General features: G+C 40.2%; 1 protein-coding gene across 9 annotated transcripts; it reads right to left on the bottom strand.

The window, feature by feature from the left end:
- Positions 1–5,162: 5,162 nt before the first annotated feature.
- Positions 5,163–57,920, bottom strand: LOC121949755 (neuronal cell adhesion molecule-like). 9 transcript variants are annotated; one of them, XM_042495507.1, is made up of 32 exons: positions 57,888–57,920; positions 34,091–34,266; positions 32,576–32,587; positions 31,890–31,995; positions 29,714–29,907; positions 29,224–29,346; positions 28,512–28,682; positions 27,860–27,916; positions 25,796–25,907; positions 25,488–25,672; positions 25,156–25,290; positions 24,186–24,329; positions 23,974–24,085; positions 23,729–23,895; positions 22,513–22,660; positions 22,221–22,345; positions 21,875–21,904; positions 20,967–21,068; positions 19,099–19,296; positions 18,125–18,195; positions 17,643–17,868; positions 17,382–17,497; positions 17,072–17,276; positions 16,088–16,210; positions 15,510–15,686; positions 13,857–13,892; positions 13,322–13,381; positions 12,967–13,083; positions 10,830–10,991; positions 10,090–10,221; positions 8,991–9,069; positions 5,163–5,887 (listed from the first exon to the last, which is right to left on the bottom strand). In XM_042495507.1, the coding sequence occupies exons 2-32, from the start codon at positions 34,173–34,175 to the stop codon at positions 5,641–5,643; spliced, it is 3,957 nt and encodes a 1,318-aa protein (XP_042351441.1). In that variant the 5' UTR covers positions 34,176–34,266; positions 57,888–57,920; the 3' UTR covers positions 5,163–5,640. The 9 variants fall into 9 exon arrangements, with proteins under 9 accessions (XP_042351441.1, XP_042351442.1, XP_042351444.1 ...); XM_042495508.1 differs by lacking the exons at positions 13,322–13,381; positions 13,857–13,892; XM_042495510.1 differs by lacking the exons at positions 13,322–13,381; positions 13,857–13,892; positions 27,860–27,916.
- Between the last annotated feature and the right edge of the window lie 3,028 nt (positions 57,921–60,948).

The following is a 60,948-nucleotide window of genomic DNA, read 5'->3' as shown; positions in this document are numbered from 1 at the left end:
CATCTATCTGCTTGGCAGGAGGAGGAGGAGGAGGGAGGGGTGAGGGTAAATATGATTTAGCCTCAATGATCTCCACAGGGGGCTCATGCAAAGGTAACCCCCACTCACCACCACCCACCCAGTCCAAATGCACATGGGACATGGTGGGGAGGTGCATGGGGAATAGGAATCAGGGGTGTGGAGAGGTTTATAATCCTGAAACTATCGTGATAAAAAAAAGGGGGGGAGGGGGTTTGATAGAAAGTGTCAGATCGATAGAACAAAGCACTCTCACTTTATGTAGCATCCATCCAACAGGAGTGCACTGATATCTGCCATCATATCAGCTCACTGCCCCCCCTCAGGGAAAACAGCCTCCTTGGGCTGATAGAAACACTGGTAGAGAAATGATACCGTACACTGGAAGGAGGTGATTTCCCTCCTAAAATTGGGGTTTTCAATTTCAGGCAAACCAAACCTACCATTCAGGCTCCAAACAGCTTGGTTTTGACAGATGCACGTGTGTGTGTCTGTAACTGTGTGTGTGTGCGTGTGTGTGTGTGTGTGTGTGTGTGTGTTGGCGAACTGTTCATTAACCATATGGAAATGTCACCGAGTAATCATAAACAATTATCCTCCCCAGCTCTCAGAGCATCACAAAAAGGGCAAATCTACATAAAGACACAAAGGCTCTGCCACTTACATCTACGAAACACACGCCCTGAAGCTCAGCACACAATTAACAAATACCAGAAACCATATAAGGCTGTTTTTTAATACTGGCTTTTGATATCTTTTCTTTGTGATTTGTTAAGGGGAAGCTGGATAAGATCATTTCCTTCAGTTGAGCATCTGGGATGCAAATGATTCACTTTAAAGCTGTTTGGAAACAGAACATCACTACAAGACCGTGTAATCATCATTTCCCCCATTGACGGCAGACTGGACATGCACATAAAACCAGCTATAGATCAATCCCAACCAGGCTTTCCGCCCAGCAGTAAATCAAGGAGCTGGACGCAGAGGAGGTGGGAATGGGTAATGGATGCTGTGGCAGACGCACAGCCGACACAGAATGAATCCACTGAGGATTGGATGAGGAATGAGAGGATGGAGGGAGGAGTGGGAGGAAGAGGCGGTCGGGTGGAGTTCACAAGGGTAATGGGGCAGCTGCTTGTTTGGTCACAATGATCACCAATCGACAGACAAACAATATGATTCTGTTGCCATAAAATTAGCTAAGCCTCTTATAGGAAGCTTTTGTAATAGAGGGGTAGGGATGTCAACAAAGGGCCAAACATATTCATAGGATGTCAGTTCAAATTTAGGATAATTCATGGTATTATGATCTGAATACATTATTTCATGGTGTGACTCAGTAGTGGCTTCTACATAAGATATTTTCATTGTTGTCTTTTTGAAATTTGATGGCAGTAAGAACTAAATAAAATGTATTGGTAGTTTAAATCATCAGCCTTGCATTTCTTATTCAGTGTTTAAAAGCCTGTTGCTTTTTTTCAGTAATTGGTGTAATTGTCTCATATCACTAGATGGCAGTAAAGTCAAGAGGGAAAATCTGTCAAACTAATACAAATGAATCATCATCCAGTAACTGAAGGTCACCAGGTCTTTGAGATCAGTGCATCTGAGTGCAGGAATCATTTATTTTGGTTGAAATAATATGGACCTTTATCCAACCAGCTGCAGAAAACTGGTGCAGTCATCCGTCATTAAAAAAAAAAAGTCTATGGCTTCATTTGGGAAAATAAAGAAAAAACATCATCAACTCCAGTTTGCTAATATGAGGTGCAGCAATAGACTTTCAGTCACTGCTGTTATTAACTGCAAGCAATCCTGAGAAATATCTTCAAACAACTTTACCCCAGAAAATGAATTTGTATACCTGAGTGAACAGAAGGCAGAAGTCCTTGCCAGAGGGAGAGAAAGTATTTCCAAGACACTCGAAACCAGACTTCCCCACTTCCTGACACCATCGCTGTGTGATAATGCACCAGATGGCGAGCCGCTCTCTCGCTATTACCCTGACAATATGACTGTAATGGAAGTAGAAGTGCCACAAGTGAGCGCCAAAAAGATGAAGCCCAACTGTTGTGTTCCATACGGGCCTTTCTATAGCTGCGTTACACTAAATGAGACTGAGGCAGGTGTGCAGGCATCGATATGTACACAGCCTGCAGCTTCTTCTCATTGCACAGTGGGGTATTGCAGTGCAGTGTGTATTAGTGAGTGTATGTTTATGTGGATGTAAGCCACATACGTGGTTGTGTGTGGATTTGTCTTACTTCTAATCCTTCAAATGACGCTTTGGATGGTTGGAATTTGATGGTTGTTTGGCATCTTTCCCTTCAGATTTAGCTCCTAATATATCCCAGTCAGGTGCAGCAGTAGATGGAACTGGTCCAATGCCAACACACCCACACATACAGTAGTGAAAAGTACTTTAGAGAGCTATTTACTCAAGTACTGAATGTAAGTGCAATTTTGAGGCACACCACTTGAGAGTTTCCGTTTTATACCACTATGTAGTTATTTTTATTCCACTACAGTTCAGAGGGATATATTGTAGTTTTTAGCTCCACTATATTTATTTGATAGGTGAGGTTACTAGGTATTTTTCTGATTGAGATTTTACATAATAATATATAATAAACATAGAAAATACAATGCATGGTTAAAAATAGTCCTTGTTACGTTTTATGAGTTTTTTAGCAACCCGACTAAAGAGATGATTAAAGAATAAATTAAAATGTAAACAGACAACAAATATATGTATCGGAAATTTGTTTTTCTGCATTAATCATCTCACAAACTCTCAAATTGAACCTGTGACCTTTTAGAGGTTGGAAAATACTGGACAGTAGCGCCCCCAAGAGGGGTCCAGTGGGGACCATAGCCTCCCTGATACAATTGCTGGGTCCCCTTTGGTGAAATGAGGTGGAGGCAGACATTATTGTCTTTAAGCAATCTTTTTTTAAGCCAGTGCAAATATATTGGTATCTTGTAAAACTAGACGATTTAAGGCATCCACTGGTACCAACCATGTGGCTTGTTGGGAAAAAAGGGCTAAATAATCCTCCAAAATTAGGCTACATTTTGGTGATGCTACAATTCCTATGGCCATTTTCAAAAATGTCCACTTGAATTCTTCACATGTATATATGGATTTGCCTACATAACAAATTAAAACAGGATTGTTCTGAAACTCAAAATCTTAACTCCCTAACTCTTCATATTGAGATAGTTTTCAAAAAGCCCATATACTTTAACAGCATCACAGAAATTCAGTAACCGTTTTGGGTTTCAGTGGCCACCCATATAAAAAAATTCTGTGGGTACCACTGCTACTGGACTAAGCAATCCTTACTGTATATAAAGTAGTTCAAAATAACTCAAGCAGCTAAGACAGTAAAATGCTGCTTTGATGCATCATTAACTGTAATGTAATATAGAATCATACAAAAGTCAAAGGGACCAATATTTCAGAATGAGTACTTTATACATGGTGTATTTTGTTATGTAATGAATCATTTGTGGTTACCTTATGGTGCATTAAGCATGCACAGACTGAATAACAGGGCTTTTACGACTCATTGAATCAGTGCATCGCTCATCTCTTTGAGAAAGGGCCAATGACTTTTTAAGTAAGGAGTCTTAAGACTGAAATTAAAGCAGATAATTATTTATTCATTCATTATATTTCCAGTAGCTTGAATTTCATACTTTTCACTAAAAGGAGAAACTTAAATAGAGACAAAGAAAGAATCTGTTAGTACAAATCTGTTTCTTAAATACAAAAAACCATTTGCAATACTGTCAGAAAAAAGCATCATTTTGGCAGTATATTGGAACTGCGTAGAACCAATACAAATCAGAATAATATAATTCTGTGCATCAATTAATATTGTCGCTATATTCTACATGTTGTACAATACCAAAGTCATATAACTCGCTGACAAGCAAATCGGAAAATTCAAATTTATATGCAATTTTCTGTCCAGTTAGTTACAATACAATGTACACTGTGCACAGCAAGAAAAAAAAGACCAATATATTTTAACATATATATATATATATATATATATATATATATATATATATATATATATATATATATTCTCTACAGGTACTCTATATTTAATACAGTCCTATCAACAAGTTAAACCATATCATGCACAACATTGCCTCTTAGGCTGCCATATACGCTGCTTGTCCCTGTACAATCAATTAAGGTATTTACAAATTCAACAAATATTCTACACGTCTTTAAAAAAAAAAAAACTTGATGCAAGTTAAGAGAAAAGAAATCTTGATCCCATCCAAAGGCCCACAAGTGTGGTTAGTACAAGTGAACGAATTTTGCCTAATAAGAATTGAATAATGTACTGAATTCGCACACACACGCACCTACACACTCAGATATCCATACATTCATACACTGCAGAAATACAATCAGCTTCTGTACATAATAACTGCAGACTTTGAAAATGCACCAGACATGGTTTTTAAGATGTTTTAGTCTGATCCAATGTAGGTGCGCTTAGCTTCTTGGAGGAATCAAAGCCAGTCCTGCGTCTCAAGGCATTGGGACGTCTTTAAAAAAAAAAAAAAGATGACAGGAGTGTATGAATTATTCCTCCCTCCACAGAGTCTTCTTCTCAAGCTTATCTTATCCATCCTTGGATGTGACTTCTTCAGCCCTACTACTGTCTCTGTTCCAGTCACTGAACTCTGTCTCTTGAGACTTCAGAATTGAATCGTTGTTTTGAAGAAAAGGCACTACCTTCTGAAGGAGCATTGCAGGGACTGAGGCAAGCTGTCACACACCCTGCGTCGCCCCACTGGCCTTCAGATCAAGCTCAATAAGAAGAAGGTACATGCAGGGCAAAAGTCATGAGGTCATATGACAGGCCATGCAGCATTTCAGCTTCCTTCTTAATATGTGCAGTTGGATCATCGGAGTGGTGATGGACGAGCGCGCTACTCCCAATATTCACATGGTTCAGTTCACTTTATATATATATATCTATATCTATATCTATACATATATATATATATATATATATATATATATATATATATATATATATATATATATATATATATATATATATATATATATATATTGGAGATGCGAGAGGCCTTGTAGACTGATGGAATTAGATGAAGGATTGTTAAATACAGATTCCTGTACAAGTGTCTGTGTTTGGAAAAAAAATACATGGAGTAATACTCATTTGACTGTATACACTGATTACTATTTGAACATAGCAGATAATATAATAACAAAAACAAATATAGTTCAGACGAGCACTGCATAGTCCATAAGAGATTCCTGGTCAGAATGCAACACTTGTTAATATCAAAGTGTTAATTTAAATATGGATTTAGGTCATATCAGGAGTGTTCATGCATTGTTAAGATCAAATGTCTGGTACTTCATACCTAAACGCTGCGTTAGGTACAATAAGCCACAAGGCTCTCCTTAAAGATTTCAAAACAAAAATGTCTTTGATGAGTTGTGTGTGGTTCATATGTGGCACCGGGGATGGAGAGGTGATCATAAAGCCATGCGGTGTAGGGACATCCCTCTAATAGAGACGAGGGGATTGAACAGTCAGTGCAGCTCCTCAGACTGATTGGCTACACGAATGAGTTCAAGGAGTTCATGGCATTGACAGGGGACGGGGCCTCGGAGCTCTCGTGGCCCTCAGCAGTCTCCCTGCTGGCACTCTTTCCACTATACTGACCAATAAATGAGCCATCCTCGTTGAACTGTCCGTCTCCTCCTTCCCCGTAGTCAACTAAACTGTCGTCACTGTCTTCTCGCTTAACTGTCCCATTAGACGGTGTGCGGCTTCCTTTTAACGGTTTATGGTCCTCATTGTCACTGAAGGAGAAAATAACATGCAGGTGTTACAGGTGAGATGATGTGACAGATGCAACAAGGAGATTAGTGATTTTTTTAGATGGAGCACCGATGGCTACTTTTACCAAAACCAACATAATGTTTGGTGGGTCATGGCAAAAATTTTTTTTCCCAAATTTGAAAAGTTGACTTCATTTAAGTCTGTACTTTTTAAAAATGTAAACTCAGATCATCAATATGCAACAGTGAGCATTCCTGCCCACTTGCACGAGACACAAATTTGAATTGAGCTTGCTCCATGTCTAAAAAACAGCAGCAATGAATGATTAGTTGGTTTCCATCAGGCAACAGGGGAATACAGCTCAAGCAATCACACCCTGTTCAAATTCCCCCTGAAACCAAATATGAAGTGGTAAATGTATTGTTTGACAAAAGCATTCCCCCCTCGAGATAGGTTGTGATGAAAAACAGAAAAATCCAAGGCAATGATGTGAATAAAAACTTGGAAAGCGTGGTTTCAGCCAAACATCCCCCGAAGCAAGCATGATAATAATCACAAATTGGCAAAATGCATGAAAAATCTGCAAAGAAAGTTTTCTTTGGATATCAAGATAGTCGACAGCATTCCACATACACTAGTTGAACATTGATGAGATAAGATCACAAAGCCATCATAATGCTGAGATGTTTTTAAATTTAGAATAGATGATAATCGCTAAAGCATAATTAGGGATAAAACTAGCACACAGCAAAGCCATAGATTTAAAAGACAATGCACTGCACATGATGAAGGCTTTATGATTGAATATTAAACTTGATGACAGCCGTGAAAGAACCTGGGATGCTTATACAGCAAGCATTTTTCTCCACAGTGACTTGACTATCTGCTGAGCCCCCCAAACCATCACCCTTACCTTTCCTGAGACCTACACCTGCGATCAGACGAGGAGATCCAGCTGAGATCCCACACAACACAACAGTCACTCCTAGGGATGATTACACTCTAACAGGCACATTTGCCGCATACAGTCTGAACTTACAGTATGCTCCCCTGAAGTCAAACAACGACAGCTCAGGTGAGTGAAGTTCTGCCTTTATTGACATACTGTGAGGTTCCAGCTGAGCTTAATAAAACAGCATGGATAGAAAGTTACTCTCACAAAGGCACTAACATACTTGTACACTTTGCCTTGTGATTTATTGTCTACTGTGTTCTTTGAGTTGATGTCCATTGGTGAGATTCCCCTGCAGTGTAAATAGGTCTCTCTACATGACTTTCAAAGGATTAGTTTGGTGAGAAACTTCATTTTTCTTATTGTCAACAAATTCTATAACAAGACCAAAACAAACACTGAGTAAAGGGCAGGAACAATATGGCGGCTGGATGGTAACAAATGTTCTCGTATTACAGTTAAACGGTGAGCTGAAACATGATTCTGAAAACATTTCAAGCGAGAAATATGCAGCGCAGTAACAGAATCTTGATTCACATTTGATCAGTGCTGCTTAGTTTTATTGGATCTGTCTGGTCTCATTTTTTTCAGTCTCCTGTTTTTCAGTACAGGAAACAGTATGGCACCCACTTCCTGTTCACAAACTTCCTTATTATATGTTTTTGAAGACGTTTCAGCTCAGAAATAGGCAATAAAGTAACTGAATTTCGGTTCATATTTGATCAGCACTGCCTAGTTTTACAGTTTGAGAAAGAGAGGAAGAGAAAGAGAGAGGGGCAGGTCACTCTCTTGATCCACTCCTGTGCTCTTTGTGTCTGTGATGGTCGGGTGGAAGGTGAGCAGGGAAATCTGGGTGCTGGCAAGAGGGAGGGTAGTTTTAGTCCACTTTCACATACTGCCCACATTGTTATGATACAAAGCTGGTTTAAAATCAGCAAAGTATCCCTTCAAGTTTTCAGTAGGAATATAGGCTCACACTAGAGAGCCGAAAGAGAGGTCAAAAAGTATAGAGAGACAGACCTACACATTGTTGGTTTTGGTCTATATAAATAATGTGTTAACAACAATAAAATGTAGACTATCACCAGCCTCATCCTTAAATAATTATTACTATTGAAGAATGGCTACTGGCCTGATGTAAACAGCATTAACCAGCTCGCGTACACTCAGTGATGATTCCTTCCCTCAAACATGCTGATGATTTCATAGAAGATCCATATGCATCTATATACTGTATATCTATATATGAACAATAATTCCATTCAACACATTGCCTAGAGGAAATTTTCATATATGAGATCTTCACACCATGCATGTCACATATCATATACGTATATATATCTCGATATGTATTTATCACAGCATAAAATCCATAGAACAGATTTATGTATACTTAATACAAAAAGGAATATAAAATATAAAAGCAAGACCATCTTATAAATCGACTTATAAAAAACAATTCAAAAATGCTAGCTATACAGAAGTAAAGTGCTTCATTATTCTGTATTTTGCGTGCGATTGGAGAAGCAGCCTAGAATGAGGATGCTAACAAGCATAGCTGGATAACTGCTGTAAGTTTGCAGGACTGATCAATTCATTCATTTCAGTACTATCAGGGTTGTGTATGTAAGTAGCAATACACTAGGCAAAGTGTTAATACTATATATACTGTACACAGGATGTATATGAGTAGCTTATTAGTTGGAATGGGATTCGATGCTTTGGGTCAGTTAAGGATGTGTAGCAAATGACTCTAGCTTATATATGTTTTTTTTTTTTTTCCTGACAGTCTTATAGTTTTAAAACACCCAAACAACTAAATCCCTTGAACCTGAAGAATCCTGCTTCTCAAATGACACCACAATGTCATATTGAGCACACACGCAACAGAGTCTGACACAAGTAGCATCCAGGACGTCCCAGAACCAAGAAAAAAAAATCTTGTGCTTCGCGGTGGTAGAAGTTCAAATGAGGGGCACTTCTTCTTCTTGTTTTGAATTTCTGTTATTGGTGATCCTGGGTCAGTTATTGGTCAGCTGTAAGGTTTGAGAAGAGGGAGGGAGTGCAGAGCTCCAGCCCAGCCAGAGAGAGCAGATCTGGGCAGAAAGCAGGGACGGGGCAGGGTAAAATGGGGCTCTGGGGGCCCCAGAGGCCGGAGCACTTTCTCTCACCTGTATTCCCCAAAAGTACAGTCATCGTCTTTCATGGGCTGGAACTCAGGGTCTGTGTGTGCATCCTCCTTTTCTTTGACTAGTGAGAGAGGAGGAGGCAATTTAGAAAAGTACATATAATAAGAGACAATCATAAGGGTGTATTGTAATATTGTACATGTTTTTTTTTGTTGTTGTTCTCATGTTCTTAGTAGCAATCATCACTCAAACTGAATGTTACTAAAAGCTATAGTCCAGTATTGCTGCCACCATGAAAAAAAATATTCTCTTAGTTTTGTGTTTTAACAAGATCCTTCCCATGATATAACAAGTTATTATCTGCCAGGTGTAAGCCTGGCAGGGATCATAGGTTAGGTTAGGTTAGGTTAGGTTATGTGTGTGTGTGTGTATCACTCTGTTCACTGCTAATCTTGCAAACTACTGTAACAATTAGCCTAATATTTTGTATGCACATTTATGACTGTATGCTCAAGGATCTCTAATGTTTGTATTGATTTATAATCGTTGAGCCTGTTTTATTGACTGTTTTATACCATTATTCACTGCTGACTCCTTGCTCCTCATCATACAGTCTGTTGCAAACCGTATTATGGTCTTTGACATCAGTAGAAAAGTTTGATCTTGTTTTGAACCGCTGAATCTGAAAATTAATGTCATGAGCAATATACCACCCCTCAATTTTTGTGAATTTGGTAATTTTTCCTAGATTTCTGCTTTTACCAATTAAGTGTGTAGGCCACAAGCTTAAATTGCTTACATTTAATTTTCTTTTATTTTTGGCCTATTTTAAATGTTTGTTGATGTTATTTCCTATTTTGTTGTGTTGTGGCCAACAGACAAAGTTACTACCCTTAAAAGTTATGAATGAATCAAACAATCAAATGGATCACATGGACCAAAGATTTGTGGCTGTACAGCAAGATGTTTGGAGATCTGTTATCATGATATTACGAGCAAAAACTGTTTTGTCTTAATATGTTTTCATTGCAAAAACAAACCAATATTCTAATAAAATATTTTTAATCTCCTATTAAACATAACTGATTGGTGGCAAACAGAGCACCAAAGTGTAGGTCTATGTGCCAGTGGTTCCACTCACCAGGGTACTTCCCTCCCTTATTCCTCTGGATGAAGCAGATAATGAGGAGGATCAGGATGAGCAAAGCGATGGCACACATGAGGCCAATGAACCATCCCTGAGTGGCGATGTCCACCTGTCTGCTCGTCACAGCTGGAGGAGAGGAAGACTCAACATTTATGACCGAACAATCTTTTCCCAGTGGGAAGGGACACATTTATTCATGATCATATGCTGTGTAACAAGTCATTCTCTTCATATCAACTTGTTAAAGATTTCAGTTCATGAGTGGGTCATGATTGTTTATTGTTACCGAAAAAGACGGCTTTCGTGTTAGATGAGTTAGAAACCTCCTAGATTAGGCTCTAATGGTGATTTGGACACATTATTGAAACCGCATTAGTACAAAATGTCGTCAATCAATATGTCTCTCACAAGTGCACACACAGACAGTCACATACACACAGATTACACATGAACTGAACACGCAGGTTTATTGTTGGTGATATTAGATTGGAGATTAAACCGCTAACTAATCAAACTTCTATTTGAGAATTACCAAATCTACAGAGCTTTAATTACACTGAAATTCAACCACACAATCATGCATCACTAGAGTACATGCCTGACCACGACACATCCGTTAAACCCATGCTTGACTGGATTTTAATTACACAACGACACAAGCTACTACACATCCTACACACGACACAGTGCAAGGCCAGACCACGGTGGAGGCGATCACCCAAGAGCTGCCTCACCTGGGACCGACACCAATAGCTCCTCAGAGCGATGGAGCGGCTGGTCGTGGTGGCCTTTGGCCACCAAACGCACCCTATAGGAGAGGCCCCCCTTTAAGCCCTTCAGCATAACGTTCTGAGAGCCGTTCACAAGCTCTTTCTGCCACTCCTCTTCACCTTCACCTGCAGGAGGGACGTTCATCAAGAGAGGTACGTTTGAGGGAGCAAAACACAACTTCAAATGGGCCATGGAGAAAATGACATTATGGGATGTAATTACTTGAAAAAAAAATCTGTCTAGATTAGATTTAAATTGTCTGTATTCATCAGATGATGCAGTTCTAAAAATAGTTAAGTCTACAAATGATTTATTGCCCCAAAAGTTGAACACACTGAAACTTAAAGGGTAACTTTGGTATTTTTCAACCTGGACCATAATTTTGCTATGAAAATGTGTCAAAATGACTAATGGGAAGAACAATTTTTGATACTGGTCATTCTGGTCGAGAGAGAGCTGCAGCTGACAGCTGCAAAACAGGCTGCAATGTAACCGCTCAGGGCATGTTCACACTGTGAACTTGTGTCCACAAAAAGTGCTTGTTTTTGGTACTGATTGGCTCAGATTATTATCTAAGTGTCTGAAAAAGTTATGAAAGGGATCCCTGCAGAGATAAACCTTTATCTTTAACCAAAAACAGCCAGGAAACCGCTTTTGCCAAACCCACCAGACTCAATTTAATAAACGTTATTTTTGACAGCACAAAACACCCTTAATTTGTGGTTGACAGGAACAAAATACTAACAACTCACAAAAAACATCTTGGCATCCTTTTAATGTTCCAAAAACCACCAACTCTCATTTGGTTGAAATAAACCTCAATTCATCTAGTTAGATGTGAAAATATGCTGGCTCTATGCAAACTAAAATTACTGTTCATTTAAAAGAAGTCTGGTGTGTTTGGCAATAGCAAATTCTGGACTGTTACTTGTTAAATAAAAATGATCTTACTCTTTAATAAAAAGGTTTGTGCTTTATGGATCCTTTCCATAATGTCATGGAAACTTTGAATAAAATCTGTAGCCTGTTGGTGGCAAAAACAAGCACTTTTAATGGATGTGCATTGATGCTACGTAATTGCAAAGAGTGGTTACATTGCAGCCTGTTTTGCCATGGCTGGCTGCAGCCCTCTCACTCAATACTGGACCAGTTTCAAAAAATGCTGCAAGGCACTTACACACAAAATCATGGAAAAACAGTCTCCTGATTGAAAAATACTTAAAAACTTTAAGAGGGCATATTTCACCAACAACACGTGCAGCATGCTGCAAAAACACAAAAAACAACCAAATACATATATTGTTTTGTAGGAAATTTCCCTTGTTCTGTGCAACTTGCAGTGTTTTAGAATATGATTGTGCTTCCTGTATTTAGTTGTCCTCTCTGTATTTATTTCTATTTTTTTTTTCACTTTACAGCATTTTTAGCCATGGTAGCTAGCTGCATGGCTCATGGATTGCAAAGTCAATCTGTTGCTGCGCGAGTGTTGTAACATTGGTGAAGATCTTTTCTTCATGTGCTTTTGTTGAGTCTATTTGCATGTGTTTTCTTAAGCTTCAGTGTATCAACCTCTGAGGGCCAAAATTAATTAGGTATGAGCTAAATATAAAATGTGTTTGACCGATGATTACAAGACCATCTCTTTTTTTTGATAATGACATTTTTCTAAATTACTGGGAATCTATGATTATGATATTTCCTAATTGAATCCATTAAACAGTAGGTGTGAGAGAGCCATACTACAACATCACAGTGTTTTTCATCCTCACTGCAGGTGGATAAAAACAATGGAGAATGCTTCAGTCGAAATCAATTGGCATAACAAGAGTGTTTGTGCTCCTTTTTATGATGTTTGTCTACGTAAGTTCCAACGAGATTGTCACGGGAGATGCACGCAACTCTAGTCAATAACGGGAGTGGGTAATTAGAGATCCAATCATAGACAGCCTTGTTTATCACATCTGGGTCCACGTTGGCAGAAGCCAGCATGAACGTGACTGCCAATATTTCTATTCACCTGCACAAGCCAATAATGAAGTAGGAGTCTCTTGCCACCTATGTGTGAAACTGACAGGAATAAAGGTGTGTTGCTTTGCTTACTGTTCACTATGTATTCTACATAAACGTTTTTCTCCGGGCCCCAGTACTCCCAACTGATCAGGGTCCCCTCCTCTCCAACCGAGGAGCTAACGTTTCCAAAAGGACTCACAGGCCGCGCTGAGCACACAAGAGAAAAGACAACCATCAAGATTGCTTTTTTGGTCAAAGGACAATCCAATATCTGGCAATCAATTGCTTTGATTTAATTATAGTCCCATTAAATGCTCTAAGCATCATCCAGTCTAGCCATACACAATGGCAAATTCAAATCTATACCAACAAACGATAGAAACAGAAAGCTCATCATGTAACTAATCAGACATGTAGTTTACTAAGATCACAGTATTATCAGTACCCTGGTCGGGCCGACGGCGTGGAGGAGACCGTGCAATGGGATGAGGGGTTTGCGTGTTTCCTGTGAACAACATGGAGAGGGGTAAAGACCGCACCACACACACCAGACACAGTGGCGCAAACACTTTCCACATGCAGACACATCACAGACACTGAAGTCAGTACACACAGTGCACACAGTTCATTGGCATGCTGAGCAACCGCTCGCCATGCAGCAGGAAGCGTCACTAGCAGCCACCGTGGAAGAAGTTAGGAGGGGTCAAAGTCGCCAAAGGCACAGAGAAGAGAAGAAAAAAAAAAAACAGCTGAGCGCTTTGAAAAGTCTTTATCACATGACATTAAAAAGGCACATGTCACAAAGCATCTTTATCTTTGTGGCTTTGAACTTTCCTCAGCTTTGAACTCAGCAAAGCATTTTGGCGGGCTGCAGGATTTGATAGCGACAAGGCGAAATTGCTCAGTGATGAGGAGTGCATGCTTGTGGTGGCTTTCGAAGCTATCTGTAAAACATGCACGAGTCTTGATATGACTGGTACCTGTGTCCACATCTACGTCAAGCTGTGATATTAGAGCTTGAGAGAAAGAGGACACGGAGAAATAACAGGACAGGGGTCATTATGAGATGACCCCCACCCCCCCACCCCTCCATCTGTGCCACTGTATGTAACAGTTACAGTAAGACACTCATGTGGGTCATGCTGAGTAATGTATGAGATGATCGTTCTGTGGGTTTTATAACAACATGGGTCTCCTTGTGTAACAACACAACTGGATCATACGCATGTTCCATTAGAAATGGATGAGGAGCTTTTATAGATCATGCTAAAAATAAAAGATAATGCTCTGGAAAAATGCTCATCATACTGTAAAAAAAACAACTTAACAACAGGGCTACAGCTAACAATTATTTTCATTATAAATTAGTGTCTTGAGAATTTTCCCAGATAATTGATTAATTTTTTAGTGCATAAAATGCCATACAATTATGGAACCCCTAATGTCCCTAAAGGGAACATTTTAATTTATTTTTGTAATTTTGTGCGAACAAGTGAATAGCCTTGGGGGAAAAACATATTTATCTTGTGTGCACAAGATTAAAAAAAAAATCCCCTTTTTGGAATTAAAGGGCTAGATAGAAAAAAGTAAGTAAATGTAATTCATAATTTCCAAAAGTTTAAGATGACTTGTCTTGTCCAACTTAAAGTCAAAATCAGCAAAGTATTTCATTTTAAAAAGACACAAAGAGATAAAACCAGTTAATTTTTACATTTGAGAAGCTGGAACCAAATAATGTTTGGGTTTTTTTGCATTTTTTGCAAATCACCTCGAGAATCAATCAACAGAAATTTTGAAAATTGATTGTCAGCTAACTGTTAAATCAACTAATTGTTTCTGCCCAATGTTACAGAAAACACACAAAAACAGAACACCATGCTTCACAATACACAGCATTTATGCATTTGGATGAATGTTTTTCAATGCAACAACCTCTAATTTTAGGAAGACACGCAGGTGCAGCAAGGTACAACCAGAGTGAGCTTCAATGGGAGTCCATCCAAACTTAAAACATGTCAACAAGGTCATAAGTTTTGTTTCAGTATTGGGGGGGCAAACATGAAACAGGGAGTTTTGGCCTCCTCTGCCAGAACATTTTGAGTGTCAAACTCAGACTTATTGCCTTTTCTGCGTAAACCCATGATGTTAACTGCTTTAACTTTGTAAAGGCAAAAGTCCTCTGATACTTTTATGTTTTTATCATAGGGGACAAAGATCTACGCTGATGCACATTGCACTACTCCTCTCCAGAGCACCATATTTTATTCCTCTAATGTTTTTGACTGTCTTGCCTTCATCAGAACGATGATTCTTTATACAGTCCATCAATGTACTATAGATCACTTATAGATCAGACAAAAACTAAGTATTACAAAATAACATTGCAATCATGTTTTAAAAATACATGCCTCCTGATGATGGCTAGATAGTCTAAAACCTGCAGTATGGTGTACTGGAGAGCTGTGTGAGGTGTTTTAATTTTGCATGGACTTCATACGTGTCATCTGTAGATGTAATGGCATGTGTGGATCCTCTTACCTGAGTTATTGAAATAATTCATATCAATTAGCTTTCCCATTAAAGAAACATGAGCACTATTAAGGTCATTTAGTTGTCTGTATTTGCTGACTTACCTTCATCCATGATGGTGACAGCTTCCTGAGAAATGGCCGGGCCTGCTCCCCTGACTGTTTTCGCATTCAAATAAAACTTGTAGCGAGTGCTGTACTTGAGGTTGAGCAAAGTGACTGAGGTCTCATTGGCAGGCAGGGCCAGCTCCTCCACTGGGCCCAGCTCATTGGAGTTATTGACTACAGGAGCGGAGGATGGGTGACAAGAATAACGGGATGGAGATGGAAGTTGGGAAGTAGTAAGGTAAGTTGAACAGAGGTATGATGAGGAGGACGGGGTCATAGATGGGGTTGGAGTGTCAATGGTGACAAAGGCGGAAATAAAAACGTTTGGTGGTACAGAGGTGTAGGGTTCAGGAACAGAGGGCGAAGTGACAAAAGTTGATTTGTTAATTTGTGTTGTATTTTAGGCAAAATAACTTGAAATTATTTTAGACTTTTTTTTAACTTCTTTCTGTTTTATAATCTCTGAACAGGATGACACTACGTGACATGAAAAAAGAGGACATACAAAACTACAAACTACGTGAAGAAGGGTGATATTCACTAGGGCAAAGATATAAAATATCAGTTTTCGTCACCTGGTTGATATTTGAGGGTGTAGCCGGTGATGCGTCCATTTCGGTCATGAGGAGGATTCCATTCAAGGGTTAAAGAGTCCAGGTTGAGGTTGGTGACTACCAGGGATGTTGGAGCACCTGGCACTGTAGACAACACATAAATTATAAAATATTATACAGATATGTCAAAGTAGAGCTAAAGAGGGTTAAAAATATCTTAAAGGAATGATTAAAGCAAAAAAAAAAAAAGGCTAAATCATGACTTTTCAGGGATTTCACAGTTTGATGATGTTTGACCTTCACTGTGCAGAATTATGCTTCTACACAGTTGAGGTGACAATTTCTATATTAATCTGTTATTTGCTCAACTTAACTGTGCATTTAATGGAACAGTTCACCCCCAAAACCAAAATACATATTTTTCCTCTAACCTGTAATGTTACTTATCAGTCTAGATTGTTTTGGAGTGAGCTGCCCAGAGTCTGAGATATTGGTCATAGAGATGTCTGTCCTCACTCCAATATAACAGAACTAAATTAAAAACTCAGCAGCAATGTCTCTTTCTAGAAATCATGACCAGCTTACTGAAAATAATCCATTGCTGTTAAGTGTAGAAATGTATTTTTGGGTGCTTTGAGCTCCACAAGCCGAGTGCCATTTACTTCCATTATATTGGAGAGAAGGCTGACATCTCTACGGCCGATATCTCCAACACTCTGCAACTCACACCAAAACAATCTACACTGATTTCATGATGTTGCAATTAGTTTGGAAGCCAACATAATCCTGATGTGTTCACTTGAAAGCTCCGTTGCACATACACAGATTATATTTTTTCCAGTGAAGTACAAGACATTTTGTGTCCAGTAGTTAAAGCAGAACTAACTAGAATATTCATAAACACTGGATTTTTTAATGAGAGAGAAGCAGAAGATGTGTATATAAAGATTTTTTTAGCTAGGTAAGAAAATTTGAGAAGAAAAAAGAAAGTATTCTTTTTCCTACCTCCTTCAGGTGTCTCAAACTGCTGGGTGGGGCTGGGGGGACCCTCTCCCTTGCCATTATAAACCCTGACATTGAATGAGTAGAGACTGAAGGAGTGCAGACCAGGCAGCATGCCGTGGGTGTGATTCCCACTGAAGGTCAGGATCTGCTTCTCCACATGGTGGGGGTTGTGTTTGTGGAGGCTGCGCTCTCGCCAGTAGTAAACCTAGGAGACATGTTTAGCAGACAGTAATTGTTAAGTGTGTGTGTGTGTGTATGTGTGTTGTAAGTGGTGTATATGTTAGACTCCATGGGGTCTTTTGCATTGCACCTTATATCCTTTGAGATGTCCTCGTATTAATCTAGAGGGCACAGGATCCCAGTGTACCTCAGCCAGGGTGCTGTTCAGCAGCACAGCCTGCACATTTTCTGGAGCTGCTACTGGCACTGCATGACAGGCAAGGAACATTACAACAAGTAAATACAACAGGAAACATACTGGGTGAATGTTCTAGGTTACACAGCCGAATGCATCGCCCAGACTCTTGTAAGCAGTACATTTTTTAAGGGACTAAAAAGTTATCTAACTCACAGTCCTCTCCTGAGAAGCCGTGGGCAATAGCAGGCTCAGGTCCAACTCCAATGTCATTTATAGCTTGAACTTTTAGCTCATATGGAACAAATGTGGGCGTTCCAGACACAACAAACTTGGAGTTGTTAGCCACAGTCACTGAGGTCCAAACACTGTCCACTGCCTTCTGCCTCCACATCACTTTATAGTGAAGCCCTGGACCGTTGGACTGGAGGCCTGTCAGTGGCTGCAGAGGAAAAAGTTTGAAATGCGTCTTATTTTTCAATACTTTTCTTTTTCAGACAAAATACTGAAATACCACTATGATAATATTTCCTTTGGTAAATGCCAACAAAGAGAGAAGAGCAAAAAAAAGCTCATAAAATCAGGCAATTACAAATCTGTGCTTCACAGTGCAATGACACTTTTATGTTTCATGGTGCTCCCAAAACACCAGTTAATGCTTTAGGTTTAAAACAGATAGTTTTCTTCAACTGTATTACCTTCCATGAGATTACAAGATTATCATGTTCGGTTCCAAATCCCTGTACACCTGTTGGGTTCTCGTCTGGAGCTAAAAACAACAACAACAACAACAACAAAGACAATAAGAAACATTGTCTCAACAAAAAAAACTTTCACTGAGGCTCAGTGCAACGTACTGTTTTTTTTTTTTTTCAACAAACGCTGATGCATATCTTATTTCGCAGGGACCCATAAGGCTTTTCCTAATTTTCTGTCATATATATGATGTTGCAGTGTCAGATGTTCATTTTAAATGTGTCCAATGTTTCAAATAGTGACATAAATGTATGTAAAAGTAATCCTGTAAGCAAAAACCTCAGGCTTTGGACCATTCTGAATCATTATGGAAGTTTTTTATATAGTCATCTGGCACACTACTGCATGTGTTTACATTAAGTGGCCTACACTGCTACATGTAGCTACGTGCTAATGGCTGGGAAACAAGTAATCTTGCTGATGTTAAATTCTCTCCAATAACATGTCCAGTTGTGTTTAGAAGCTTGTTATTGGGGATTTTTTCACAAACTGGAAACTGCATCTATTTTCCATCACAGTCATTATCCAGCTGCAATGATAATGCAGAGATGTAGAGATTTCCAAGACCCGGATATGCTGACCAAACAGAGCAGACTAGGTTTAGTCAGCAGTGCGGGTTAAAGAGAGCACAGACAGTTTTAGGACAATAAAGTGTTTTTTCAAACATTAAACCATGTAAAAACGTTCTAACAGAAACCTTAAATACAAGTGCAAACCTGAAAATGGTCATAATAGGTCACCTTTAATATGTTTACTCATCAGACAGTTATGATTTCCAAGATAAAATGATTTGTATTTAGAAGACATCAACAGATTAGTTGATAATTTATCTACTACTAAAATATGACAGCATTAAAAGTACATAATGAGATTTCACACGGCCAACAGAAACTCCATGAGGCGGTCGAGTCTTTACCTGCAGGTTCTGTCTTGAACATTCTGGAGGGGAAGCTGGGGCGGCTGAAACCCATGGCGTTGTGAGCCAAAACTCTGAAGGTGTAGTGCATGTAGGGTGACAGTTTGAGGTGAGCTGTCGTCTTGGTTCCAGGGACCTCGGTGAGATTATGCCAGTGCCCTCGATGGTGCAGTGAGTCTTCATACTGGATCTGAAATTCTGTGTTAAGAAAAAAAAAAAAAAAAAAAAAGACTTACACACAGCCTGACGGAATTATGGGAATGAATGCCCTCCAGTTATTTTTGGATACTGTAACTCAAAAAGCAAAAAAGGTTTACTAAAATATGTCTCAAAATAATACTTCTGGCAGGCTTCGAGGAAATTATGAACTAAGTCATAAGAGGAAGATTATACTGCAGTAGTGGCATTTTAATGGATGATTTGGTAGTTTTTAATGCAGTTAAAACCCGTTTCTTGCTGATCTTAGCTGTTGTCCTTTGTCACTGCAGAAACTACAAACCCACTACAGCCTCCTCTCCTATGCCGATGACAGACAGATTTGGGAATTCTTCCACTGACTTTTGCAGACTTTATTATCAGTTGATTGTAATAATAGAGCCTCAGGATTTGTAGATCATTCTGATTTTGTTCACATATCCAGCTGAATGCTAAAAATGTTATTAATCAAATGTGCACTCTAGGGATTTAGTTTTGCACGACCATAAAGTTGGGAGTCATCAGAGACAGATTCTTTAAAAAAATGTCAAAATCAAAGCAGCAGAGGCTGAGGTATTCCAACTTTTCATCCCAAAAATGGGTCAAGATCCAAAAACACTGACTCCTACAATCCTACTAATGCAATTCAGAAGCATCATTAATCAGATTGTCCATGCCTCCTACATGCAAACTTTTTTAGTCAACACACCACAACTTTTTAATGCAGGTTTTCCATTAGTAGATTAGGGCGGACTGCAGAATATCATTCGCTCTGCTGAAGATATGATTGGTTAGTTGTCTTCTAAAAGCCATAAATTATTCAACACACACTTCCAAGACATTTGTGGACAACCAAACAGCTAGCACTTGCTAACTCCACTTGCTAGTTAGACATTCCCACAGCCAACTGTATATGCCAATCATGTGATCCTAGTGATGTATCAGTGACCACACACCGCAGCACTAGACTTTAAAATGCTTTTAAACAAATCAGTTTTGTGTAATGTTATAAACTTATTGCATTTTTTTATGAATGCATTTCAAACAATAGCCAATTTTTTCCCAAAAGTCTATTGATTTCAAATCATTTCCTGGCCTCAAAAAAGATCTTTCTAATTTCAGAACCTTTAATAGAAATGTTATGACCGTGGCAACCCTGCAATTAACCTTTTGAAACCTAGAGTGACATCACTTTTTTGTGTTGCTTTCAAATGCCCTCCAAAAGAATTTTAACCTTTGAAACCTGAGCAATTTGGTAAGATTTGATTAAAAAGAAAAAAAACGGAAAAAAGGTGAGCAACTAGGTAACAAGCTAGAGAAAAATGTTGAGGGAAAGAAGCTGGGGAAACACTATATTTGTATTTATCCTAATTACATATTTTAAATGATGTTAGAAAATTCTTACATTTTTTAAAGCACTTTTTCCAGGTCAATTATTTGAGTTTGATTTTATTTTTTAAATTTATTGCTAATGTTTTGGCCAACTCCTTTTTTGTCGCTCTCTGCCTTCTTTCCACGTTTTTGGAAAAAATTGCTCGGGTTTCAAAGGGTGAAAAAACTTGCATCTACCTACCGTTATAGCACATACAGTTTGGGAAAGGTGCATAGACAAATACATCTCTAACAGATACAGATACATACACCCTCATATACACACACACATTTAAACGTACTCTCAATAGGGCTGTTATGTTCATCCCCGGGGGTCCAAGTGAGCTGAACGCTCCTCTTTTTGTGGTCCGTCAGCTCCAGGTCAGTCGGAGGGTCGGGTCGCTCTGGGGGGAGAAACAGAACAGGCAGCGACATCAACACACATTTACGACTACAGAATATGAAGGATTCGTGCCACGAGAAGACAAAAACAAAAGGGGATATCTTCTTACAAAATGTGTTTCTGTGATACTTTAATCATAATAAATCCCAAGCATGTTAGTTTAACTAAGCACACCTTTCAGTTACTCCTCCATTTCTTTACATGTTCCATTAGATAATGCAATGCTCCTCATGATACACATGCAGACACTGCATCATGCATATGAAAACGCCTGATGCCAAACTGAAAAATCTTCTATAATCACTCTGCATGAAATGGAGTCTCGAGCTCACTAGAGAGGTTAAATTGATGCTCATGTTTTGGAATTGTAATGATAACGTGGAACGCATGCTTGGAATAAATGAGTGATGAGGAAATGGCGCATTTGAAAAGATCCCAAGTGGTGCAACGGGGGGATGTCAGCTTTACAAATTATCTTGCATTCAGGTGTGAGTGGAAATTGCTTCCCCTTGGTCTAAATTTTTGGTGCTTGGGAATCAGTGCATTCAAACGTTATGCACTTTTGCAAAAAAAATTGGAAAAACATACAAAGACTTAAGAAAAACACCATGAAGACAAAAAAAAATAAATGCTGGTAAATCAAAATGAAAATTAAAAAAAAAGCTCTGTGATTGCCAAAAGCAAATCATGGGGCCACAACATGCTTCATTTCACAAAGATGTCTAAAAAAAAAAAAAAACACTTTGCAAGCTCATGTCAGCATGTCAGCTGAGCACAGCCGGGCGCTCATGTGTGCTGCAGGTTTACCGTTTTCAACAGCTGGTGTTGGAGTGGCCTCTGCCAGGTAGGAGGGCAGGAGTAAAATAGGGAGTTTAGTGGTCAGTTAGCCATTAGAAAACAAAGAAGATTATCTGGCTCACTTAGAAGACAACAATGAAATATTCATGCTGCTGACACGATAGCTGACTAAATCTGCTCGGGCCCTCTTAAGTAAACTCTCAGGCAGTTAACCTTGAAGGGCTGAAAGGCAATCTGCTGTGTACGTTATTGGACAGATTCACTTTTCTGGGAAGACCTGAGATGGAGGGAGGTTAAACTTTAATAATTTGTGCGTTTGTTTTATGAGTCAGTGAAACTGAGCTTCTCAACATACCGACAACAGTGAGATCAGCGCTGGCTGAATCATGGTCCAGACTGGTGTTCATGATGCAAGTGTACACCCCCGCATCGTTCTCTGTCACATCAGTGATGGTGAGGCTGTCAGAGTCTACGATTAATCTGTAAACAAAGCGTTCGTACAGTTTAGCCCTGTAGCTGCTTTCATAATATTAAGCATCCAAACCAGAAACAGAACTGTGCAATTGAATTAAAGGTAATATTGCTCAATCCACTTAAGCTAATTAGAGAGTGTGTAAACAAAGGCTTAATGGTGAGACAGCTCTGACCTCTCGTCATCCGGCAGCTCTCCGTTGTCTTTGAGCCAGGTCATGGTGGGGATGAGTGAGGGGTCGTGTTTCACTTTACACTCAAATACCACAGACCGGCCCCTCTGGACCACTTTGTACTCTGGCTGCTTCAGGATTCGGGTTGGCTCTGATGAGTTTAAAAATCAAAGAATGAAAACAATAAGGCTTACCAGCGTGATCAAACATATACCATGTGTTTGGAATCGACTTAAGGCTAAAACTCTTATTTTCACTCACAATATTTTTTGATCAATTAATTAATGATTCATTTATAAAATCAGGGCCAGGGCTCAGCCTAAGCCTGGGGGATATTTTTTTCCCATTTTTAGCAGCGCAACATGTCACCGGAGGGGAACACAAACAGCGCCACAATATGCAACCAAGGGGTTGTATCTAACTAAAAGCAAAGTGCCTATAGCTAACTAAAAGCATTAGATTTCAGCATGTCAAAGAAATATTTTAGCACCTTATGTCTACCAGAGAGAAAAAAGCTACATTGACAAACTAAGTATTGTCAGTCTTTCTCAATATCCCTTCTCCATACCTTGCTTATCTTAGAGAAATGGTCCCACTAAATGGCCAGAAGTTAAAACCTTTAATATCTACAATATGTTTTATATACTTCAATACTTTAACAATACTTTTTCTATTCATGCATTCAGGAAAATAAGACGGATGCAGGATCATAGTGACCTTAACCTTTGACCAGCAAACTCAAATCAGATCATAATTGAGTCCAAGAGAACATTTGTGCCAAATTTGAATAAAATCCTTTAAGGCATTATTGAGAGATCTCATTGACAAGAATGGAACATACTGTATGGATGTACGGACGGACAACCTGAAGACATAATGCCTCCAGCCATAGCTATCTCCAGCGTCGCAGCATTAACACAGTTCACTGCTGTCATATATGCTCTTAATGCCGCAGCATGTCAGCACACATGACAGCTCATTCTGTGTCAATAAAATGTATCCAAAAAAAATCATTATTTATTTTCCTGTGTTTGATCATGAGTCTACTTTTGACTGTTTTGGGCCCCCATAATCTGTAGTGTTTGATATTTTTACTTCAAATACCAAAACTGTACTAGGATTTATGACAAACATCCTACTGTAATAGGACTATGTGAGTTTTCAGCTAGTTGTAATAGTAGTAATAATATGAGGATCTTCTGAGCAGAAACACTCTTACCTTTGACCTCCAGGTAGACGTGATTCTCATAGATGCCGAACTTGTTTATGGCCGCGCAGGTGTATTTGCCACTATTGTGTGCTTGAGCTACATGAATCTCTAACGTCCCATTGTCATGCAGGATGTAACCATCTCCATCCAGGGTGCTGGACCGACTGTCTTTGAACCTGAGACAGAAAGGCGGCCAGTTTGAGCTTTTGAAGACATACAAAACACTTTCCTCTGTTTAAAGCTGAATAACTCACCATGTAATTTTAGGCATGGGTGATCCAAAGGAAGCGCAGTCCATCAGGGCCGGGTGATTTTTGATGACCTGGTAGACTTTGTTGGCTTGTGTCAGCACTCTAGGCGGCTCCGCTGCAGTGAGGCAGCAGCAATTATTGCCATGTTATTACAGAAATCAATGTAAATGGAAAACAGCATTCTAATACAAATGGATCTTGAGTAATGAACTCACCGAGCACATTGACAAAAGCGTTGGACAGGAGGTAACCGTAGTCATTGGAGACATTACACTGGTAGACAGCGCTGGATCCAATCTGCACGCCTCTGAACATGATGGTGTCGTCCAACACTGTTCTGCTGAGATCCTTAAAGGAATCTGTTCATGGATGACAATAGTTACAGATGGACGTTACAGCTTTTCATTCTGAATCTTGAGAGGAAATTTCCTTCTTACTTCTAAAAAATACAGAACAAAAAGCCAATAAGCAAGGTGATATAAAATGTGCCACAAATTGCAAGAAATTAATAGAGCTAAATAATTATTATAAAGCTAGGGAAAAATATGTAAGAAAAGAAAAAGCTAAAGAAAAAAATATATTATTATCATAATTACATATTTAAAATTATGTTGAAAATTATTAGAATTTTGAACAGGGGAAAATAAAATATCTTTCTCAACTCCACCCAAAATAACTAATAATTTCAGCATCAAAAAAGTTTTTCTTTCTCTCTCTCTCTCTCTCTCTCTCTCTCTCTTTCTTTGTTTGCTGAATATTTGCAGGTCAACAGGATCCATGATGATTTTCACCTCCTTATATGGTTATTGTTTCCTCTTGGATGTGTTCTGCTACTAGTCTACCCTATTGCTACCTTTTATGAAGTCCCGAGCTCAAATATGTGCTGTTTTTAGCAGTGGGCTACATGCTTATAAATGTCCCAAACACAGCAAAATACGAAGAAAATAAGAAAATACAGACGGAGGGCAGTCTGCAGACACACTTCTAGTTGGTCATAAATGATTAAGAGGGAATTAATTTTTGAGTCTATGCGTTGTTCTTTGAGGAAAAAGTAGCATTGTATATCTTTAACCTCACACAAGAAAGAAAAAGAGACGCAGTACCCAGGTACTCAAATAATCCAATTAAAAAATGCTCATCACGTATGAAGAATTAGTTAGAGTTAAAGGAACAGGTTGCACTCACTCTCTATGGGGTTGCCATTCATAGTCCAGGTGACGGAGGGCTTGGGCGTGCCACTGGCCCTGCAGGTCAGCACACCGTCCTCCCCTGGAGCGAGGACAAGGTTCCTTGGGGGGCCACTGATCCAATATGGAGCAGCTGAAAATAGAACAGAGCGCCGCAGAGGGCTGCAGAATTAATCACTGAACACACTGCCCTGTTGGCATCTGTGCATAAATCAATTATGAGATGGAGGAAGAATGAAGAGACAGAAAGACGAATCGACTGTGTCGCCACATGGTGAACGGATGGCCTGATGGGAAACCGGGAGCTTCATCACTTCATCACAGACGCACCTTTGACCGTGACGTGGATGGTGTGGTGCACCGAGCCCAGCTGATTCCTGGCGGTGCAGCGGTAGTCTCCTGCGTCTGATTCGGACACGTCCACAATGCGCAGGGTTTTCTGGTAGTGCAGGAAAGATGTGCGCTTGGCTGGGAGATCGCTGCTCACTTTGGTCCAAGAGATTTCAGGAGTGGGCCTGAATTCAAAACAAAGAGGGAGGGAGGGAAGAGACAAAGACAGAGAGTGATGATGATGACACTTGAGCAGGTGGGCACTTGAGTCTTTCAGGGCTGAAGTAATGGCGGATTCTTTCACTTACAGTCCTTCGGCTATACACTCCATCTCCAGCACCTGTCCTCTCAACACCATCTTGGAGCTGGAGGGGCCAGATGGGATGAGGAAGGTTGGCCTCCTTTCATCCGTTGGCTCCTCTGTAGTTACACACACACACAGATTCACAAAGAAAACTGTGAAAAACTCTTCCGCATAAGAGTGAAGATCCAGGCCTGAACCGAGCCATTCACACTCACAATATTTTCCTCTCTGCAGTGTGTGGTAAAATGAAACCTCTTTTCTACAATGGGTCTGCAATGCACGGGCACTGAGCCACTTCATTACAGACCACAATGCTCATATTTTATGGCTGTATATAAATTTCACTGTCATGTTGTGTTTTATTGCACCTCTTTCTGTGGGTGTTTATAGCCAATTAATTGCCCTCTTGGACTGAAATGAAGCTAATATAGAATTAGAGACTTAAAGATTTGCCTGCTGGGTTTGCAAAAAGGTAATCTGCTAAACTAATAATTAAAAAAGAATCAGATTAAATGTTTATGATGATTGTGACAATGATGAATTAACACCCTGGCATGTGAGCAGTTTGTTTAGATACTGCTCACATGTTCAGGGTTAGAGAATGAGTGGAAATGACGGCAAAGACAAACCAAAAGATCTTTTCAGCAATGAGAGATGAAGTGAAATGAAAATGATTGGTGACAGAGAGATTACAGGTAAACAACTAGGTGCGCTATAAAATTAGGTGGGAGGCAGCAGGGAAAGAGGGATTTTGAAAATGATTGAAAAAGATTGAAGCTGGCTGTTTGACATAGGAAAGGCAAACAAAAAGGAGAATTTTCCACATAGGCCTATTGATACTATTCTATTATTATTAATTATTAATTTTTAAAAAAGAATTCACCTAGTAGATTTTCAGTGGTATTCCTTAAATAGTCAAATGTGAAAAGTCTAATTTCAGTAAAAGTATGTATGTAGTCCTATGAACCGAGTGACGTAATGAGGTTTCTGCACGATGTCGCTACATATTTCAATGAAACCATGTCCTACTGTGGATGCCACTGTAGTTCGATTTCAATCGTCACATAATAATGAAAACAAACAACAAACGACTAAGTTGGCCATATACCAGCAACTCCTGTGTGTTGTGAGGTAAAATTACTGTTTCTGATGATGGAGTTTGGTGGCTTTGAAGAGAGCACAGATAACGGCTTCAGTTCCCAGGTCAGAAAAAGGGCTGTCTGACACCAAAATAAAGCAGTGAAATAATCTTAATAAAGCGTATACAGTCAGTAATGTTGTTTTCTTTTTTAATAATCCTTTTTTAAGCAGGCTTAAATATGTGTTGCTGCTGCTCCTGTTTTTTTTTTATATTGTTGCAGATGTCCATCTGTATGTTCAGCTTGCATTAGATAATGTTGCTGACAGTTGTTCTTTCTCTGTATTGTCCCATGTTAAAAACAACTGTTAAAACATGCTTTGGCAATACTGTTTGATTATGGTCTTGCCAATAAAGCCGTCTTGAACTGAATTGAATTTTACTTCACATAACAAAAGGAGTTAAAAATTGCATTCCATTTTAAAAATGTGTAAAATAACGCAAATGGACTCTCCCTTAAATGTGTAAATTTTATTTTTTTTTTATTGTTTATCAGCAACTAGATTACATGTTTACTATGTTTAAATTATAACCAAATTCATTTAAAAAAAAAAAAGAAAAAGATTTCTAAAGCTAAACACTGTGCAGATGTTACATGGACATTGGAATCATCATGCAGTGCTGGTTTTAGCAATTCATAAGAGAAGGTGAAAAGTTACCAAAAGGGTTTTGATTGGATAGAGCAGGAATGGCAGAGGGACACAGAGTTTACCTCTTGGATTTCGGGGTTAATGGGTAACAGCTACAGTTTAGAGCTCGGTGTTGGGGGTGAACACTAGAGGGTGCCAGATCTACCCCTAAATGAAGCAGTGAGGCAGCAGAAAGCTTTGGGTTGTCGGGGTTGAGGGGTTAGTGTTAGTGGGTAAATGCTAGAGTTTGGAGCTCTAGGTTGAGGGGGGGAGGTAAACACTAGAGGGTGCCAAAACTCACCACTAAATAAATCAGTGTCATTGTAAAAAGCTGCCATTGTGTCATTGATTGCATCCACTGTAACACAACAGAAAAATCAAACACGCCACAAGTTGAAATCATCAGGCACATGGGAGAAAAAAAAACAACAACTTAACATGGGAGTGTTCAGAATATAAACAAAACTTTAAAATGACTCAAAAGTCAGCGATGAGGAATGACAGTCAGAAGAATCTTGTGGGATCAGCGTGTCGCCACATCAACGACAAAATGTTACGCTGAATGAGAGCAGTCTTTGTTGCTGGTGGAGAGCGCGTATACAGAAACGTCTCACAGAAGTAATAAAATGAACGCCTGCCTGGCAGATAGTGCTGGGAGCCATGAGAGCTCTGACAATATGTCTTTTCAGTGGGATGACGACCACTGGCGTCTCCGAGGATGGGATCAGAGATAGGAAATGCTGTTTTCCTCCTACGCAGTCATGCTAGTACTGTTCATACTGTGAATGAACTGCTGCTCGTGCGGACACATTGCACACAAAGTCGCACTCTAGTCATCTCTGTCGTAGAAGCTCATTTGACCTCCTTTATCTTACGTACACACACACACACACACACACACACACACACACACACACGCACACACACACACACACACACACACCGAGACTTACGGTTGAGGACCTTGACAGTGATGGGTTGTTTCTGCTGGATGGTTTGTGTGTATGGGAAGCGGGCGTAGCAGATGTAGTCATTCCTGGAATCCTCTCGGAGTACATTAGAGAAGTAAAGGTCTCCGTTCAGGGACTGGGACACCCTGCTGCTCTGAGGGAGCCTCTGGAAGTCTGAAATTTACAGCAGATTTAATATTTTGAAACACACAGCAATGTCAACACATGCTTTCGTAGTTAAAGGTAAAAATTTGGATAAGATTATTGGTGTTGTCTTTAAGTATGTTTTGGAGACATAGATATAAACAAGTCACCATTACACAGCGTTACAGTGGTGCCTCCTTCCAAAATGTGCATGTTTGAATGCTGGCTGTCTCGAGAAGTGTACATTTTTCTACTTTTACCTTTACTTTCTACTGGGGCTATCAAACAATCAATTTTTGTAATCGCGATTAATCGCAGAATCTCAATAGTTAATCACGAGGTAAAAAAATTCTTACTGGATTGTCTTGATAAGGAAAATAATGATAGCAAAAAACTGCAAGGGACTAAAGTGGGCATGTCTGTAAAGGGGAGACTTATGGTTCCCAGAGAACCATTTTTTTCCATTGCCAGATTTTTTTCTCATGGAGAAATATTTTAAGTAATCAAAAGTGTATTATAGTGTGTTCTTGTCTGAAGCTAAAACATTATCTCCCACGACTGAAGAGCTCACTATTGTCCATCCAGAATATGATAGGGGGAGGCAGGCCAGCCGGTGGTCGACAGGGCAGCACAAGGGACACGCCTTCCTGAACCACGATTGGCTTGATTATCTCCTTCGACCACAAGGGGGATCCTACATGGGTTAGAGAGGAATACACACATCAGTGGATGAGGACTGTCATAATTTGACATGAAATATGGGTTCCTAATGGGCTGTAGCTGACATGATGACAGAGGTGACGAGGCAGGATGAGAGGGATGATGCCTGACTGAATAACAATATGCACAAGGAGGAATACAAAGGGATATTCACGCTGTCTACTGCTATGAGTAAAACATGCTGCTTTCTACATGCAACCTTTACCTTCCAGGAGCACTCTTAAGATGGAAAATGCGACTTAATTGTTAGAAAAAGCAAAAAAGAATGATGTGAAATATGCATGACATTAAAGAAAAAATTAAAAAGAAATGGCAGAAATAATAGACGGTGCTGCACTTACTGGACTGTTGGACGACGATGTTGTTGGAAACAGCAGTTCCATGTTTGTTCCTTGCTATGCACTGATACACACACTCATAATTTTCAGCCTTTGCTCTGCTGAGGTCCACTATCAGGGTCCCAGAGTGGGGCTTCATGGTCACGTTGGGGTCCTCGTCGATGTCAAAGTGTGTCCCATTTCTGGTCCAAGAGAAACTGAGGGGAAAAAAACACACCAGTGTCACTACAGTATAGCTGATGTCTACTAGTAACACACTGTGTTATGATAATCTGTTGTAGTGAACAGACACCACATCTTTGATACAGATTTAAGGAGGTACTGGGAAAAGATCAGACAAATGTTTAGTGTGTGTTAATGTGTGCGTGAATGTGTTCTCTCCTTCTGTCTTTGTGAGGATGTTTTTTTTGTTTAAATTTTAGATCTTGAGAATAATTTTTTTTTTTCAAAGAGTCAACCTTCTGGTCAATCCTCAAGCCAAAAGCAGGAGTGTAATATTATTGGAAAAAAAACAAAATGTAGACTTAAGTCTGGCCCACACTAAAAGATTAGACCCCACAGGTCACATGTTACGATAATTTAACAGTTTTGCTCCAAGAGTTTGTAGAGAGCAACAATGCACAGCACACCACGCACTAACAGATTCTATCCTCCAAAAAATTTGAGTCCCGACTCGTCAAAACAGGAAATCTCGCAATCTAACACAACACATCTATTACTTTTTGCACTACTTTTACAGAAAATACACAAAAAAAAAACAAAGTCATGGAAACTGTTTGAACATGGACTGTACATATTACAGCATGAGCTGGAGTTAATAAATTCTGACTTGAATTTTATTTGATATTGCATTAAAACCATCAAAGATTATCAGGACCACCAGCAATCCTTTTGTCCGCTTTGTTCCCCCCTAACGAGAGAGTATCAGATCATAAATACTGAACATGTTTAATGTTTGCACTTCAAATTTCTGCAGCCAGGATGCAAGTTAATTTTTTGTCCTTGGATAGTAAAAGGCATGACCTGCCCTAAACGGCATTTGATTGGCTTATCCTGATATTTTTACCTAAACCAATCTCACTCCATTGGCCTAAATCTTAACAATTCAACCAACAAAGACATCGAGTACTAAGAGAGAAAGTAAGGTAGGTCATGCCTTTGCCTTCCTAGGAAAAAAAACTGTTTGCCAGGATTGACACTTCCAAACATATTGGGGGATGAAAAAAACCACAAAATCTGGTAAGATGATCTTTAGAACTATTAAAATATTTGGGCTTTGCTGATCATTGTCCAGAGGGGAGAATTGGGCCCAAAATCAGCATGATTCCCATGTGTTGTGTCGCTAGCATTTAAGGCCCAGAAAACCTATTTTCTCTGAGTAATTGGGTCCTACATAAAGATATACATTTATGCTTGGAGTTTAAACAGTTTTGGTTATTTTGCAAGAGAAAAGTCTGTGTCTGTGTTTTTTTCTCAATGCTCGTCTTACTGGTTTGAAGTGGGCGGGGTTCAGTTGTAAAAAAGGTGAGTTTTGAATTTGATCAAACCACAACCACAAAGTCCTGATAAGCTGAGTTTTGACCATAAAATCTTTTTTTTTTAAAGGGATGCTTTTTTGTTTTTACTTTAACTGATAAATTCCTTTGATGTAAAATTCAAGTTTTCAAGAGCTCAAAAAACAGCAAATCAAAAGATTCAAACTCGTTTGTACCTGCCGGGCTTCACTTCTTCAAAAGGATGTTTGAAGGTTGCGCAAGACTCGGTTTTACAGTTAAGGTTATGTTAGGCTAAAGTGAAGGTTCAGGACTATGAAATATATTTTTACAGTGAGGGTCCTCACAAGATTAGAACATGCATGCATGCAGTGTCGGTGCGAGCAAATTAATTAGGTGTTACAGTGAGAAAGATAAAGGAAAAAGTAGAGAAACATTCAAAAGCATTAGCTGCAATCAGCCTTTGGCAAGGGCAGAATGTGCAGGAATAAAAGCACCTTCTTATTTATTATAGTTTGAATAAACCAGAGCTTTACTTATCATATTTGAGACAGAAATTCTTGAGACCTTGCTGTCAGCTGAAGCTTTTAACTGAAATTTGACAGGTGGTGGTTGAAACCACACCTGGAAAATCTTTCTAAAAAAACAGCATCACAAATGCAAAATGACACTTCACAGATTCCTACCTGGGGTGAGGTTTCCCCTTCGCCTCGCAGTGGATTATAATGTTCTCTCGTGGGTCGATGATGTAATCCTTGGGGGATTGGTGAGTTATGGTCGGTGGCTGCGGCACTAAAAGCGATAAGAAAGACAGTGATATTTAATCATGACCTTTACTGCATAACTAAGCCTTTTTCTGTTTCTGTATTGACCACACAAGCAGTAATTCATTACCAATCACATGCAGACTTACCACACTGAATCAAACCAGACGGCTGTTTGCTGACGGACACAAAAAGCTTTCATAACATGTGCAACAGCAAAAAAAAGAAAAAGAAAAAAGGGGCCATGCAGCACGCTCAGGTACATTTCACTTTACTGTAATGATCCGATGCTTAATGTATTCCTGTCCGTGCTGGGGAAATAACTAATGGACTATGACAAAACAAATGATACAAGAACTCATGCTCTTTGCAATTACGCTCTACGGAAAATGCTCTTCCACTGCAGAAACACACAGAAACTAAAACAGCAAACAAAGACACAAAGAGATCAATGCATGCAATAAAACGAAGTCCACTACATATCACACTCAGCACCTTTTTAAAACAGACAAATTATAATACATAATAAAAAATTTAAAAAATCAAATATAACCTCAAATGCACAACAAAAAGCTGCTGCAGTGAATTGACACTTGTTTGTGACTTACATCCTTCCAGAACTTTAGTGTGTTCCCCAAGAATCAGCAAACAAGAAAGACATTGTGACAGTAAAGAGAACCGTACATTAGTGATGAAAAATAGCCTCCTGCATTATTTCTGCTTTAGACATGGTTTAAATGCGACCAGCTCCTAGATGAGAAATGCCAGCCTCCAGTGGTCAACAGCTCCAACCAAACAATATGTACAAGAACTACGACAGCACCAACACGACATCAGGCTGCTGGAAGTCAGGCTGTAAAACTCTTTCTTTTTCTCATCAGTCAAAAGTAGGAACACTGGGTTTAAAAGTGTTTGCTTTACAAAGTCAGGGCAACGACATACTGCATAAAGTGTCCTTCACAACTAAAAGTCTGTTTAAAAAACAGGAATCTGACCATTGTAAGAGCAGACATGTACATCATGTATAGACACAAGGTTAGAGTAAATGTGATTAGAGCCTCAACAACTTTTTGATTACTCAATGGTCAGAAAATAAATCTGCAACTATATTTAAAAAAAACTGTTTCAGTCAATTTTCAAGCAATAGTAGCAAAACAGACGCCTGTTCTTGCTTTTCAAATGTGAGGATTTTAATGCTATTGCTTGTTATTTATGATAGTAAGTTTATTTTTGGATTTTTTATATCTGAATCATAAAGAAAATGTGGATGTCACCACAAGGCTAATGATGAGAAATATGGAAAAATATGAGACAGATGTAAATATGACTATAACCAACTAGTGCTGCCATGATACATTAACAAACCATTTCTGATATCACGAGAAACATTTGATATTGAGGGCATAAAATTTCAAATATTCTTAAAAGATAAATATAACACAGCTTCAACATGACAAGGGACAACTTGTCTTTTCTTGGTTAGTAGAAGAAAACAATGGAATAACTATGGTGAACATTAACAATAAGTGAGAGAAGGAAAGTGTCGCTGGTGTATTGATACTGCGGAAAATAAGTATTGAAACCCTTTCACACATTCAGAATTGATACATCAATAAATCGGTATTTTACTTTGTTGTACTTGTCAAACAGTATAGAATAAGATGACCCATAGAGCTACTGAAGAGGAAATCTAAGGAAAAAAATTACTGACCAAATTTTCATTTTGCTGCTGGATTATTTTCACCATCAGTACATCTGAATTAGGGATATACTCTTATTCATTTTCTTGCCGGGAGATAAACGGGAAGCTCAATACCACCCTTCTGTTTGTCTGGTAAACTTGAAGTTCTTGTCGCATTACCAGCCAGTGTACCAAACACATCCAGTTTACTGCCATACATGACAAAGAAAAGCAGCAAATCCTCATATTTGAGGAGGTTTTGCTTCGTAAGTGACTTGCCAATATAGATATATATGATCCACTAATCAATTCATTAGCTAATTATTTCTTCCTCAGATGAAACTGAGATGTGACAGTAGTCCATTAAAACTCTCTTGAATATAATGTGTGTGTGTGTGTGTGTGTGTGTGTGTGTGTGTGTGTGTGTGATGTGTTGCCTTACGGTCTAGTGGGACCTCCACTGCAATGGTGAGGTGCGCCAGGAACAGCACCAGCAGTGCTGCGTCTATCCTCCTCCTCTCCATCATCGGTGTGTGACGTGAAGGTCTGCCCCCAAATACAGCGACGCCCCGCCTCTCTGCTCAGTCACACTGTCTGAGGACACGTGCACATTCACAACTACAGGGACAGAGAGAAAGAAAGACAGAAAGGGAGAGCGTCAGAGATAAGAGGATAGAGGCAGGAGCACAGATTACTGGGTTGAATAGCACATCCATTTACTGCTGCAATCAATCATAAACCTGAGTTCTGTTCTGTGTTCATCAGCTGCTGAGAGAGAGAGAGACACATATAGAGCTCTGGCCACAGATCGATGTTAGTTGCCATGCAGTGCAGTTTGCTGGAAGCTATCTTTTTGATCTAGTGCACTCCAATACGGACCGACGCAGCCCACATGGGCTCACTTTGCTCGGTTAATCACCGCTGTGGCCATGATGCCAATGGGCTTTTCTGCCATATCGATCACGTCAGCCAGCAGATGACATGCCAAGGGACAAGACATGGGCACACTCACTTTACTTTCCATTTCACTCTCAGCTTTATCAGTTTGATTGACTGACTGACTGAGCCTGCAGCAACCTGATCCGCAATGAGGTCAGGTTTCAGACAGTCAACCATCATTCTTTCATGAGATTGCTGTAGTGAGGAACATCATGTGTGATTCGGCAGAGCTAAGACCTCTGACATCTTAGTAGACACTATTCAATGAGGACAAGTTCAACATGGTGTTCAGGTTCAAGCGAGGCGGCTTGTTTACAGGTCTGAATACACTGGTGGAGGACTAATTGGATATTGATTAACTGTTAATTAAGTGAGGATTTTCTTTTCCTCTGTTACACAGTATAACCTAATTAGGGATGCAACGGCTGTGAAATTCTGGGTCCATGCCGATGTTTAAAATAACAATTTGGCTGATAGTCTATACTATTGTTTTGTTGTTGTTTTTTCCGCCTTTTGTGCCAAGGGAACAAATAAAAGTCTTCAATATAAAAACATATCCAAACTGCTTTTAAACTCTTCAGCCTATCATTACGCAACTTTTAATGAGCACAGATTCAATCATACAAAGTTATGAAACAAAAAATCTTTAAAATAATCATATCTCAATTGAATAATATAGTATAATATAATATAAGAAAACCTGTCCCCAGTACCTTCACACTACGTATATTTGAATTCCCTCTCTAATGTCTATTTTCTGCGAAAACATCAACAAATTTCTCATTCAAAAAACTGTATTTATTCAGGTTTTTCATCAAAAACTAAGTTTTACAAACATACATTTGAACTTTGCCCAACACTCATTTTCCAGAGGAGAGCCTGAATGCATCGTAATATAACTCAATGCAAACTCCATTAGCAGTTAGTTCCAGCCACCAGTGGCCAATAGCTATCAAAAACTCGCTCTCCCTATGCTGAAGGTTTTTTTTGTTTGTTTTTTTTTGTTAACATCAATTTTATTGCTGTGTGTTTTATCATTGAATGTGAGGTGACCTTGAGTGTCGTAAAAGCCGTTGATAAATAAAATGTATTATTATTATTATTTATTAGAAGTCAAAATGTCATTTTGCATTGTTTAATTGGGGGACAACACATGCGCAATAATATCTGGTCTGCACTTTCTGAAAAGCTCAACAGCTGACACACTATCATCGAACATGGAGATGATTGATATGTTTCACTGAGGTATTTACTGTTGGCTTTGGGTCGAAATGTATTTAGAAAGATATGAATCGGAATAGCAATTGAGTAATTATTAAAAGGATCCTCAATAAAAGACCATAAACTATTGCCCTCTGTATACAAACATTTGACTGCTACCCATTTGAGCGTACCAAAAAAGTTCTGTCAGACCAAGCACACCCAAGGTGGCTCAAAATAGCGCACCGGAAGAGCACCTGAGCAGGCACCTGAGCGGGCACCTTTGGGTTTGGATTTTTAATTCTTAATCTTGCAAAATAAGGGAAAGATTATCTTGCTTCCCTTGGCACACTGATAGTAAGTTTACTGCATCTTTTCATCTTAGGGGAAGGGAAGATCTCTTTATCACAGCCCCATTTTCGATTGTCCCCAGGAACACGGTATGCCATTAGTTTCAAACACTGCTTTTCAGCCTCCATAAACTTGATGTGACAACAGAAAAACAAAGGTAACTGCCAGTGAATGTCATCCTATTTGCCAATAGGCTTATGTTGGTCAAGGAGGCAAATATCAACCAAAACCGATGTGTGGCTGATAAATTGGTGCATCCATAACTTAATTATGCCTCCATCACAATAGTGTTGGACTGTGAACAGTCTGGAAACAGAAAGGTATATACTATTGTACTATACTGAGCATACCAGGTTTGAAATCTTTCTCTTGTTGCCAGGCAGCTCAGTGTTGCCATATCACACCTTCTCGAAAACCAGAAGCAATTATTTTTTCGAGACAAAGCTGAAAAGGAATGATAACACAACGCAAATGTTGAAATAATCACCACCAGGGTCATCAAAACCAGTGTGACCTGAGCTTCAAAGAATAGTTATAATGATTTTGCTCAATTTAATTCATATTCATCTGCATAATTCAGCAGCGTCACGTAGAAATGAACAGTATAATTCATTATTTTGCTATAAATTTGAGCGCAGCTTGCAAATGACGAGTATAAAGCATGATGAAACAGAACTTATGAGGAGTCGTTTTCTGTCTTTTAACAAACCGCAGCCTGACCTGTTTTTATCTCGCTCGCCTGCCTGTCTTACCCAGGGCATCCGCCGGCACAGTATTAAAAATGTCACAGCTTAATTTAGAGCTCAGGCAGACTAATTTGCTGCGTTATCACAAAAGCGCACTATCAAATTTGGGATAGTAATGCCGGTTGCAGTATAAAAGAATCAAATTGAGCCCATTAAAGGTGGAACTGCGTACGTGTGCTGCTCTCCCGCCTTTGAGTGTGGGGCGGGTCAGATGAGGTGGAGGGGGCTGTGTCTGGGACCAGAGGCTAGGCAGTCAGACTCTGGCCTGGTCCACCGTAGGGAACTGGTGTATTTGTTAGTGCTGCCCTACAGTCATGATTCAGTACCGGCCCCAGAGCCAGTGTCTGGCAGCCTGGGAAGAGACCAAGGCTTACGTCTGCTGCCCCAGGCTTCCACTACACCTCTCTAGGGAAGGCCTGTATCACTCGCCTAGAGCAGCCAATCACGCTGCTGTGTACGCCATCAGGCAGCTCCAGCTCTGGGATTTGACATAAAAAGATCAAGAAGGGGGCAGTTTCATCAAGCTCATTTGTAGGCTGCAGGCAAGGGTGCTGTACTCGTACTGAGCATACAACCTGCAAACGTTTTTGTCACCAGTGATTTATTTCCAACTTGCAGTATGTAAGGAATTTACAATCAGATACCATTTATGTAAAATCAGATCATGGTGATTGGCAACATATTATATTGTCATCATTTGTCAGGGAAAATCCCCAAACAACCTGCTCTTCCTTCAATTATACTTGAGATATGAAAAAAAATTATTTCCAATGTGTGGGTACATGTAAATGTATGTCTATAGCCCTGTATGGATACATTTATCTATTACATCCATTTGAGCATTTGAATGTGAATGTCATAGAGTGCTGCAGGGATGCTGTTTTTTTGTTTTGTTTGTTTTTGTATGTTGATGTGGAAGTTAGCATCACCCTGATCAAAAAGCCTAGTTGTCAAAAAACCAATGGGATTTTGCCATTGGATTTTGGATTTTGCAGTAAATCAGCTCTGTGACAATCATATTACAGGTTTTGTTCAGAAAGATAATATTTACAAATGACCACCCCTTTTTTCATTTTTGAAGGGTCCAAATGAACTATTTTATAGCTAGCATAACTTCATTGTCACCAAAACAAGGCTGTAAAGCCATTTCGGATTGATGACATTCTGTAATCTCATTCAGCTACTTGTTAGTAGCAAGGGCTGCTCTTTAGAAGCACATTAAGGTTTCATAATTCAAAAGTGAAGTATTTACTGATGTATTTTATGCCGTAAAAAAATGTGAAAGTCTCTAAAGCTTGATATAGCTAGTATGACGTCAACCATTTGAACATGGGAGTCTACAGGCATTGACTTGCTCTTGGAGCCAGCCTCCAGTGGCCGTTCAGGGAACTGCAGCTTTTGACACTTCGGTGTTGGCTTTGTTTTTCAGCCCTGGGGGTTGCTGCTTGGTGTACCCTATGTAGTGTATTAGTGTTGTCATGCTTCATGTACTGTATTTTCTGATTTTTTTGTATTAAGGATGAAAAAGAATTGGTTCAAGGGAATTATCTTTTTAATACATGTCTTAAAAAACTTGTTAAGATCACAATAATTGTTTAAACAAAACATAAAACACAGCCTGTACTTAGCAAGTAACAGGTAAAGTGAAAAAAAGACAGCCTGACAGCAAGAGAATAAATGTGTTAATTTTAAATTTTATGGTGAATCCCCAATAGCCTGGTGATTTTTATCTGGAAAGGAGCCAAGGCTTCATCCAGGATTCATTTCCCAATTTAATGAGGTGTAGCAGCTCAGCTCAAGCCGGTCAGCATGTGTGTGTCTCTGTGTGCATACTGTGCATGTGCGTCTGTATTCATTTGTGTGTGTGTGCCATAATTATCCCTGTGAGCTGCAGTGATACGGGACCAACCCCTTACATCCCTCTCACAGTAGGACGACAGTGAAAACTCAAGTGGGGCTCTTAAGACGTGAAACCAGCCACCAGGGCCTGAAACTACTGACATCCTACCAGAACCGTGAGCATGAAATGATTAAAAACAGCCAGACTTTGCTCTTTTCAAATTAAGTAGTGGAGTATTCATATTCTCAATTCTAAAATCTTCACTTTACAGATGTAGCATGAGTGCATTTTGAGCTTAAGCTAGAGAAGCCCTGCATTTAAAAGAAGAGACTACAGTTCAAAGCCCATTTCTCATTTGAATATACAATTCTTTGAGGGGACATGCAATCAGAAAATATCCATCACAATAGTTGAACCTTCCTATGCATCTTGTACTGACGGAACTGGAAAAGCCAAAGTCAATAAAGCTCACATCGGCGCAGACTGCTGAGGCCGAGATAAAAACACAGCACTGTTTGGAGTGCTGTGCCAAAAGCTGTCAGACTGCTGATAAAATCGAACAAGAAATGGTCTCTGAGAAAGAAACGTGGCAGGTTGGTACGGACACTTCCAGCGAGGAATTTTAGCTATTTTTCAAAATAGATGAGGCTGGGGGGATGATAAACACAGCCACTGTCTTGCTTGGAAAACTCAATACAATAGTTACTAAAGGCCTCGTGATGACAACAGCTAGATTCTTTAAGAGTACTTAAAAAACAAAACCTGTGTGTTGAAGTTTAAGCTCCTTTTGTTGGCACACTAGTGTAACTGATATGGAGCAACACTGACACATATATGAAGTCATCTTTCTTGACACTGGGTGAATGTCAGTCGAACATTCACTCTCCTTTAAACTGTGTTTTTGGTCTCCTTCAACTCCTGAAGGTAATCTGCTCTTCAGCTGCTCAGTGATCAAGCTGCCAACTGTATCTGCCTGCAACACATGGCGACCTCCAGGGTTGAGAAATGAAGCAGAATTGCCAAAAACTGGAGTTCCTTTACTGGCCACTTGAGGCTGGCTCCAAAAGCAAGTCAATCCCCACAGCCCCCATGTTAAAATGTTTAACTTTACGGCAGACATATACATGTTTACAACCTGGTGCCAAAAACAGTTTTGGTCTCTTAAACTCATTTAATTTATCTGTTCACATTTTTTTCTTTTTTATTAAGATCATTTTTGGGCTTTTTGCCATTATTCAATAGGACAGCTTGAGTGTGAAAGGGGGAGAGAAAGAGGATGACATGCAACAAAGTGCTGAGGCTGGAATCAAACCTGCAGCTGCTGCAGCGAGGACCTAGCCTCTGTACATGGGGCGCCTGCTTTACCAACTGAGCTACTGGGCACCCCACCCTTTATATATTTTAAGGCTCAAAGTAATGTCATTTTTGAGTGACAGATCCAACCCTTGCTCCTCCATAGCTCCACCCTTGAGTCCAAACAGGATCAGCACGGGTCACTTCTCGCTACACAGCCAAAATGCCAAACCTGAGTCCACAAAGTCATGGGTGGTGTCCAGGCCCCCAGGAAAGCTGCTCAGCATTGCGGCCATTTTTTCCCAGTGGCCACTTGCAGTATTGCAGCAAATAAAATCCCCTGCGACCCCAAAAAACATTTTCCCCATAGGCCATTGTTATAAAAGACACATCTGTGAAACTGTTGACAGGACACCTTGAACTGTCAACAAGGTCAATTATAACTGTATTTTTGACCAACTGAGGTTTTATACATAGTGAAACTTTCCTCAAACTGAGAAAAGCAATTTAATAAACCATGATGTCGTCACAATGTAAAGTCTATAAGGCGAGAGGATATTCCTGGGCAGAGCCAGCGGGAGAAACACTACTGTGCATATTCAGTGGGCAGCATATTGTGGAAGTAAAACTAGAAAACTTGTTTGGTGCATGCCCCGGCCGAGCAACTCCAGGGGAATAATGAGGTGCCATCTTTGGTCTGGTATCCAGGTATTATTTATATCTATGGTAGTGTCACTTTGGCTGCGAACATTATATTTATCTGGTCTATGGTCTGCCGTCTGGTATTGGAAGTCAATAGCTGCCTAAAATGGTCTTGAGAAAACAACCTAAAACACAACAGCACTGTTTGCAAGAATGGTAAGTTGTGATGTAAGGTACATTTTATTTGTACTAAATCAGCTAAAGCATGCAAAACTAACAAACAGCATGCAACACCAACTACCTAACAGTTTTAGGGACCTTAAGATGCCACAACACGACCTAACTAGTTGAGTTCCTTCAGTAAAAACCAATGTCAGCAAAATGAAAGGCTGTAATGTTAATTACTGAGTACGACTACATGAGACTGCCTTCACTCAGGACCTGCTTTTCTCTCTGGTCATTTTGTCCGTGGAGAAAACACTCAGCACTTGTGTAAAAGCTGTATTAAGCTGTCTGGCCTCTCATTCAGCCAGCCTCTTCAATTACTCCATTGTCATTTTCCCATGGCCAGCTACTTCACCATCCCAAAACTAATTGGTTTTGTGCACATGTCAGAGACGTAGCACATTAGAGCAACACACACACACACACACACACACACACACACACACACACACACACACACACACACACACACACAAGCAAAGACATATTCATGCACTCTGGCTGCAGGACGTGAGGGTCAGGACATGTCTAAGCGCACAGATGGAGCTGACAGGGGCACGAGCACTGAGAATTGAAGCACACCAGAGTGTAAATGAATAGCAGTCAGCGGGGAAAAAAGCCCAATTGAATCTCCCTTACAGCAACAGATAATACTACTCCATATGCTTTCTGCTAACAGCTAGCAAAGATACTGCCGTTGTCTGTGCCAAACAAAAGTGATGTAACAATGCAACACTGACAGAATCACTTCTGTTGCATCAGTACTGTACAGTTTTAACATTTATGATGAAAGAAAAGCTGTTCTCTCCCGCCAAGCACTAATTAACTCCTATAATCAGCGCTATTGATGGCTCATGAAATTAGGGGTTTGTGAGCCTCGGTATGGCCTTAATGGAGCAGCAGGGATCCCCTACAGACGGCCGAATGTGGGGGTATAATGATGAGAATGGCTCCGCACTCAGGAAGGCGGTGATGAGAAAACGGATACGGTTGGAAGAATTTATTTTTCTGCGGCTGCCGGGTGCTCCCGCTGCAGCTCAGGATGTCACTGCATGGTACACATGCCCAGGGCTGCGTACCCATTTCTCTGTGCCATTAAACATCCATGCGGGGGTGGGTGGTCGCTTGAAAGGCTTTGATGCCGAAGATAGTAAGCTATTCTTTCATTTAGCTACCAGTCATATTGATTTGGAATATAAAGTTATCACTCCACTTTATACTCCTCTGAAAGCCCTTTTAAACAAAAGCAGAAAAGAACATTTTCTTTAATTGCTTTCATGAACTTTGGATTCACAGCTAATGTAGTGGACATTAGCACTGACATGATTTACAGCCATGATATATAAGGTTGAATGTTCAGTGGCTTTCACTAATACCTCTCACAGGCCTTATATCTGCAGCCACAGGCTCACAATGCAAATTCCGAGGGTCGGCTTCAGCGCGCGTTTCCCATAATCTTCTCATTAGCTTTTATAATTGAGGGACCGTATGCAAATAATTGGTGTGGTTAACATATGAATTGGGGTCCTGTTGTTCGGGGAGACCCCCACAGCTCAAAAACACGCTCTTTCATCTGCACTGTACAATGCCAGACAATAAAGTGAGGATCTTTAAAGGGACAGTTTACCCCCCAAATTAAAAAATACATCTTTTTTTTTTTATCTTTAGCACCGTTTATCAGCACCATTTATCAGTCTAGATTATTTTGGTGTGAGTTGCTGAGTATTGGAGATACTCCTCTCTCCAATATAATTCAACTGAAATGACTGAATTGTGGTGCTTAAAGAGCTTAAGGAAGACGCCATTAATGTTTACATCTTGCGCTGTCACCATCAGCAACTCATTCATGAGTAGGTGCACACTTCCTTCTGCACGGTGATACAGTTAGTGCGTGTAGAAAGAAGAAAGAAAATAGTTCCTACATGAAACTGCTCACAACAAGATCTGTTGGTTACCTTGGGTACCTGGGTAATGATCTCTGCAAAAAGAGACCCTGCTGTTGAGTTTTTCAGATGTATTTTTTTTGGGGTGCTTTGAGCGTCACAACACGTGCGCCATTTGGATCCATTATCCTGGAGAGAAGTCAAACATCTCCATGGCTGATATCTCCAACACTCCGCAGCTCACACCAAAACAACGTACACTGATAAATACCAATACAGGTAAGAGGAAAATTTTTGAACTGGGTTTGAACTGTCCCTTTAATTCATCTGCTCTAGTGTGAAAACTCTTCTCACTCTGGTTGGATGAATACTACAAGCTTAAAAAAGAGGCACTCCACCAGGCACATAAGAGGAAACATGACAAACAAACTGGCAGTGTGGAGTTAAAAAACATGGGCATTTACCAGGCAACAGGGTTGCATTGTGGGAAGTGTTGGCTCTGGTGTTTTTGAAGCTTGACCAATAAGGATTTATTTTACCTTTGCTGCATAGATTTTGACCACTCTCAATAAACCTGATGGAAGCTCAAAATTAAACGTATCCCTTTTGAACATATGTTTTTCTGTTTTCTATACTTCTCTTGCAGTTATCAATCTACCGCAACTCTTAATGCTAATGGGCATCGGCTGCTAATGCAACATGTCCGGCAATTTGTTTGGACCTCCTCCTTTCACAGAGCACCACATATTGGCATTCACTAAGCTTCCTCCGTGTACACGCCAAAAACACCCCGGGATTCGCTCTCTGTCCCCTCTGCCCAAATGCTAATCACTGCCGGCGCCGGCACTTCTGAGAGGGAGCTCCTCTTTAGCATGCAGATGGAGGCAGCGCTGCTAGATGGGACGGCTGTGTGAAGGAGGAAATCCCTGCCTGTTCAACCTGAATGGAACCGAAGGGCGTTTTGCTTTCATCTTACCATTGCAGACCGGCTAAATATGACATATAGTTGGTGAGTCACGTCCTCGCATTATACCGGCACTCCCCTCTGAGAGCCTTCTCGTGATTGGATGGGTGTTGGAGGCCCACTCTTTCTCCTTAGGATAATTGCTGGTGGCAAACTGGAGGTCTTTCAATCTTTTCACCGCCTCACAATGTAGCAAAAGCTATAAATTAATAGCTAATAAAGTAGCGAGGTGGCAAAAGTTAAGTCCCCAAAGTACATTTGTAGGCTTGTCTGACACCTGACTCATACAGTAGCTCATTACTGGCGAATTAAGCCAGCAGAGGCACTTTTAAAAAGCATTCATTAAAATGAGATCAGGAGGGGACGCAGCACAAGGCTGAACGAGCAACTGTGGATCTGAACTTGACCTTTATTTGATAGCTGATCCCCACACTGTAATTACTCCTTAAAAGAGGACGTTTTAATATCTCCAGGCAGTCCTGCTCACGCATTTGTGCATGTGAATTCAGACTTGCTTACATCTATTTGCATCCTCCTTGTTTGTGTTCACAGAGTCTTTGGGTCAGTGCAGGACGTCAGACATTCAAGATGGAGCTCGAGTCCGCTTGCCCTGCCACATGAGAGTGTTATGGGTGAGGCCATTCATATGCTGAGCAGAGGTTCATTATCATGAGCAAATGCAGGAGAGTGGGAGGAATGCATGCCGACTGGCTCCCTGAATAGCTAAAAGGACTCTCAAAATCCTAGGCATACAACGTCACAATATGCACTTTAGCTACAGAAACATAACAGCTTTGAGAAAAGTAATCAACATAAAACCAATCTGCTGTGGGAAGACAAGCAAATCCTTTGAGACAGCAGACACTAACACCCATGCATACGTGGAGAAAAATACTGTTATCATAGTTATACAATATAATCCATGAGACTCATACTTCAGCAAATGCAGGAAAATGTTTCAAAGCTAAATATAGGGACACTCCATGCAGCTTTCAGCCGAGCACAGACACTCAAAATTGCTCTCTAAAAAGGGCACTCTGTATCCATGGCAATGCCCTCCTGTTCTCAGATCTCCACACTGACAAAAAGATGTCAACCCACTCATCAAACACACACATATAAGCAGGGGAAAATAGCACAAAGGGGCCCAAACCCATTTGTCATCTCATAAGTAACCTTGGAGAGAAACTGTACGCTTGGCATCTGCTCTGCCCCCCAAAAAAACATCTCAACCTCCTCTGAGCTCAACAAAAGAGGAATGATTAGAATCTCAGTTTGCCACCATGTCCGCACCGGATGGCTTACTCCACATGTGAAGGGTCTCACACGATGGGGCCAATATGTGGAGTTTACTTTAAGCTTTGGGGCACAACAATAAGAGCGTGTGAGACGGGGAGTGAGGGAGGCGTTCACCTCGGACACACAGAAACTGACAGCCTGTGATGTTTTGCAGCAAATGAGCTCCTGTGGGCGATGCGGGCCGGGGTAACACAGAAGAAACAGTGTCTGTGTATGATTGCTCAGAGTCAACAGTTAATGCAACCAGGTCTTTCTGGAAAAGCACGACTGTATAATAAACACTCTTCTGGTGGAATTTGAATTGTGCTGATACAGTACAGGCGAGCAGGCAGGCAGCGATGAGTCATTTAGAGCCATCTACGCTTTGTATGGTACCATTCAGTCTAGCAAAATCTGCCGACAACACCAGATAACAAAGCATGAACACTGACCGTGGGCTGGAACAATCCCTTACCGCTGCGTGTTACCAGAACATGTAATTTGCCAGAGAGAAAGTAGCAGGTGGACAGAGAGGCAGCGAGGTGAGGTGTTATTGAGGACAATCTTCACTGCCCCGAGGCCATGTTGGTGATCGTAATCAGACCAAACAGCATGCTGGAATTCATCCATAGCATGAAAGGGGCTCAGAGAAATTTCGAAATAAAAGAAGAGGGCTTTTTAATTGTGCAGTCTTAACAAAAAAAAACAGGTACCTGTAAGAATGTATAAACATCTAATCTGCAGAAAACAGGATTACAACATTGCTGCTTCACTGTACTTTGAGCTGAATGCTAACATGCTCATGTTTAGCAGATATAATGCTCATACCATGTGCACCATTTTAGACCTATTCACACCTTGCATTAAAATATATTCAGATGTTATCTAGATGTGATTTAGTCAGATTACACTTACACCTGCTATTAATGTGTCTCCAGAGTTCACACTGAGATCTGACTAAGATTGATCGACTGCCTTGTCCAGCTCATAGAGCCAAACAGTCCAAATGGGCCATGACTTCACCTGTCACAGTTATAAGAATTTTAAAAAATGTTTCAATCATCTAAAAAAATACAATTATGTAGGGTGCAAATCATGATATTGTCTGCATTTTCAGGTACAATATTGACATAAAGTAAAACAAATATCTTTGCTAGACAGTTTTCTTTGTTATCTATGTCAGAGCAGTCGGGAAGATGTAGAACAGTGATGCTGATGAGGACAAAACAGGCCAGCCTGATTGTAAAGACACTGATCGACAGGACGAATGCATTACAGATGATGGAGACACCTCAGTGAAGTAAGCATCAGATGAGAAAGAGACCAGCGTGTGCCCTGCAGCGTCAGCGTCAGGTAAAGAGGATGCTACCGCCTCGCTGGTTTGAAACATACACTCAGGATTATGTGCTTCTGCACATGTAGTTGTTGTATGTAGAATGAAAGAAGAAATGTATGTAGAAGAAATGTGAAAACACATTTGCATTTAAACTTTGCTTTAATGTGGTCAGAATGCGTCACTGACCACCTGTGGAGGTGGTTTGGCTGATCGGATCACAATCTGTCCTGTGTGTTTTTTCAGGTGCTTTTACTCCTGCACTCTCATGTGCTCAAACACTATCTGATTGAAATCCAATCACCCAAAACGCCTTTTTAACCTTTGAATCCTGAGCAAATTTAATTTGCATTCTTTCAAACACATGGGAAAAAGGCAACTGAGCAACTTGATAAGACATATCATGCAAATTGAAAAAGTCAGTTTGAAAAATTATTTTAAAAAAATATTGAGAAAAATGTCCAGAAAACTATATTTATAATAACCATAATTAAACATTTAAAATTATGCTACATAATTATTTTTACTTTTTCCAAAGTCATTTCTTTTTTTTTTTTTTGTTTGTTTGTTTTACATTTCTATTTTTGTGCTATTCAGGTTATTGTCATGTACTTTTCTTGTACTGTAATTTACTTGCACTTGTACTTCACAAATGTCTTGCAATTTTTTTTTCATTTCTCCTTTCATTGCAATCAGCAAGAAATGACACATTCCCATGATTTCAACAGAAATCCAGCCAGTTTTATCAGGTTTCAAAGAATTAATGCAAGGCGTAAAGAGGATCACAGTTAGCATGCTAACAATAACTTAGACACTTAACTCAAAACCACAAATGTGAACATCATGGTGGCACTGAGTGAAAATTTAGGGGACCAGCCAAGTTTTCAGGATTTATTAATTGGGCATCATGGATATCTGTGTCAAATGTCATCCATTCATCAGTTTAAAGGTATTTTACATAAATCACAAATAATAACCTCATAGTGGCACCAGTGGAAACGGATCTGCAAATTCAGGAGGATTTGTCCTTGAGGTTGTCCCTGATGAAAGTGGTTGACCAATGTCAACGTCAGCATTGCCATCTCCAGAGCCATGGCATAAGCATGACTAAAAAAAGAGCAAATTTTGCTGGCACCAAAATCTCCCGAAACATTAGATAACAAACCCTGAAGACTGTGTGTGGGTGAAGAGAACATGTACTATATCAGTGAGAAAGCAGTGGTGAGAAAATCCCCGGCAGGTGGACAGAGGCAGCGAGGTCTAGTGTTATTGAGTGCCACCTCTACATTCACACAGAGTGCCACAATAGGCCTCTCCTGCCGCTCCCCTCCTCCTCCTCCTCCTCCTCCTCCTCAAGCCGCTGCCACTACACCCCACCTGTGTCTGTGAAAGGTCAGCGCAGAGGAGGGTCCTCGCCCCCTCCCTAAACCCACAGCTCCCACTCTACAATCAGCCCCAACACTGGAGCCCAGTGCCAGGAAACTCAATCAAAGAGGGGCTTCAGAGGGCTCCAGACCTCTCAAAAACCTCCATTGTCTCCAGAAGGCTTCCCCACACCGAGGCCGCTCTATATGTAACACTGTAAGAGGAGTTGCTCATTACCGCCCGTCCCCGGTTCTACTTTGTCTCTTTTGTGCAGCTGACAGAAGAATCCAGTTGCCCAGCCGGGCCAATAAAAGAGAGTGCAGTTACGTAAAAAAACAGAAAAAGAAAATGAGAATTCATTTTCAGGACTGGATGATGACACATATGTTGCATGTGTTGGTGCAGCGTACTCGGACGTGAAACAGACACCTAACCCTGTCACCTGTTCACTGGTATCACTGGAAACCGGTCTCTAATGTCATCCGTTTAAAATTTGCCATTCACCCCACAGGTTAGTAAGTAAGTATTGACTGATAGACACACCACACCACAATGTGTGTGAATGTCAGAGCAATCCATTATCACATAAAGGAAGCACTATGTAGTTGCCCCCCCAGCCCCTCCTCAGCTCCATTCAGATACGGCAGGTGAATACAAATCATTTCCCCTTCGCTGCTCTCTAAAAGGACTCACCATCCAATTTCAGACACAGAGGACACAAACAATAGTCCTTTCAAATTGTGAGAAAATCAAATCATGGCCTTCTTTTTTAATGAAAGACACAATCGGAGTTAACCCCTCCAAAATGCTACACGAGTTCAGAGTTTTTCTCATCAAGACTTATCAAAGAATCGGAGTTACATCCTCGCACAGTATGAGCATAAAGTAAGTATAAAGCTTTGAAATATGACAGCAGCTCATGATTATTTTCTTAATTGAGTCATTTGTCTTTTAAAAAAAAACAAAATAGGTGGCACATTACAGGACTGAAATGTAAAATCCTGCATATAAGTGCAACAGGTTAAAGCAGAGAAACGTCATTGGATGTGGAAGAAAGGCTGCCCCATAAAAGCAACATGTGTCTGGCTGCACAGTCCATTTAAATATTTACTTATTGGCAATATGATCAAGTCCAATTTCCAAACTGTAGGAGCTGTAATTATTGGATGAAAGAAAAATGTGTCAGAACATACTGTGATAAATGACGCACTGTGGTGCTTCAGAGATGCTCCCGCCTACTAATCATATTCCAGATGTAACATGCTTGTTTGGTTACACACATAGAAAAAATCACATTACCATTTTCAGTGAAAATGGAATGAAAGAGTTCACATCTGTGAAAATAATAGCAATATGAATTTTTAATTTTTTTTTGCATATCATGCAGCTCTAAACAATTTTTTTAATTTAAGATGCTGAATAAATCGCTCAAAATAGAAAACTGATTAGCCAATGTTAACAATTAGTGCTATGAGGATCGACAAACTGATTAACTGACTAATCATTTCAGCACTAAAGTGAACTGACACTTTTTGTTTTGGATTAGTATTTAAGAAACTTGCATCATTTATATATGAAACATGCAGAGGCTGTAATTCAGTTTCTGTCAAACTGGACAAATCATCATTTAGTTTTACCCTTTTACAAAAAACTAATATCTTTAATCACAGTTTTAGTTTGTTTGTTTGCTTTTTGGTTTAAACCGTATTAGAGCTTCTATGATTAATTGATTAATCTGCAACTATTAAATTATTTTCCCAACTTATAATCAATTACTCTGTTTGAATGATTTTTTGAGAAAAACAAGTAAAACATTTCTGATTCTAGCTTCTTACATTTGTGAATACTTTCTGATGACTACTCCTCTACATAGCTGTAGTTTTCAGGGAGACACAGGGGAAATGTCCCCCTCAGTCTTAAGAACATGTACATTTGTCTTCCTTAATAAAAACATGAAACTAGCAGAGGACTCTTATTTTGATATAATTAAAGACATTCCCTACATAAATTGGTGCAGAAAAAAAATCACTCAAAATTCACTGGGGGAGGACCCTTAAACAAGCCATTTAATGTGTCCCCCTCACTTTGAAGCAAATCTTACACCCCTGCTGCTATGTGACAGTAAATCGAGTATCTTTTGGTTGTGGATGATGCGAGACATTTGAAGATGTCGTTTTGGGCTTTGGGAAACAATGACTGACAATTTTTCATTTTTACCGCTTTCTGATATTTTATAAAACCAGCACCTCATCAATTTATCTAAAAAGTAATTAAAAGATTAATTAACAATGAAAACAAGCAATAGTTGCAGCTATTAATTGTTTTTGACAAATTAAACAACAACACACATTTGTAAAGCTGTCTCCAAAATATGTTTGATACATGAAATATGACTTGTATACTCACTCTATTTATGCAAAAACATTTGATGTTAAACTAGACCCACGGCCTTCTTCCAACCTTTTTAGTTTATGAAAACTGAATCACACTGAATATAATCAACACAAGACACCAAAATAACACTTTGCAGAAACACTGCTTGATGTGAAAATAATGTGTGTGCCAGCTGCACTGATCCACTCTCTTTGAGCCGAGTCTGAATGAGCTTTGATTACACTGGCTTGAGCTATGGCCACTCTATTTCACGAGTCAGGTTTTCATATGCTAAACTCAACAAACAACTCAGGGGAGGTGAACAATTCATCAAAGATTGCCTTGAGTAAACTCCCGAGACTGTATTTGAATTGAGGAGTGGCGCTGTGAATTTTTCATTTTAAATCTTCTCCATGCAAAGAGTTTTGATGGAATTTGATCTAATTAAGTTGTGAGGCTGAGAGACTTCTGATATTTTAGCAGAAATGAAATAACAGGGAGAGCGATAACGTCTCCCTTAAGCAAATGGAAGTATATTTTTTGTCAGCAAGTAATTGGATGACCCCGTTTTATCTGAAGCGCTGTTTTTTTTTTGTAAAATTAAAGAGAGAATTTTGTAGATTAAAGAATACAACGGAAAGCCCCATGGTAGTGACTGACTGATGGCATTTCACCAGGGCTTAGTGTGAACATGTTTCTATCGGTCTCATGGGTCTGGATGACTGAAATGTTGGCTAATGAGTATTAATGATACTAATGAAGGATTTAGCTTTCTCATAAAGGAAGTCCCTTTATGTGCTGTAAAACTCTCTTTGCAAGTGAAGATGTGACACTGAAACTCATGAGAGACTCTAAAAAACAAAAAAAAAAGGCTGAAAAGTGTCATGGTGTTATAGCTTTAAGATTTTCCCTTTTACATCCATCATGTGGAGAGTTTGAGTGTATTTCGAGTGGGTTTGGTGTTTGGCCCGGAGGCTGTCGCAGCTCAGACAAACAGTGCTCCATCCTTACAGATCATCTGGCCCCATCAGAAATAATGGCCCCGCCAAGAACTGCTCCATCAGCGCTCATTTGTCAAATAGTGATTCCGGAGGAAACATTGCTGCCGTTTAACACTAACAGTCCGCCCGCCTTCCGCTAACAGCCTCTGTGCCGTGTCTGTGTTTGACGGGACGAGACTGGTCGCTAATGCAGGAGAAGTGTCTGCTGAGTGTTGGATAATGGCTGGGCGAGGCTGTAGTCGAGGTTTTTTCTGACTGCGTCCATCGCTCGGTGCGCGTATAGAAAAAGGTCGGCACTGGGAGGTCGAGCAGCACGACTGGTGTGTGTGTGACTCGCCTCCAGGAAAGAAGTCCAGGGGTGTTTCGCTGTGTTTGTGCCCTCAGGGTCAAACATGACAGAAGAATGAATTACTGCCATAACAGATAATGGTACAGTATCTCTGCTGGGGCCACCTCACCCTCCGCTGTCGACACAACATGAACGAATAAATGCATTTTATGCTCACCAAAAAAGATAGCATAAACTCTCAGGGCAATGCAGGGCAAATATATTCACTGTTACATTTTATCATAACACATGGCAGCAACCCAATGTATGTTTCTGCAAACCATGTTAACTATACATTTGTAAGAGTATTATTAAGTATATGTTGAAACTTTACATATCTTTATGTTTCATCAACACTGTAATTCACATGTGCTTCGGTTTAGGCACAAAAACCACTTGGTTTTGGTTAGGAAAAGATCATGTTTTAGCTTAAAATACCTGATTTTCTGGGCACAATCCGGAAAGAGAATTAAGAGATGTGTCAGTGAAAAACTTTTTTGCCACTATCCCTGCTGAAAAAACAGCAACAGGACACTAAAAAGGAGACACGTTTAGTGGTAAAAGGCTGCTGAAAATGAAGCAATGAATTGGTGAAATGCAACCGCTCTACTTGGCACATTTCTGACAGAAAAAGCAGTGATAAATCGTTAAAAAATTCAAGCACTTTTTTGAGGCATTTGCCTGGTAGAAAACGCAGTGATGTCTCAGTTAAAAAAAAAGAGAAAAAGGAAAAAAAAAAAGCTTTTTGTGGCACTTTCCCTCGTGGAAAAACAGCAGTTGGTGCCTAAAAAGCTAAAAAGCCTCTGAAAACACAGCGAGGAGGTGCAAAAAAAACAACCTGTTTTGTTGTGTGTTAGTCTTGAAGAGTGGTCGGCAGCTTGGTAGGCATCTTGCTGAGGTGTCATGACATCCACCATCACCTCCACCTCCCGATGATAAAGTCAGCTCACGTACTACCTCACTTCACAAACGCTGATATGATGTGCATGAGTACCTGCAAATGTAACTTGTTTGTGGTTTGCAGACAGATACAATGCAAACATTTACTCCTGCTGAGATGGCTGCTAATAGAACTCTGCTTCAATAAAATGCTGTGAAAATGTGGCAAATGTTTTAACTGAATGCGCAACAATAGCAAAAAGTGACTCAGGAGGATGTCGGTCAAGCTCAGTCTGTAATCAGGTTTAGTCCGGCAGAATGAGATGGTTTCTTCAGATTATCTTGGTTAAAAGCATCAATTTTATACTGGATTCAGATTCCATAAAATATAAAAGAAGAAATAAATGCACATGAATATATATGAAATAAATGCACATATTTTAATAATTCAATATCCAATAGTGTGAAAATGAAATCTAAAAAACTGAAAATGAAATATTGGTAGAGACAGCCTTGATGTAATTTACCAAGCAATAGAAACCAAGAGACAAAAGTCTGTATATAGCTTGTTATTTCAGCATATGCTCTCCCATTTTTTTAAAATCTATTTCATTCCTTTACTCTCTCTCTCTCTCTCTCTGCAGGAGAGAGATTTCTCATTAGAATCGGCTGTGATGCAGGTGAGCGAGGGGTTACATCTAAATTCAGCCATTTGTATTCCAGCACAACACCCGGAGAGCAGGCTGTTTATATTGATGAGCAGATAGACTTGGCCTTGGACCAGGACCCACGCCTAACAGCCACATAAATCATTTTGTCTCTTAGAGGCCCCTCCAAACAGACAGGTCCCGCCAGCTTATGATGCTATGAGGACAATCTTCTCTGTCCTGACGCCACGTTGACGCTCAGAATTTACCCACAGTGTAAAGACAGATTCAGAGGCATATCAGATAAAAAAAAAACATGACACAAAAAGATTTCTAATCACGCAGTCATTTATTCTGTACTTCTAGATAGAAAATTTGGTATGGACAATTAAATGAAGTTAAAGAAAAATATGCTTTAAGGTATTTTATTAGTCAGGATTTGGAACTGCATGTTGGACAAATATAACGTGGGCTCTATTCCCTCTACTGCAAACGCTCTGTCTATATAACGAATAAAAACACTAAAGGAGAGTAGATCACGTGCTCTACTTGCTTCAAAAAATGATCTATCCTCTCAGGTCAGTCAAGTATTCTGTTTGAACATCTTTTTTTCCTTTATCTCAAGAGAGAAATCCCAAAAATCTACATCTTTGGAACCAAAACTCGAACATTAAATGTACATCATCCAAAAAAAATGACCATTAGTATGTCAGTTACTCAACCTGTGTTACGTTTAATTTGTGATCAATACTGTTTTTCTCACATGCCTCAACACTGAATGAAGAATCCAAAACATGAGAAAATCCCAAATTAATTGAACTAAAGAGGGAGCAGATGTAACATCAGCAAAACTAGATCCAAAAAGTTCACAATACAAATATATTGATTCACACATGAAAAAAGATTTTAAAAAAAGCATCAAGATAGAGCTTTTTCATCCCCAAAAAAAAAGTGCCAGGGGAGGAATCCGAACGTCCTTGATTCCTATAAGCACCCCTGCATACCCCATACCTATTTGAGGTTGTTGCAACTGGCCCCCTGGCCTCCTGTTACTTTGTAAAAGTGGCTCCTAGGAAAAGGAAGTTGAGTGTCCCTGTTCTAGATGCTATATTGTAGGCAACTGGACTTGCTGCTCCTGTGACTGTTAGAACTGAAGAAGTGGCTCGGATGAGAAGTGAAAGGCCTTCGACCTGACTGTAAGCTGCATATACGTGAGAGAAAGCTAAAAAAATAATAAAAAAAAAAGCGGACACAACCCCCCCCCCCCCAAAAAAAAAGATGCAAATAGGGAATCTAGGGGTTGACTTTGACTTTCAATCTGCTGCTTACAAAAAAATCCCAAATAACATACATTTAATACAAAATTAATCAACTTGTCACAATGAACAACTGACTATAAGTATAAAGAGATGAGTACGATGCATTCGACAGAGCGAATAAGAAAAAATCTTTGAGGCTGCAGCAGATAATTGCACAGAGGGGGCAGTGAAGAACGAGGCCTGGAGGAAGGTTGTGCAGGTGAGAGAAAGTGAGAGGATTCGTGAAAAGAAGAGATGGAGACGCAGATCCAGATATAGAACGGAGTCTCCTCGGACTCTGCGGGCTGTCTGCTGAGCAGTTTGTGAGTCAGTTGTGCATGAAGCCGGCTTTCTCCGCAACCTTGGAAGACGGAGAAGGAGCGCAGAAGCCCCTCAGGAGGGGCCTCACCAACCTCTTTCACATCACTCAGCCTCTTTCTCTCCCTCACTGTCTTTGTATCCATCTATTCATCTATTTGTTTATTCATGTCCTTCTTTCTGACACTTCAGCTGTGTCTCCCAGCACCTCCCTGTCTCCGCTTCTCATACGGCCACAGAGACACTGACAAACGCACACACATCCACTCAATCACGTCCATACAGAGCCCATTTCTCTCACACAGTATAAGCTCTTAAACACAACATGCGCAGACGGGAGTGTTGACACTGAGAACCGTCAGAGAATTGTCAGACTCATATCAAAGACATACCTAAGAAATATCTTGATGCGTTCATCTTAAACGAAGTGCGCTGGGAGCAGCCCAGGGGCCCTCTGTGCGTGTTTGAATCCCTTTACTCATCTGCAGTTCGTCTGATCTCAGAACTGCTGCTGCGTGATATCACTGCTTTCTAACCTCATGCTGCTTCACTGACGACACTGTTCCTGTACACTGGCATTTAGAGAAAGCAGGTTATTTAGGAGAGTAAGTGGCTCACAGTCCAGTGCTTAAATTGGGCAACTCAGTTACTCAAAACTAACCACATGCTAGAAGTAGTTTGTTCTGTACAGTGTGGTTAAAACATGTTCACACAGATGCAAATTTTGGGGGGTTCTGTGCTCCTGTGCATTGGGTTTGAAATTAAACATTAACTGAGGTTAAACTGTTGACTTTTAGCTCTAATTCGAAGGTGTTTTCATCCACATTACATGAGCTGTGAAGAAATTATAACAATTTTTATATTTAGTTTACCAGCTTCAGGGGAAAAAAATTGGACCACTGACCTTTACGGGAGTGATGTTGGCCTGATCCCAAATATCTGTAAGTACTCTGATGAGCAACATGTTACCATTATTAATACAAATGATGACAAAACTAGCACAAAACCTCAAACAAGTGGTGCCCAGTAGCTCAGGTGGTAGAGCAGGTGCCCCATGTACAGAGGCTACGTCCTCGCTGCTGTGGCCACAGGTTTGATTCCGGCCTTGGCCTTTTGCTGCATATCATTTCCTCTCTCTCCTCCTTTCATGCTTAAGCTGACCTATCTCCAATAGAGGCAAAAGCCAAAACAAAAAAAAATGTTTTTGTAGCATTTTCATTTTACTTCATTATTGATTTAATAGGAAATAAGGGGTGAGAGAGAAGAATCTCAACAAAAATAGCTCCAGCTGGACTTTTTTCTTTGAATTATCTCATCATATTTGATACTTGGTTGAAAATGCTTTGCAGAAGAATGGCTGGATTCTGCAGCCAACAGACATCACTAGAGGATTGGCATCCTCCCTGGTGTTGCTCTGCCAGGCCTGTACTGCAGCCATCTGCACTTCTTGCTTGTTTCAGGGGCTCTTTGCCTTCAGTCTGGTCTTGAGGCAAGTGAAACACATGATGAGTTGGCCGCAGGTCAGGTGGACAATCAAGAGCTTGGCCATAAAACTCCTTGGTTTCCTTTTCTGCTGGTTGTGGAATTGTTGTCCTCCAGTACGCTGCTAAATTTGGGGTTTTTAAAAAGGGCTAAGCATCCTTCTGTTCATCCAACGTGCAATATGTGAGAGTCAGCTCTCTAACCTCGTAGTCACAGTTTCATTTAAAATGTGTTGGAGCAGAGTCAAATGGAAAATGCATCAAATCAAAAATACTTTCTGACTGCGAGTTATGTAATCAATCATGTGGAGTTAACACTTTCATAGCTATTTGTATGATTGGCTGATCCCCCAATCTTTTTCCCACCTTCCCCCACTTGGCATTAAAACACACAAACAATAATACTACACTCCCCGGCGGCCACGTGAGAGAAACCAGTGAAAGACAGCACTATGGAGGTAAACAGAAACCTCTGCGGCCTTCTATTGAAGGGCTGGGGACCTGAATGCTGCTGCTCACAATGGACGCTTCACGCCTCGCTGTGTTTCAAACCACAAATTCAATCCGCAGCTCCTAAGTGTGGCCCTCTGTGACTAGGCCATTGAAAAAATGTGGACTCAGCCTCTCTGGCCTGCAGCGCACATTCACAACAACAAGCGACTGCTGCAGCGGGATGACAAGAGAGAACCGGAAAGAATGAGAGATTCAGAGACAACGGAGAGACAGATTGGCAGAGGCAAAGATTGAAATAGGCACATAAATGGATAAACTGAGAGAGAAGGAGCCCACCCTGACCAATCGCAAAAAATAAAACAAGCGTGGCACCAACAGCAGAGGTAGATGAGCTCAGAGCCGTCAGAGTCCCTTAACTCTCCACCCAGCTGTGCGTGCAGCCTCCCTGCCCGGCTCGGCGTGCCACGAGGCCGAGGTGGGATCCTTCCTTCACACTCCACTGGGCTGTGGACACACATCACACCGTGTCACCTCCACTCACAGAGCATTATATCAACTCCCTGCTGAATCGCAGACACACTTTCAGTGCAGCCGAATGAGGCGATGAGCCAAAGGTTACTGAGGGTCATTAAAAAAAAAAAAAATACCTGTGTGAACTGGAAGTCAATTCTCTGGGCTCTAATGCACACTGAAATCTTGTGCTTAAGGGAGCTACTTTCACTCTTAATTGTGCAACTGCCATTAGGGGAACTTTTCTACCTCTGCATGCTCCATTACGACACATTATCTGTCAATAAGAGTGAGGCACTAGGCACAATATAGCTTCTAAGTGCTATTTTGTGATTTCTAAGTATTGACACCCACTGTCACAGCTGTGGGCGAGGATAAGAGCGTGTGTTACCATGACAACCATATGCATCAAACAGACAGTTGGACACTAGAAACACAGTGGTTTTTTTTTTATTCCCTGCCAAGCCTCGCTGCCAAAATAGAGGCCGACACAAAAAGACACCCTGCCAGTGGACGAATGCCAGTCAAGCAAGAGGTGACCTTTGCCTTATAGCTCGAGCAAAAGGAGCAGGCATCAAAAAGAGAAAGAGTCGTAGCGGTCGTTTGGGGACTTCGATGCTCTACAGAGAGTGTTAATATTAATACATTCGCACTCTGGCAGCAGCACAGATGAAGATATTTGGACTGGAGACACTTGCCAGGCGTGGCAAACAGACTGACATTTGTGTGTGTTCACATCCTACGGGAGGGGAAATGCCTTTGAGAAGAACAAGAACGTTTGATTCAGAAGGCAGGAAGTTCGTGCTGTTTTGGAAAATGATGATGTTGGTGGAGACGGTATGATGTAATGAAAAAAGGGTTTAAAAGCCTGACGGAAATGTTTCCAACTTACCACAGAAACTCCAATCCCCTCTGTCCTCCTCCTCCTGGGATAGTTCTCTGCGTCTTCTTCTTCTTCAGATTTCTTCAATCTGGTTAGACAAAAATAGAGAGAATAACAAATTTTAGCACTCATAATTCAGATTTCTCTGCTCTTCCTTTATGGAAGTCTTGCGCAGCCAACCCTATCCTCACAGCACTGCGTCAGTGCATGAGAAAGGGCTAAAAATGCACGTTATTATTCTGACAGACGCAAAAAAATGCATTGGCTTGTTTTTGTTTCTATAAACCAATCACAATCGTCCTGGGCGGTCTTACAACGGAGGCAAACACACATTGACAGAGCTAACTACAAGTGGTTATATATGTGACAGAGTTTAGCCTTTTGGTATCGTGAGTTTGTTGAGGACCCTTTAATGGCACTACTGCTGGTTTAGCTTGCGCTACAGCAGCAACAGAAAGTTTGTTGATCCGACAGGGAGTCAGGACAGTCCATGATTAGACCCCCGGTGCAACATGGATCAAATTCACTCATCGTTTGATTGGAGATGTTTCAAAGGATGTGGCAAATCAACTTCACTGGCCGTGTCAAAAAAGAGCGTAACACTGGGCATGAAAGTTCTGCGAGATGGAGTCTGCACTTTCCTGAGGTGCGCTCACAAGATGTTTTATTTGTTGCAGATTTTCAGGATAATTCAAAGAAAAATCAGTGTAGACATGCTTTATTACATGATCCACATCATTGTCTTAACATTTTTAGGGTGTAAGTTGTTAGCTCAGACAGTGTTGTTGTTTCACGTAACAAAGTGGATTTCGAAAAATGGTAGCATGGACACAGCAGAAGGGAGGGAGAATGCTGGTCTAAGTAGCCATAGTAAAAAGGCAAAAAATGGCTCGCACACTGCAGGGCTCCAGTTATCACTTCTTTAATGCACCAAAGTAATGTTGCGAGCACAACTGTTCTTCATCAGACTAGATATAAACTGTGAGATGCCATGTGACCAATCAACAACAAGATGCATGTCAATAAATACACACCAATAATTAAATACAAAGTCACACACAAAATGCATGTGTAAATATGTGTAGATATCTGTAATATACCTAGTTCTTAGTTCATTCATTTAAGTAGCCACAGTCCACTTCTGGTTAATCTGACTGTACCTTCATGTCGACGAACCGGACTTCAAACCATCAAGAAAGGAAAATCCAATTTCTCTTAATAAGGTTTCTGGGGAGGAAGTTTTGCATGGCTTCAGTATGCATATTTTCTGACATCTGGTGCATGAATTTGCCTTCACAATGGGCATACTGCTCCATGTTTGGTTTTATTATAATCTGCTAAAGTCCTATTCATATTGGAAGTCCCCTGCTCTCTCATAGGCACAGCACAGATTACACACCAGGATGTCCCGACGTGAAATCTCTCCTCCTCATCAAACACTCGGTCTTTGTGAAAGGAGTAATTTTTTTTTAATGCATAATCATCCCTGAGTGTGTTGACTCTTTGGAAACGTACTTAAATCACTTCCAACTGTGACAAGTTTTGATGGTGAAAAGAAAGCAAACATCCAAGCGGTGCAAAACCAAAGTGTGAACATGTATTTTCAGAAGCAGGAGTGTGTAATCCAAACTGATAGACACAAAAGCCTGTTGCTGAGAGCTGGAGGAGACACACATCTCCTTCCTCTACTCTTGTCCTGTCTCATCTCCCTGATCTCCTTCTTCTCTAGACTTCTCCTTTCCCTTCCTCCTTCTCCTGTTATCTAAAGTCATCCTCACTCCAGTCCTCTCCCCTCTCACCTCATGTCCTCCTCTGTCTTCTCCTCTGTTCAATACTGTCTTCATTTTTATTCTCTCCCTTCACCCCTCCTGCGTTATCTCCGGTTTTCTAACTTGCCAAAACCAATCCTCTTTTCTTTCCCCGTGTCTTCTTTCTCATCTCATCTCCTCCCTTCTCTCATCCTAAGAGTTTTGATTCCTTAAGTTCAAGAGCTCATGTGGAGCGGCATAATATGCAGACATTCATTGGAAATTTGTAAGACTAAAGATTTTGAGATAAACTATAATTTCATGAGCCAGAAAAGGTGTTATTTCTCTATCCTGTTCTTCTCCTCTCTCTCCTCCTCTCTGGTCATCTCCTACCATCACCTTTTCTCCTCTCCTGTTCCCTCCTTCCCTTTACACCATCAAGTATTTTTTTTCCCAATCCTCTTCTTAAACCTCCTGCAATGTTTAATCCCAGAGATTTTAAGCCTTAAAACCAAGTCTTGGGACATGATAAATAGATGTTCTTCTTTAAATATTGAGAAAAAAAAATCAGAACACATGCTGTTAAAAACAAAGTGCTCTCCATCAACTTTACAACTCCTTGCTTTGATCATAGCAATTTGGGAGGATCGAGGGTCAGAGAAGGTTAAGATACCTTTTCCTATTTCCTGTCCTTTCAGATTATCTCTTTAACGTTTTACATTCAGAGCATGTCTATTATTTAGAGACAGATTGCTTGCACATGGCTTTAAACATGGAGGTGGCTGAGCCGAAGTCCAGCAACTAACGATGCCAACAGTGCTAACAGTGCTAAAGGTTGTAATGCATGCTGACAACAGCAACAGTGCTTACAGAGCTAACAGTGTTAAGATTGTGTGGGCACTACTCGTCTACAACACTGCTGTTGCAGCACCGAAGGTTGGAACAGTGTTATCAGCAGTAACCGCCGTATGAGCGCAGTGCAGATGGACTACGATTAGTTAGCCAGTGGGATCAATGTTGCCAATTGGGAAATGTTAAACTATGGTAAAGGCTTAAAATGAGCATATTCTGAAGATAAACATCGTACACAAGTAATATCTATGAGAACAAATAGGCATAAATAGGAAAAACGGATATACTAGACAATTTGACACGTCTACATACCTCCTCATCATCTTTTTTATAAAGTCAGTAGATAGAATGCTTGAAAGGGGGAACAGGTCCATAAATTCATCAGTCTGATCATTACTGTAATAGCCGACTATTACAAAATGAAGTTGCAAGACAGCACAACCGTAAACCTATTCAAATTAGTCATGAAA

This window comes from Plectropomus leopardus, chromosome 11, assembly GCF_008729295.1.
Source record: "Plectropomus leopardus isolate mb chromosome 11, YSFRI_Pleo_2.0, whole genome shotgun sequence".
Taxonomy (NCBI): domain Eukaryota; kingdom Metazoa; phylum Chordata; class Actinopteri; order Perciformes; family Serranidae; genus Plectropomus; species Plectropomus leopardus.
The sequence above is the reverse complement of the archived record's forward strand: the minus strand, read 5'-3'. Positions and strand labels throughout refer to the sequence as shown.

Coding starts and splice junctions, on each gene's coding strand:
- LOC121949755 (XM_042495507.1), bottom strand. CDS start 34,175: ATGATGGAGAGGAGGAGGATAGACGCAGCACTGCTGGTGCTGTTCCTG. Junction 24,330..25,155: donor GAATGGCAACCCCATAGAGA/GTGAGTGCAACC, acceptor ATCCATGAACAG/ATTCCTTTAAGGATCTCAGC. Junction 22,661..23,728: donor CGTCTACCTGGAGGTCAAAG/GTAAGAGTGTTT, acceptor TAAACTCATCAG/AGCCAACCCGAATCCTGAAG.